The 67,263-nt window shown below is 63.2% G+C and overlaps 3 protein-coding genes and 1 long non-coding RNA gene across 4 annotated transcripts in view; all 4 read right to left on the reverse strand.

Annotated features, from left to right (window-relative positions):
• Window positions 1-6,782: 6,782 nt before the first annotated feature.
• On the reverse strand, window positions 6,783-11,649 carry Fgf19 (fibroblast growth factor 19). Its single transcript, XM_040283982.2, has 3 exons — window positions 11,154-11,649; window positions 10,813-10,916; window positions 6,783-8,180 (listed from the first exon to the last, which is right to left on the reverse strand). Exons 1-3 carry the CDS (start codon window positions 11,407-11,409, stop codon window positions 7,878-7,880), a joined length of 663 nt encoding a protein of 220 aa, XP_040139916.1. The 5' UTR covers window positions 11,410-11,649; the 3' UTR covers window positions 6,783-7,877.
• Window positions 11,650-21,230: 9,581 nt separating this feature from the next.
• Window positions 21,231-23,617, reverse strand: LOC144372824 (uncharacterized). Its single transcript, XR_013432696.1, has 3 exons — window positions 23,363-23,617; window positions 22,172-22,239; window positions 21,231-21,938 (listed from the first exon to the last, which is right to left on the reverse strand). It is a non-coding gene; the product is annotated as an uncharacterized LOC144372824 (long non-coding RNA).
• Window positions 23,618-44,315: 20,698 nt separating this feature from the next.
• Window positions 44,316-46,058, reverse strand: Fgf4 (fibroblast growth factor 4). Its single transcript, XM_005333313.3, has 3 exons — window positions 45,562-46,058; window positions 44,987-45,090; window positions 44,316-44,492 (listed from the first exon to the last, which is right to left on the reverse strand). Exons 1-3 carry the CDS (start codon window positions 45,899-45,901, stop codon window positions 44,316-44,318), a joined length of 621 nt encoding a protein of 206 aa, XP_005333370.1. The 5' UTR covers window positions 45,902-46,058.
• An 18,002-nt stretch (window positions 46,059-64,060) lies between these two features.
• Window positions 64,061-67,263, reverse strand: part of Fgf3 (fibroblast growth factor 3) — a 7,293-nt gene continuing 4,090 nt past the window's right edge. Inside the window, exon 3 of the mRNA XM_005333533.3 lies at window positions 64,061-64,607. Within this exon, the coding sequence (XP_005333590.1) occupies window positions 64,236-64,607 (372 nt within the window). The 3' untranslated portion in view covers window positions 64,061-64,235. The remainder of the gene's footprint in view (window positions 64,608-67,263) is intronic.

Here is a 67,263-nt window from a genome sequence, read left to right on the forward strand (position 1 = left end):
CCCTCTGTTTCATTCAGTTCCTGGTTCTGTCTCCCCCGACAACCCCCAAAATAAAAACCCCACCTGGGAGCTGGGGTGCGGGCCTTCGGGGAGGAGTGGTGTGGAGTGTTCTCAGCGCACCCAGGTCCTGGGTAGGGCCCCACGTGAGTGAAGTAAGTCCCCCATTCCTGCAGAGCAGAAACCCTGCCCCCTGCACCTCAGAACGGCCAGAAGAAGGACTTTAGGAGGTATGGAAGGCCACTGGAGGCCACGGAGGCCACGGGAGGCCACGGAGGCCACGCGCTGTAACCAGCAAGACTGATGGCTTTCTGAGTCACAGAGACCAGGCGTGTGAGGACACGGAGAAGAAGCCACCGGGCAGCAAGGAGAACCTGGGAGGAGCTGGCCTCCTCCTGGGCCTTCTGGCCTCTGTGAGGGGGTGACCCCTGAGGTCTGAGCGCCCAGCCTGTGGCACCTTGTCATGGCAGCGCTGGCAAACGTGCCTGTAAATCCAGCCAGGTGGGAAACGGGAGGCCCACGGGGGGACCCGCAGCCTGTCCCAGCTGGGCCAGTAGAGAGGAGGGGGTTGTAACTGAGGTTTGCAGAGCAGCGTGCAGTGGCCAGGTATGGGGCTGGCTTGGACACGTGCCCTTAGGAGGCCCCTGGAGTCTCAGTACCTTCCCCTGAGTGGTGCCAACAATGTCCATCTGCAAACCAGTGGTTTTGAGAATTGTCATCCAAGAATAGGGTCCCACACAACACAGGTCCCGAGTGTCATTCCTGGGGTCTGCTTGGGGCCAATGGAGGCTCAGAAGAAGGTTCCAGCACCAAAGCGCTGTGGGCGGGGGGGGGGGGGGCCGAGAGGACCTGTGCACACTGCAAAGGCACCACCGGGTGGAGGCGCACAGAACGGGCGCGCAAGCCCGCGGGTCCTGGGCTTCAGGAAGGCGGCTCTTACAGGGTGAGGTCCGGACTGGGAAGCCACGGAAATGTGTGGCACCAACCCAGCTGCTGCGCATCCACCAGCCTGGTCTGCTGGTGACCCTGACCCTCCCACTGCTACAGACCAGCCCCCAGGAAGCAAAGAGTACCCAGTGCACACAAAGCCCCCACTGTGCGCCTGGACCTGGGCACGTGGGCTCCTTCCCTTCCACGACCTGACGTGGACAGTGTATCCAGAACTTATTCCATTTAGAATGTTTATTAATTTGCAAAAATATTTCTTGGCTGCCAGGTTCTCCCGGTTGCCAACTCCCAGTGGTCCTTGGGTCAGGGGTACAGAGGAGCCGTGTTCTCCGCTGGAACCTCCAGACGCGCTCTCAAGGTAAACGGGAGGCGCTGAGCACCGGGTACTGATGTGAGTTTGCTGGGAGGAACCACGTTTCGTTAAGTTTAAAAATCAAAGCTTCATCTGCTCGCGAACCTGGTGGAATATTTACCGGTGAAATGACCCAGCCACCGCGGAGGGCCACTGAACGTCAGCAGGGCACGGTCGATGCGATGCCTGGAGGCGCCGCGGTGGTGGTCCACGGCAGCGCGTTGAATCGTCTCTAACGAATACGGAGAAGAAAACAGGATCCTGGAGTGGGACCTGCTCTCCACCCAGTGCCTGGAAATTTGGGGTGATTTTGTGCTGACTGGTGGACCGCCAGCCTGGGCCCTGCATGACCGCTGGGACCACTGGGACCTCCTCTATCGGGAAGGTCGTCCTCTTGGATGGAGCACGCAGCTTCGGGAGGGCCACACTTGGAGCCGCGAGGGAGCAAAGGGACCCCCACCTAGCCAGCCAGGTCAGCCGAATCAGCCCTGGCGATGGACCCTGTCACATTGTGAGCGGCATAGGAGACACAGGACACGGTCTCAGGTGACAGGCGCCACGCCAGATCCCCCTCACATCCTCCATTTATTTTGATGGTTAAAAAAAAAAAATCTTTTGGGCTGGGAGTAGCTCAGCGGTGAAGCTGGCGAAGCTGGTAAAGCTGGTCCTCCAAATGCCCGAAGTCGGGGTTCCTTCCCCAGCACCAGCGATAATTAAAAACACATTTCCACAGCCGAGTTGCTGAGCTAGACACCCAAGGCGGCGCCTGCGTGGCTTCGTTGCGGTGTCCCTTAGATGTCACGCTTTCCAACCCCTCTGTGGGGACGCGGAGGCCAAGCTTGGGCGGGCAGGACCCAGGCACCCAGACCAGGGGCTGCAGGACCAGGGGAGGGGGAACCACATTCTCCCTTCAGCCAGCGAGGACAGAAGGTAAAGCCAAGTGGCCCAGCAGAGGGGAAGGCAGGGAGGGAAGGGCGGAGCAGGAAGGGAAGAAGAATGTTACTCTTATTTTGTTTAATGTTAGTTTTTTAGTTGTAGTTGGACACAAAAATCTTTATTTATTTTTACACGGTGCTGAGGATGGAGCCCAGGGCCTCCTGCGTGCTAGCCAGCGCTGTACCTCTGAGCCACGACCCCAGCCCCCAGGAAGAACGTTATTTTTTTAAAAAAAGAGAGAAAAGAAATCCGTGTGTCCGCGGTGCTGCACGTCTGTGATCCCAGCGCCTCGGGAGGCTGGTGTGTGAGGACCGGACCGGGGGGTTGAAAGCCGGCCTCCTCAACTTAGTGAGGCCCTCAGCAACTTAACAAGACCCTGTCTCCCTGTCTCCAAATAAAAATAAAAAGGGCGGGGAATGTGGCTCAGTCAGCGCCCCTGGGTTCCATTCCAGGGAGGGGAGGGGAGGGGAAGGGGTAGGGGGAGAGAGAGAGAGAGAAAGTGAGGGAAGGAGGGGAAAGAGAAGAGAAGAGGAGGCAGGTCTAGGCCGTCCACGCAGGCCAACCCAAGTGAACCAGATGGGCCACCTATTCATCTGACAAGGACTTTAAGGCAGCGGTGGTGAAGGTGCCTCAGCAGACCACAGGGAGTCCACTTGAGACCACTGAGCGGGCACCGGGATCTGGATCTCCAGAGCGCCCCTCCCTCCGTGGAGCCGGGCCCCTCCCTCCGCACCCTCCTCAGCCTGGGCTTCCCTTCGGGTGGCCTCCAACGGGGCCGGGGAGTCCGAGTGTCTGTAAGGACCCTGTCTCAGCCCGTGTCTCCTGATGCAGCTCCCAACTTCTGTGGTCCTGAAATGTGGGGACGCCCCCCACCAGGAAGGCCAGCAGGTGGGCAGCAGCCGGCTCAGCCCACGTGGGGTGGCGGGGATGGGGGATGCTGGATGGCCTGCAGCCGGGGTCCCCCAGCGCCTTGGGTTTGATTCCTGCGCTCCAGAGGCCACAGGGTTTGGGGACACTCACATTGATGTTATGTCACAGACTGTGCCCCGGCTATGGATGGAGAGGGACATGGGGCGAGTGGGCGGCCCCCCACTCCGGAAGCCTATGTCTGGTCCTGTCCTTTCGGGTGGAAGGCTGGCTCCGCTACTTTAGGAGTCATTGGTCACCTCCTGGGCCTCCCCAGAGGGAGGTTGGGAGTGGGGTGGGCTCATCCTGCCCTGGTGACAGGTGACAGGCCCCATCCTGAAGCCACCAGGGGCTGGGCAGAGTGGACTTGTTTGCACCCAGAAGACAGGCTTACTCCGCGATTCCAGGAGTGTAGCCAGGAGCGTGCTGTCCTCTGCCGCCCTCCACCGAGGGCCAGTGGGTTCTGGGCCCCGGGCCTATCCTGACCGCTGCTCCTTCTTTCTGGTCTTTTAAAAATTTCCAACTTTCATCTCCTAATCAAAAGAGGGACGTCCCTCCAGGGGCTGGTGAGGAGGGAAAGCAGGATCCCAGAGGGACTCTCTGTCCCTGGGTGCCCCTTACCTCCTCCTTTCAAAGTCCCAGAGTCCCTTGGGGGCTGGCTCTTCTCTGGGCTGGAGGAGGGACAGAGCGTCCGGTCCCGGGCTGGGATGAGCGTGGGGCTGTGAAGCTGTGCTCTGGGACCTGGAAAGGAGAAGGTCTGTCATCTCTGCTGAGACCACTGGTGGACCGCAGATAAGCCCAAGCTGTGGGAGCCCCTGTCATGAGGTCCTCTGTGTCCCCAGAGGGACACAACACGTTCAAAGCTGGGCAGCCCCTGGCCAATGTGAGCCAGTTAGTCCCAGTTCTCTTCCTACTTGGAGCAGGTTTTCTGTCCCTGGCAATTGCTGGAGCCCTCCCCCAGGCTCTCGGGGTCTGGATCACGGGATAGGTCCCTGCTGGCTCGGGAGCACTTTGGTACCGGGGATCCAACTCCCGGGCACTGGACCACTGAGCTGCATCCCCGCCCTAATTTGTATTTTATTTAGAGACAGGGTCTCACTGAGTTGCTTAGTTGCTGTTGCTGAGGCTGGCTTTAACTCTGGATCCTCCTGCCTCAGCCTCCCGAGCCTCTGAGATGACAGGGTGCGTCACCGGCCCGAAATGGGGAGTCTCCTCCGCTCGCCACCCCCCACCGCCACCAGCGGAGCCTGGCGCTTGGGTGCTCTGCCGTGCTCCCGTCCTCACCCACTGGGCAGACTGGTCCAGTCCAACCACTGTCTGTCCCTGGTCCTGTGTCGTGACTCGACCCCACACCAATGGTGGGGATCTAGGGGATCCAAAGCTAGGGTCAGACAAAACACCCACGGCATCTGGATAAGTCTGAATTTTAGATCAACCACGAACAATTTTTTAGTATAAATATATGCCAATTCTGCTAACAAGTCCACTTACACGGAAAAAAAAAAGGCATCGTTTATCTGCCATCCAGACCGAGGGGCACGCGGGACACGCGGGGCACGCGGCGTTCTTGCTTACAGCCTCTGGCAGCATTGCACGTGGCAGGGTGAGCAGCTGAGGGTAAGGCACCAGAAAGATGCGGGAGCGGGGAGGGTGCAGAGATGCACCCTCAACGAATAATCCCCCCCCCCTTGCATCATCCTCAGAGTCCCTGCGACTTGGCTGCCAGGACAGGCAAAAACGTATCAGCCATCAACACTGTGGCGCGAGTTAGTGCACAAAGTCACTGTGTCTTCTTGTGACCATGTGGAAAGGAGGAGACTCTACACAGAGCCCAGTACCCAGCGCCTCCTCCCCCATTTCCCCCTGGAGCCGTGTCTCCAGCACAAAGGGAGAGCTTCCCACGGGTCCTCCATGGTTCTCGCCCTGGACTGCACATCGGAACCGTGAGGGGCTCTGAAGGGTCCTGAGTCAGGGCACACCCGGTCCACGTACACCAGAGTCTCCAGAGCAGGGTCCACCGTGGAGACTTCTCCCGGGCGTCTTCACCTGCAGTCAAAGTTGTGAACCAGCCAAGAGCTCACGGTAATCTGTGTCCCTGGCGAGGGCTGCTGGCGGTTGGTGGTGGTTTTGACTGGGCATCTTGCAGGCACAATTCCATCAGACTCTTGCGACTCTTGTGTGAAGTAGGGTGCGGACCCAGAGAGGTTATATGACTTACTCAAGGCAACACAGCAAGTTAACAGACTCTGGGATTCATCTCTGCTTTGGCCTGTGCACACCCCGCCCCGGGCATGCTGCCTCCAGGCTGTGCAGCTTTGGCTGAGCGCCTTCCCCTCTCTGGTCCTGCACTTTCTCCTCTGCAAAACCAGGGATGGAGAATGCTGTGTCAGCATTTTCCAGCCTGTGGATCTAAATCTCAAGTCCACGTGGTCCAGTGGCACAGGACTCAGGACTGTAGTCTGCCTCCTGATTACAGATGAAGACAGGAAGGAGGAGGTCACTGGTTTGCTCTGGGAGCAGCTGGGAGCGGAGATCTGCGGAGCCCCAGGCTGCCCCACCCACATTCATGGTCCGCCGCAGGCCATCCTTGAGCGGTGTCTTAAGGACCTACTGGAGGGCAGTTTGTACCACTGTGTCCTTGAATTAATGACAGATTCCAGGCAGTCGTAGCGAGGGACAGAGGTCCTGGGTGCCCTTCACTCCGACTCCCCCAGGGTGACCTCTCAGCCGCGGGTACAATTCTGTTATTTTTTCATGTTGGTCAGCTCACTGCAACTTCCAGGGTGCAGGTGCAGGGCAGGCCCAGGACACTAGGACCTCTCAGCCACCCCTCCCTCACTGCCCCACGATTCCAAACCCTGGCCGCCTCTGGCTACCACTGACAGAATGGGGGGGGGCTTCCCATGCCCAGCTCAGTCCAGCGCCCCCTTACTCTCCTCCAGGGGGTGGGCCTGTTCCGTGGCCCCCCACCTCCTCTGCGTTCTCCTTGCCAACAGAGCCCACAGGGCACCTGGCGGGGCAATGGACCCTTAGGACGTGCTTTCCCAGGCTGCCTTGCAGCTGGGGTGCGACCCGATCCTGGCACCAGGGGTGCAGGGGTGTTGCCAGGGTGCAGTGGCTTTGGCTCCCCTGAGCAGATCCACGATGGCCCCGCCCTGGCCTGAGCCACACTGGGCCACAGCATCAGAGCCGGCAGGAGCAGCACAGAGGGCAGGCCCCCTGGCACAGAGCACCAGCAGCACACATCCATTCCTCCGGACTTGTTCCTGGGCAGAGAGAAACCTGCAGGAGTCCTGTCTGCTTAGGCCATCGATTCTCCATGGGGTGACTCTGCCCCCAGGGGAGATCGTCACTCCTGGAGATATTACTTGTCATGACCAGGGGGCTGTTGCTGCCACCTCATCGGTAGGACAGGGATGCTGCGATCCCTCCTGTCCCATGCAAGAACGTCCTCCCTCCAGGGTCATTCGGCCCCAAGGCCAACTAGGCCAAGGGCCCGACTTAGGGCCCCTCTAGTGCCCCCACAGAGAAGGGTCTGGGGAGCTTCAGGGTGGGGGAGCCCAGCGGGGTCTCCTTCCCTGGGCAGCCCCTCCCCTTGCCCCTCCGGGGACCAGCATTCAATTCAGATAAAAGAGTGCACACATACAAACCAGCTCTGCTTTAATGTATAAAAACAAAACCTCGTGTACATAAATATAATTTGGGGGTATAAATAAAGTAAGAAAATAAAAAAATAAATTACTCATAAATATCACGCTGGAAACTAAGTGCTGGGGACAGAGCGCCAAGCCTCCCCACGCTCCCACGGCTTGTTGGCAAGACTCGGGGCTTCCAAACCTTCCTTCCTCGGGTTGACAGAGAGCTGTGGGTGCTGCCACGAGGCAGTGGCTTGTCCACACAATGACTGGGGACGAGCGGCTGTACAAGAGCCAGGGAAATGGAACGAGTGACCCGTGAGCGCCTTGGTCTTTCTGGGTGGACATCCACAGCCCAAGGGGAGGTGCTGGAGCGTCGTCAGAGGGCAGACTGTGGGGTGCCATCTCCCAGGACCCCTGGAGCCACTGGGACTAACCATCTCTGCTGCCTATCCCTCTGAGCTGGGGCAGAGGTGGCAGCTTGGCCACCCCCCCCCCCAGGGGAACCGGCCCTGCTCCTGGCTCAGAGGCTCCTCTGTGCAGGATGCTGGCTACTGGACAAGGCGGACAGGAGGAGAGCCGTCCGGGGCGGCGAGCCCTGGAGTCCTCTGTCCAGAATCTCAGGAGAGCTCCCAAATTTCCTGGGGCTGCAGGCTCCGCCTGCTCCTGAGTCTGTCTGACCGTTCTGGCCAGGGGCACGTGGGGAAAGGGAACTAGCTTCCAGAGTTAAGATCTGAATGGATTCTCGCGTGGGGTCGCATCATGGTCCCCAGACAGTGCACAGAGCTGACACCATCTGCCAAAAACGACAAGAAAGGAGGAGGGAAGTCCGTGTGGCAGGCAGAGTTGAGGGACAGTGGGCTCCCCGTCAGCAGAGGGCCTCCAGCAGAGCCACGTGGGGCTGAGGGACGGGCGGGGGCTTGGAGGGCAGGTGGGCAGGTGCGGGGCTTTCAATGCTACGAACAGGATCAGGCAAGTCTATCTGCTAGAAACGGGCGCCACCATGCAAGACGCACAGATTATGTACAACTTCTAACATCCTTCCTAAAGCTACACTCAGGGGGACACGGGGTCATCGTCACCGGGCACTGTCGGAGCCCTGGTTACTTCTGGAAGCTGGGGCTCTTCAGGCCCACTTCACTGGCCATCCCAAACGGGTCCATGCTGTCAGTTTCCAGAGGTAAAGAGAACACATCGGATTCCAAGCGGTCCCTGGTCTCCGCAGAGGCCAGGGGCAGCATGGGCAGGAAGTAGGACAGGGGAACCACGCCCTTGCTCTGGTACAGCTGCCGCTGCTTGGCACTGCTGAGCACCACGGGAAGGTGGTACTTCTGGGACCGGTACACGTTGTAGCCGTCATAGCTGATCTCCTCCTTGAACGTGCACTCTTCCTCCGAGTACCGAGGCTGGGGACAAACACAGCAAGTGAGCACCAGAGGGAGGGACCCCGAAAGAACACACGAGGACCTCGTGCTGTTTCCTGTCCCCCACAGCCACCAGCTGCCCCTGGAGGCTACCAGTAGTGGGTGTGCACATCACTGGTCTGCTTAATGTACACTTCCTTGCAACTATGTTTCATAGACGACACTTAGTACCTTTTATGTTATAGAGAACACAGACATTATACTACTATAGACATATTACACTGTAGACACCGCAGGCATATATTTCACATATATTGTATATATACTTTCCTTTTTTTTTTTTTTTGATACCAGGGATTGAACCCAAGGTGTTTAATCACTGAACCACTTAACCCAGCTCCACCCTTTATTTTGGTATTTTATTTAGAGTCAGGGTCTCACTAAGTTGCTGAAGACCTTGCTAATTGGCTTTGAACTTGTGATCCTCCTGCCTCAGTCTCCCGAGCTGCTGGGATTACAGGGTGCGCCAGGGCGCCCAGCTTCTATATGCACATATTATGTATTCGCTTAATAGCTACATACACCCTTCATAGAGCTACTCATTACATACTCTTTCTACAGCTCCTTAGCATTTCCTACAAAGTCATTTTGCTGTTTGAATTCAGCCTTGTCCCGAGTGATGACGCCCACAGAACCCTGCCCTCACTCTGAAACAGTTCACTGTATCCCTCGGGACTTTGAGAATCTGATCAAATCTCCGAGGATGGTCGGAAGCATTCCACGCAGCCCCATCTGGGGCCCAGACCAGGCATCTGCCCGCTCTCCCCTTCCATTTTGAGGCCGCCTGTTAGATGGTTTTCAGAAGCATCAGCCCCTCTGGCCCCTTCTCCTTCCAGGCAGCCTGCCAGGAACACGGAGATAATCCGCAGCCCCCTCCCCCATGCCCAGGACCGAGCCTGCACCCAGCGGGTGGCCGGAAATGTGTGCTGCAGGAAGCGGTCCCTGGTCCCAGGTCTTAGAACACTCCTAGTCCTCAGGGTTGTGAGGTGCCAAGTTCCAAACTGTTCAGTGTCATTACCTCTTGGGGACAGCGAGGACAGCCTAAAGCTGGGAGTAGGGAGGACTGCTCAGAAAACACAAGTCTGACTGTGCCTAGTCTGAAAAGGTCACTGAACTGCAGGTGGGTGAGTGACATCTGATAAGGCCCTGATAAGAGTCTAATAGCAAGAATCCATTGCTCCTGCCCGGGCTAATGACACACTGGGACAAAGCCACCAGACATCCAAGTTGATTGCGCTGAGTTTCTGAGAAATGTAAACTGCAAATAAACAAGGGAAATATTCTATTCCAATACGATGGGAGAACTTTCTCCATGCAGAAAATGAAACGATTTTGAGTTTCTAGAAGAATGTGGAATTTCTACTTAAAAGGGGGTAAAAAAAAGCGGATTGAGAGGTGCACAATCCTCAGTTTGGGCTAGGCTACGCTCACCAAATAAAGAGGCAGGGAGGGTTTTAGGGGGAAAGCTCCCACCAGCACCCCCAGTGTGCACTGGGCAGAATGAGGGTGGCCGGGCGGCCCTCCCACTTGCATCTGTGTCACAGTAAATGTCCACATAACAAAAGTTGCCAGGGCAGGTTGGAGCCCTTGGGAGTCTGCTTTCAGCAGGCGGACCTCGTGCCCCTTCCTTTGCCCTCACCCCCATCTTTTCAGTAGATAAATGGAATAAATAGACGTCAGATCCACAAAACGAATTTGAGACTCTAAAATGCTGAGCACTGCCACCATTAGCATTTTTCCTGGGGCAGACGCATCCCCCACAGGCAGCCTGGCGCTTCCTCTCGGCCCCTGCCCCTGTCCTTGCCCCTGCCCCTTCCAGTGAGCCGGGCTGCTTGGGAGGCGCTGGGCCCGCCGGGACCTCACACAGCTCCTCAGTGCAGCCGGGAGGGGCGAGAGCTCGGTCCTTTGAACTTCCAGCCTTTGTTCCCGGACCCGAGCCCCGGCCATCGCAAGCTTCCAGCCCCAAGCCTTCAGAGGTTACCTGGGCTCTCCCAGCCGCCCCCAACCCCCAGCCCCCAGCCCCCGAAATGCCCCAAAGTATTTGCATTGCAGGTGAGCGGGTAGGAGGGCCTGCAGGACCCAGAGCTGGTGAACCGCGTGGGCACCTTGCGCACTGTTTTCCTGGTGTACAGCGATTAATTAAAAGAAACCTGGCCAGCCCTCAATGCACTTTTTGCTTTCCAACTTGATGATTTTTTTAAAAAAGATGTTGTTTGGGGATAGTCTCTCTCCACTCTCTCTCTTTTTCTTTAGAGAGAGAGAGAGAGAGAGAGAGAGAGAAAGAGAGAGAGAGGTGAGGACCACACATGCAAAGCCTGAGGCTGAAAAGGTCGAGGTGGGTTTTCCTGTTTAATATCAAAGGAGCCGAAACGGGGTTTCCTCGTGCGGCTAGACTGGCCTTTGGTTCAAGGGGAACTGCATGGCGGGCCTCCCATTTCTGTGGCTACAGCCTGGGACCATAAATTTCCGTAGGAGGGGAAAAATCAGACAATAGCTTGATCGGCTCTTGCAATCTTTCCCTCCATTGACTTCCATTTGAGTCTGGACCGAGGCGAGAAAATCTAGCTTCTGATCCAGCGCACCCCGGCGCATCCCGCGGCGTGGGGACACTTACCAGTCCCTGTATCCTGCCGTCGGCGCCCATGCAGAGGTACCGGACGCTGTTTATGTCCTTGATGGCCACAGTCTCCAGAGCGACCGCCCTGATCTCCATCAAACCTGGGCAAAAGGGAAGCAAGAAGGTATATCCAGATCCTTCCAGGACCCGCAACACGTGGGTGCAGTCGGCCCCCTGTGGGGACCGAGAGAGGAAAGGTAACGCTACGGAGCTGAAAACTGGAGTTTCTGGGAGTTCCTGGGAACCCCCAAGAGCTGAGGAAGGCCAGGGGAGGAGGCGCACTGGGAGCAGGCGGTGGGTCGGGGGCGCGGGGTGGGGGGCACCTGGCGGCCTCTTACTACGCTCGCTCTGCTTCTCCTCGCAGTCCACGGCGCCGTCGGTGCGGATGCGCAGGAAACAGTTGGAGAAGCCGTAGGGGCCCGCGGCGTACAGGTGCCGGAGGCGGATGGGCTGATCCCAGCCATAGTACAAGTGTGGCCCCTGGTCGGAGAGAGCCAGAGAGCGCCGGGCCAGGGGTCGTCCGGCCACTGCCAACCAGAGGCTGGCCAGCACCAGGGCGCGGGCTAAGGCACGTCCGCTCGGCGCGCTCCGCATGGCACCTCCTGGGGGCTCGCGGCGACCGGGAAGAGCTGCCGGGCTGGCTGTGTCGGGGCTGGGTGTCTGTGGCCCGAGAGCGAGACGTGCGCTACTCGCTCTCAGGCGCGCAACGATCCTGCTCCGACGGCTCCGCGACTCAGGGCCTACGGCCTTATATAGCACTCCTGACGACCTGCCCTGTGGTTAAGGTCCCAGGGACACCCGAGAATTTCTTATCGGGATGGCCTCAAGCCTCCTCCCCCCTGCACACACCCACTCCCACCCCGCCTCGGGCCCCAGCCCCCTCCCCCGCCCCGCAGGTGGGCCGCGCCTCCTACTCCAGGCCCCGGTGACCCCGCCCAGGCCGTTAGGATCTCCCGGAGGTTGAGGCCACGCTTGGCGACAATGTCCCTGGAACGACTCTCCGCGGCGCGGCAGCTCGGGCGTCCTTGGCTGAGCGGGTTCAGTTTTATTAAGCGATGAAGGAGACAACTGCAGCCCCTCCCCCAGGCCCCGAGCTCCTGGGGGATGCGCTTTGTGCCGGGCCCCAGCAGGGGCGGGGGACAGGAACCCCGGGACCAGAGATTGGCCGGCCCAGAGCCTTCCTCCTCCACCCGCGGTCTGGAGAAGCCGCGCCTCGGCTTTCGGGCCCCCTCCCATGAAAAAACCACACTCCGTCCCTCCCAGACCGCCCCAGCCCTGAGTGTATCCTGCTGTCACAGTCGTCCATTCCCCCGGCCGTGTCGACCTTCTCGCATTCGGCCACTCTATCTTCTCGCGATCCCAGGCCCCAGCCCCTTCATCCTGGAACTTGCCCGGGGTCTGGGGGCCGGCGCTGTCTCCCGCGGCGGAGGCATAAAGGGAGCGCGCGGCACGGGGTGGACACTAGGTGGCGCCTCAGGCTCAGTTTCGGCCTGCGCCGCGCGCGCGCGCGGGCTGCAAGCCCCTCCGCGCCCTGCAGCTGCCCGCGGGGAGGGGGCCTGGGAGGGTGCTCGAAGCTGTGAAGGCAGCTCTCCGGCTGGGTGGCCGGCTAGCCGCGGGACTGGGGGGCAAGTTGCGCCTGCCCAGCTCGTCGTGGTCACGAGGCGCAGGGCGGCCGGACTGGGACCCGTTCGCCTCTGTTTTAAGATGCATGATGTTGGTGACCAGGCCTCTGGGTGCCTGAGCGCAGGGTTCAGGGAGAGCAGCATGGTCAGGGAGGGCGGGAGCTCCTAACCGGATGGGAAGGGGTGAGGCGCAGTGATGGGCGCGCCTGTCGTCTGGGCGGGCACCTCTCAGGAAGCCGTTCCCGCGAATAAAGGAATGGGCATCCCGGGCAAGGAAAAAGGGACCCTCCTAGGGGCTTTGGCTTAACACCGATTCTCCTCGTTATTCCTCCAAGCCCCCAACCCCATCGCAAAGGCGACGTCCCGGGCCAGCGTGGAGACGCACCGGGAGAAAGGCCGGCCTGGTGAACTCCAGTGAGCCCAGGCCCCATTCGTACCCCGCCAGTGCCTGGCCTTAAGGACGGAGCGCGCAGGAAGTGTCACCAGGAAAGCCTTTACAAAAAGAGCCCACCCCGAGGTTTTCTGGACAGGGACTCCCACGCTGTGCGCTTGGTTCGGAAAGCGCTGGCTTCTGTTAAATCTAATTACTTCCCCCTGTGGCTTTCAATCGTCCGCGGCTCCTTAATTACCTCCCTGCAGCTTTCGTTTTAAAGTCCCTGATAAATGCCGGGTGCTGGGGGGGGGCGGCTGCTGCATGGGTGGGGGGGGCGCGCCCCAAATAGGGCTGGGGGTGGGCACGGAGGGGCAGCATCTGGCTCCACCCTGTCTCTCTGCTCCCTTTTAGGGACCATCTTTCTCAGGCTGCCTGTGAACGCAGGTGGACATGCGGCGCTCAGAGAGGTGCCTCCAGAGCTTCCTATACCCCGTCCTTGTTCCCTGAGCAAATCCCTAGGACCCCCTGGTACTCCCCATCACTGAACAGGTAGAAAATGGGGTGTCAGAAAGTGGCAGAGTGACCCCAGGCCACACCACCGAGGATAATGATGGCCCATCCTCAGGGTCAGCTCTGAAAGTGTGTGTGCTGAATCCTGCTAGTGAGAGGAAACTGAGGCACAAGCAGATGGACAGACAGGTGGTGGGGGTTCCCAGTCCTGGGCATTTCCCAACTCCAACCCACCGGGCTCCCCCCGCGTGGCTGTGGGTGGAGGGAAGGCCTCACTGGCCAGAAGAGGGCGCTGTGGCACCCGTCTGGTTCTCTAGGTGAGAGCCGTGATCTGCCTCTGGGCGCAGGACCCTCTCCCAGACCCTCCAGCACACCTGGGGTTGGATTGAGATGACTCGGGTTTTTTTGTTGTTGTTTTTTTTTCAGGGTGCCTATGATTTGCTCCCTTCCACTGAGCCAGGCATGGTCCCGGTGAGATTCCATCCACCCAGTGGTGGGGGCAATGGTGAGCAGAGTCCCAGTCACACCCCCTGGCCCCTCTGCCTGGCTCAATTCTGGATATGATGTCAGCTCAGGGTTTTAGTTTGATTTGAGAGGTTTTGTTTGTTTTTTGTTATTGTCTGGTGCTGGGGGTGGAACCCAGGGCCTCATGTATAGGAGGCAAGTGCTCTACCCTGGAGCTATGCCCCAGCCCTAGCTGGGAAGGTGGGAGGGTTGTTTTGTTTTGTTTTGCTTTTTTATCTGCCCTATTGAACCCTAAATTCTTCTTCTTGGGTCTCTGTCCTTCCATCTGAGCATGTGAAGGTTGCTATTTTCTGATCATAGCAAAGGAGAGATTTTCATCCTTTCTAAACCTGCATCCCAGCAACTAAGGAAGTCATGCACAGCTTCGTGTCCGGTGTCTACGTTATGAAATCAATCTGGATTCCAGGGTCAGCTGTGCACGCCTAAGCACATAAACCTACCATGCCCCCTGCCTCTTCCTTGTGGTTGAAAATCATTCCATAATTGGAGAAGTTTCTCAGCATTTGTTAAAACCTTTTTCAGAAAGCAAGAGCTGCCCGAGTGACAGGAAGGGCCTTGGGCACCTGAGTGAGGCAGAGCTGAGCCAAGGCCAGAATCCAGAGCCTGCGAGGACACACGTCCTATCCCGAGACTTCACCAATCACCCAAACCCTTTGTTTTTTCCTACTTTATGGATTGTTACTCCAAAAAGAGGCCACCAGCAAGCCCAGAAATCCGCAGGGGTTGTGGCGGAGTGGCAAAGGGAACACCTAGTTCCCAGGGTTCATGTGAGAATCAGGTACCTCTGTCCCTCACGGTGTTTCCATGGAGACTGCCGGGGGGTCAGGTGGTCCCGGGAGGGCGACTCTCTTCGTGCTCTTCTCTGGCGTTCCTGGCAACATTTTAATAAATTCTTATCTTAGAATGTAAGGGCTGTTCTAGAAAAAGATAACTCTGCATTGACGAAAAGCTGACTCGTGGTCACCAGGGGTGGAGATGGCTTCCGGGCGAGGAGGGAGTTTCTAGGGTGAGGGAAGTGTCCTCCATGGGGGTCTTGGTGGCAAATACACACATGACGACCTTTGCCAAAATTCACTGAATTGTTCCCTTAAAATGAGGGTGCTTGTTTGTTTGTTTCTAAGTAATTTCCATTAAATTTTACAGCTGAATGGTGTTTGGATTTAAAATATGCATTAACATAAATCTTGTTAGCTTTTTTTTTTTTTTTTTGGTCTGGTTTTAAAAATCAGGTTAAAACACACACAACATGGATTGGCCATCCGAACTGCTTTCAGCCTGCAGCCCAAGGGGCCAGGGCACATGTCACGGTGCAAACCCTTGCCACTGTGCCTCTCCTCTCTTTCCATCTCCTGAAACCGAGCCTCTGCCTGGGGTGCATTGTATTTTAAGTTACCACCCCAAAAACATTGAGCATTTTCATCGCAGAAGGAGAGCTTGCCATGGTGGGAAATTTGGCAGATCCAGCAAAGTATAATGAAGACCACTTAAAAACGAGGATCGTCCCTGCATTACGAACCACTGTTTTCATCTGGGCGCGTCGGAGTGTATGGTTACTATTTTATTTCATTTTATTTTTTACGCATCGGAGGGAGCTGCTGCACCACAGAGCTACGTCCTCAGCCCTTTTTATTTTTGATTTTGAGACAGGATCTCGCTAAGCTGCCCAGGTTGGCCACACACTTCCACCCTCCCGCCTGGATTTTCAGGTGTGCCTGCGACCACAGGCACGTGCTCTGTTGCCCTGCATATGTACCTTAAAAAAAAAAAAAAGAAGCATTTGAACTCAAAGGTACAGCTTACCTCCACTCCTCCCTCCTAACTGCGGACCCTCCCTCGGCACTGAATACAGCACCTCGGACACCAGCAGCCCTGAGCATGGACCACGCCGGGAGAGGCCCCTGGAGACCTGCCCTCCGCATGTCCTCTCTGGAGGGAATGAGTGGATCCTGAGTCCTCTTCCCCAGGTCGGCCCTGTCCCTGTGCAGGGGCGGGGCTGGTGCTCCTGCGATTCCAGAGGGGCCTGCTCTGCCCACACCAAGGGCAGATCCCTGCAGGAGACCCGGCTGTGTTCCAGCAGCAGCTGCCCAGGGTCCTGCGCTGGCAGAGAAGCCGGAGTCAGCACCTCCACTGGGCTCCGTCGAGGCCCAGGCCTGGGCACCTGGGCAGGGCGGTTTCCCCAGGCACCAGGAGCTGATGGCTCTGGCCGGGGCTGACCAGGCCTGGAGGTCTGTTCCCACTGATCTGGGGAGGTGTGACAGCGTGCGTGCGGCGACCTCACCCAGGACGCAGCAGCACGTCAAGAGCCACCTACCTGAAGAAGACAGAAAGGGCGCAGTGGAAGCCCTGCCGTGCCCACAGTGCCACACAGAGCATCACACCGCCACGGGCCTGAAAGGCACCCTCGCACGCCATCGCAGCGCGGAGACCCCGGGCCCACGGGGAGCCCCTGTCCCTCCCTGCAGAGTGGCCCTGCGTCTCCTCTCAGGGCTTTGGGATCCTAAGGTATGTTTGTCACACAGTCTGCTGAGAGCCACACCCTGGCTGTGGTGGTGGTGGTGACAGGGACACCCAGGAAGACCGCAGGGGCGCCGGGCCGCAGCCGGGCCTTTTCCTGGCGTGTCCAGTGGTGTTTCCACGGCACCTCTTTGGAAGGTGGGGAGCGCATTGGCCGACGGTCAGTGGAGTTGGGATTGAACAAAGCTCTTTACCCAACGGGCCCCTTGGGAAAGCCAGGAGGCCTGCCCGAGTTCAGAGCTTGCTGACGTCCAGTTCCTCTGCCCCAGGAGCTGCCCAGGTGCCTCCCAGAGTCGTCACCGAGACCCCGGAGGATCCAGCAAGCAGCAGAGAGGGCCCCCAGGGCGCCCGGCCCAGCAGGTCTTCTCTGTGGGGCCTGCCTGGCCATGACGTGTCGGCACCTGCCACCTGCCCCCCGTCGAAGCCTCCCGGGGTGACCTGGAACACGGCCTGCACCTTGTCCCTGGGCCTGTGCCCAGGAGGAGCTGGGGGGCACTCTGCTGTCGGCTCTGTCCTCTTCTGGCTTTCTCACCGTCCCGTCGGCCATTTCTGACCTGCAGGCTCTTCCGTGGTCAGGCATCCTGGCTGGTCGAAGGGACTTCCCTCTTCCCGTCCCCTGGTGCCCCCGAGGCAGGGCTCTTCCAGGGCCAGAGGGGCATGTGTGGATGGCCAGCTCCACAGGCAGGACACCCCCGGGTTGGTGGGCACGCTCTGTCGCGAGTGGTCTGCGCCAAGGGGGCCGCGTGATGGAGCTTTCCAGAGTCCCCCCACAATTCCTCTTTGGGGGCACTGGCCCATGCCCAGACTCTGGACCCCTGTGTTCCCCAGCAAGAGACGCAGAGTCCCTGCCCGTCCTGGGTGGAAGACAGACCCCCATTCTGAGTTAGGTCCCGTCCGTCCACCTCTGCTGTGCTCAAGCCCTGCCCTGCAGCGGGCGGAAGTTACAGAGGACAGAGCCCGGAGACAGCTGTGGGGACGGGAACAGCGAGCAAGCTCTGACGCCCAGTGGATGGCGCCCAGTGGATGGCCGGCGGTCACCCGGAGAGCAGGTCTCCTGGACAGGACACCTCCTGCAGGCAGGCGTCAGGGAGGAGGTCCCAACAAGTAGTGGCCAGGCAGGTGCCCTCCGTGGCCCCCAGACCCGAGGAGAGGCCCTCCGGGAGCCACGCTGCCCAGGGCTATGCCGCGGCAGCTCACTCGTAGATGAACTCAGAATTCTGGGGTCGGCAGGACCTGCAGGGCCCCCTCCAAGCCCTCACCCTCCAACGAACAAGCTGAGAAACACTGCAAAGTAGCAAAGTAATTGTCCATGCAGTCAGCGGGCTCCCCTTCTCTCCACGCGCACACGTGTCCAGTTCCACTTTTGATCTATACTAAAGTCTTCTAGAGAAGAAAACCCCTCATGCTGAAAGTTCCTTATTAAAAACACCTGCCTATGGCCAGGGTGCTCAATGGACAAGGAGCTTGCTTCTTTATTTCCTTTTTTTTTTTTTTTGGTGCTGGGGCTTAAATCCAGGGGCACTTTACCACTGAGCCCTATCCCTAGCCCAATTCATATCAGGGTCTTGCTAAGTTGCAGAGGCTGGCCTCCTGCCTCAGCCTCCCAGGTGGCTGGGTTGCTGGGTGACAGGCAGGCACCACCATGCCGTGCCCAGCTGGTTGCACATTTTTCTCTGGAGGTTTGAAATCTAAAAAAAAAAAAAAAAAAAAAAAAAAAAAGTGGAGGGAACCAGTGCAGCCCATCTCCTGGGGACAGGACTGTGGCTTGTCAGAGCCAGGGCGGGGGGAGGGGGTTGCTTTCCCAGAGCATATTTCCCAAACAGGCCCCCGGGCAGCCCTCCTGCAGCCCCGGAAATGCACTGACCACAGTCAGCGTCCCCGTTTCCCGAGCAGGAGGCCGAGGCTGGAGGCCACAGGCTGACCCAGTGAGGCACAGTCCCCAGAAAGGTGTGGAGGAGAACCGGGCTATTTTGGGTCTCCGTGGGGCGTGTCTCCCAAACAGACGGGAGTCGAGTGGCATCCCCAGTGTCCAGGGCAGGGAGGCCGTTTCCCGAGGCGGCCCTTCCCAGGACATGACCCCAGACTTGTCACCCCCAGCACACTCTCCTGCCCCATCGCTCTCTGAACGTCCATGGAGACAAGACGGTTCCTCACTTGGTAGCCTCCTCTTGGGTGGAAAGTGAGGCTTTTGTTTAATGGGAACATTTTGCAGACCTGGCTGTCGGGGCAGGCTCAGGCCTGGGGAAGGCACGTTCTCTTTCAAGTGGCTGCTCTCGGGCCCAGACCACAGAGAAGGGCCCCCGTAGGTAAAGACCTTGAGGAGGCCCGTTCCCTGTGCACTGTTCCAGAACATTCTGTGCTTTTATTCCCCACAATCATCACTGTGTAGCTAAGGCCTGCTGTGGCTGCACTGTGTGTATGTTTGGATGTGAGTGCACTGATGCACACGTGTGTGTGCACGCCCGTGGGTGTGCCCACATGAGCATGAGCCTGAGTGTGCTTGTGTGCACCCTGTGTGGACTGAGGCTGGTGCCTAGCAGCTCGGAGGGCGCCGTCTCCACCTTGCAGACAGTGAGCCGTCCTGGGGGCTGGGGGCTGCTGACTTGCAGCCCGACTGTGGCTCCCAGGGACGTGGACTTGGGTGAGGGCTGGCCCCCAGGGCCTCTGCCTGGTGCCCGGCCACGCCAGGGTGAACACGTGGGCACTAGATGCCCAGGCCAGGGGAGCCCGGAGTGGAATGGGTGCCGTCCGTCTCTGCTCGGTGAAGGGGAGCCTCTTCCTGGCAGGTCAGCGGGACCAGCGGCCAGCGGTGTTTCTGTGTGGAGGCATCGGAACAGATGCTGGGTCTCGGCCTCGCACACCACGGATCAGGGCGCACTCCTGCCCAAGGCCCCCTGGGTGGCTGGGGACAAGTCCTTGACCGGCTTCCCCTTCCAGGGAGAAGGGCAGGGACGAGGCTGCGGAGGGTGTGGAGAGTGAGGGCCTCCGGGCGTGGCTGGAGCAGCCAGGACCCCAGGGCTGGGACCTGGGCGCTGGTCACCTCCGGGGCCAGGGGCACCAGTCCCAGCCCAGACCTCCAGCCGAGCTTGGTCTGTGAAAGGCAAATTCCCAAATTCATGTGCCGCTGCCCGTCAGGCCTGGCCTCACCGCGAGGGGCACCTCCCCTCGGGGTCCTCGCAGGCCTCTCTCCCTCCCTCTCGCTCCCGCCCTCCGTAGGACAGGGCGTCTGCTCATGTGGCTGAAGCAGGGGACAGATGACATGTGGGCCTGGCTGGCGGAGCTGGCGGCCCTGACCTTCCCTGTCTCTCCTCCCGTCTCCCCGGCCGACCCGGTGCCACCTCTAGGTCCCAGAATAGGGGTTTGAAGATGCTCCTGGCTGACACTGGAGCTCTGGTGGCCTCGGTGGGGATGAGCCCCAGGTGGCCCTGGTTTAAAACTCCACAGTCCCCGATGTCTGCCACCCCCCGTTAGGGGGCAGGGGCGTCCCCCTAGCCAGCAGAGCCCAGCAGGGCAGGGGACATCATGGCCTGGTGGACACAGCCTCCTCCTTCCTCCTCAGAACCATAGTTCCCATGGTTTCTGTTTGTCTGAAGAATTCCTTCTAGAAACTTCCTCACAAGATGGTTGGAGCCGCAGCCTCTGCTCCCCTTGAACTCGGGCCCAGTGACCTGGAGCGTGTTACGAGATGTCCCTGAGGAAACTGGCTGAGCCCTGTGCCCCTGCTGGCCCCTCCCCCGGGATGCTGGGTCTGCCGGGGGTGGTGGCAGCCCAGGCGCCCTGTGCAGCCTGACCCCACGGTCCGCCAGGCCTCACCCCAGGGCACTCTCCCGAGGGGCAGCACCTGCCACCTGCGTGGGGTCTGGGGGTCTGGGTCGCTCATTCCAGTGATGGCCAGCGTCTGCCAAGGAAGTCCTCAGCTGACCGTGAAGAGGTGGGTTTTCCTGCCCAGGCCACACAGGCCGCCAGCAGCAGGGCTGGGGTTTGAAGATGAAGCTGCTGGACGCCGCGGATCCCTGGGGGACACAGGAGCAAGTGACCTCAGACCAGCAACTGGGACACCAGGAGCTGAGGCCGTCACGGCTCTGGGGGCCGAGACCGCGAGGGCTCTGAGTCCTCTGCCTTCTCTTCCCACCTGCTGGTCACTGGATTCAGACCGTCCCAGTGAAGAGGACCCGTCCCAAGGCCCTCTGCTCCACCACCGGTACAGAGGCCCAGGTTCCAAACAAGGCCACATTCCCAGGTTCCGGGCAGCCGTGGTTTTGGGGACCACCATTCAGCCTGCCGAGGACACCATCCGCCAACGCCTGCTCCCCCCACGCTGACCCCCACGTACTTCCTCCTTCGCCCCAAAGAAGCGGTAGTGGGCCACTGGAGGGTCTCCAGAGTGTCCATGGCCAGAGGCCGAGGGGCATGTCCCTGCCTGGGAAGGAGGCCAACCCGGGGCCCGGCTTTCTTGGAACCAGGAGGGCAGGAGAGCAGGCCTGGCCTGCGGTGCCCCGCGCTGCACCCTGCTCCGGGCACGGGCTCGGCACGGGCGGCCCGCCATCGGCCCCTGAGACGGACTGAGCCCCAGCTCTCCCCCTCCCCCAGGCCGCTCCACTTCCGGGAGTTGCCGTCAATCACGACCTTTTAGGAACTCGCCAAGATGCTCAGTGAAGCCCGGTGGGACGCACGACCAGCTTCTGAAGACTCCCGCCTCGGGGACGCGAGGCCCCTCCACCCCCCTGCCGCGGGACCCCCACCGGGGACAGCTGATGCGGGCACAGATGCGCTTGTGGACGCCGACATCCGCCGCCCGAGGGTCATCCGGTGACTTTTCAAAACCGTTTAAAGTCTAAAGAGCGTCTTGAGCTTAGGGCTGGTAAGCAGTGCCCGGCCGGACCGCCAGGGGCCACCGCGGGCCACCCTGGGCTTAGGAGGAGACGGATTGGAGAGCTGTCAACCACAGGTGGCATGAGGGGTCCTCACTGGGGTGCCCCGAGAAAGTCAGCCCCACAGGTGACAGTGAAGAAGGCAGGCCACCACGTCCACAGGGTGCAAGAGGAGGGAGGCGCTCGGGACCACGCAAATGGAGTCACTTTGTCACCCTCAGGTGGGGGGAGCCCAGAAGGCCTGAGGCCAGCGAGCAGGTATTTCAGACAGACAAAGGCGTCCTGTGCCCTGCTTGAGTGACTCCGTCCACAGTGGCCACAGGCCGGCCCCTCGTGCAGCTCCAGTGGTCAAAGGTGAGCGGAGGCGCAGTTGCGAATGTCACCTTCGTCACAAACAAGTCCCCGGGCTCCGCACAATGGCCTTCTGCCCGGCTCCTCCAGCCGGAACCCGCCGTGTTTTCCTTAGAGGGTCACAGGAGCTGCGCCGGGATGGGATCCGCGCCCGCCTGCCGCCCGCCGGCTGGGACCCCGGAGCCAGGCTCAGAGCTGAGCCTCCAGAGGCGGCTCTCCCCTGCTCCAGATTCCTTCGCTGCTCACGATGGTGCCTCCTCCAAGGGGACCTGGAAATTCTCGGAGCCCCGTCAAACCTGGCGAGTCGCAGCTCTTTGATTTACAGGACAGATGTTTGCCAGCTGACACTTGGAGGGGCTGGGGAGGAGGGAGGAATTGAATAAGAATAGGGTGTCAGCTCCCAAAAGGCGGCATACACCTCTGCCCTAATTCCTTCACGCCCAATATGGTTCAGAGGTCTGGCTGTTAATGGGCAGGGAACAAATTGGGGGCTGCCACCTGTGGTTGAGCCCAAGGGGGAGGGGACCCCTGTACTGTCAGGGCTTCCCAGGAGGCCCGCGAGCTGCTCTGCGCCTGGGTCTGACATTGACCTGCTGTGCAATGCTGCTGGTCCTCTCTGAGCCTCAGTTTCCTCATCTGAACAGGGCCACTCTGAGGACTAAATGAATACGGTTCTGGCTCGTCATGGTGCACAGAAACACCCATGGGTGCTGTTAGCCCTCCTTGTGTCTGCCAGCCATCCAGAGAGGCCACAGGAGCCTGAGCCCTGCCTTCCCTGGGGCTTCATTTATGACGGAACTGGTAGCAAGGTGGGCCGGAAGAAGCCAGGACTCGGGAGTCCTGCTCATCAGCTTCCTGGCCAGGCTGGATGGAAGCCCAGGTGCCAGGCCATGTGCACAGGCGCACATGCTGTGCACTGTGCAGTGGGTAGGTGTGGAGCATGGTGGCCCTGCCTGGGGAACTAGGGCTCACCAAAAGGCGGACGGGAGAGAGAACAGACAGAGTGCCCGACCTCCAGCCCCAGCCCAAGGCACCGTGACCTCGTGTGTGCGTGTGTGCGTGTGTGCGTGTGTGCATGTGTGTGGCGCAGGGCGTGGGAGCCGGGCTGGTGGGCGCTGGGCGAGTGCCCCACCTCTGAGCCGCACCCAGCCCACACATGACCTTTGTATCTGCACATTGACTTCATGACTCTCATTTCCGCGGTCACCTCACAAGGAGGCAGAGATCTTGTCCAGCCAGAATCCTACTGCTCCTGCAGCGGCTGACCCAGTGCCCAGCCCGTGAGAGGTGTCCAGGACACACGTGGGGCAAGAATGAGTCGGGGTGGGGATGGCAGGAGGCGGAAGGAGCAGGGTGACTCAGGGCCTGGAGGGCAGCTGGGGCCCAGGTGCACCTCACGGACACCCCGCGCCAAGGGACACGGGCCAGGCTGCGGTGGGCCTGCCCTCCTACTCCTCCTCCTCCCCCCCTCCTCCCCCTCCCCCTCCCCCTCCCCCTCTCCCCCCCTCCTCCCCCTCCTCCCCCCTCCTCCCCCTCCTCCTCCTCCCCCCTCCTCCTCCCCCTCCTCCCCCCTCCTCCCCCTCCTCCCCCCTCCTCCTCCCCCCTCCTCCTCCTCCCCCTCCCCCTCCTCCCCCCTCCTCCTCTTGTTTTCTAATTTCTAAATTCTCCCTGAAGCCACTACTTCTGGAGCAGGCGGGGATGGGGGGCCATCAGCAGGTGTGAGGAAGTCACTTCTGGGGACGTGGTCACATTCTTGCTCATCTAGGACAATTCGAACCCACCTCAATATCCAGCCCTGGGGGAGAGTTGGGGATCCAAACCGCGGGCGGCCACGCAGTTGGTAGCGCAGTGCTTGCTCACGCAGACCCACGTCCACCGTTTCCTGCAGCAGGTTCAGGTGACCCTTGCAGGGAGCCTGCCTGGGTCCCGGGAGGTAGTAAGCCATAAAGAAGGGAGTCCACCAGGGGTCTCCTTCTCTGTAGCCTGCTGCTAACAGGTTGTGGGCACAAGTTGCTCTCTCTGAACACACGCTACACCCCCAGGGTCACGCAGGAGCCTCTCTGGCTCGCCTGTGTACACATGGACCCTATGTTTACTTTTCAGGGATCTTTATGTAACCAGAGCAAACAGCAAAACACCAGACAGCCTCAGGGGAAGGCAGAAGCCAGCTGCACTGGGACGGTGGTATCCCACACAGTGATGTCCCCATGGCCCCAGAACCAAGCAGCCCAATGTATCTCCACAGGGGATATGGAAATCAGCAGGGTCACGCTGCGGAATATTACACAACAAAGAAAATTGAGCAGACTCTGAGTTTCTGCACCCACTTGCCTAAATCTCATGAATCGATGGAGGAGGAGAAGGCAAGACTCACACACAGAGAAGATGTCTTGCAGGACATTCTTTAAAGAGTGGGTCCAGGTTGTAAAACAGCAATGAAATGTCAGAAGGGCAGTTCCCTTGGACGGGGAGCTGTGCCGGGATCAGGGAGGGCAAGTGTGGGGTGGGGGTCTGGGGGCCTGGGTGTGTCCCCGGCAGTGTGTTTGCTGTAAGATTATGGAATTGTCCTGTGCCCTGTGTGCACTTCTGAGTGTGCGGGACGAGGCCCGGGAGAGCAGGAACAGTCCGCCGGGGGGACAGCCGGGAGTCTGTGGAGGGTCCCTGCCTGTGGAAGGTGCCACCTGGGCCGTCTCCACTTTGATGTGGATGCAGTCGGCACCACTCCAAGGCCCACAGCTGTCGCCTAATCCCATCTCGAAACAATCTCGGAGGCAGCTTTTATTGTCCCCTCTTCACACCCGAAGGCCCAGAGCACAGAGAAGGTGGGATTCACGCGGCCACCTCCCCGAGCCTGCGCTGGTGGCCCCCTCCAGGAGTGACCGAGGACGGGGGCAGGGGAACGGCCCAGGAGGAGGCTGTGGCCGGCCAGCTCAGGATGGCTTCTTGGACTGCACTGAGCTGGGTGCCAAATGGCGGGGCCACCAGGGCTCAGGGCTGTCCCGGGGGCCTGCTCCCTCCTCGGGGCTGCAACGGGTCGTAAAGCTCTTCGGAGGCCAATTGGCACCAGGGCAGAGAATTGCACCCTCAAAGTGGTTTGTGACCCCATAAATTGCAAGAGGTGGGCGGCAGCTGGGAGGCCGAGGCCGGTCCCGGGCTGTTACTCCTCAGAGGTGAGGCATTCCACAGTCAGGCCCTCGGGCCCCGCGGGGGACCTGGAGCACAGGTGGTCTTGGGACGAGGCCGCCCAGCCAGCGGGCCTTGTGGCTGGGTGGCACTGGCCAGCCGGCCCTGGGGCCTCTCCCTGGTGGCTGGCTGGGCCCTCAGGCCTGAGGCCCAGGGGCTGGGACTTCAGAGCACACATCAGGCCCAGGCCCTGGCAAGGTAGCGGCGGCCGGGCAGGGACAGGAGGGTTTCAGATGCTGGGTGACCAAGGTGCTGGGGCACAGCTGCCCCTGCACCTGGAGCACCCCTCGGCCTCCCCCCGACCCACACCCGTCTCCTGTGGCCGTGGTCCTACTGCCAACATCCCGGGCTGCATAGCTCACCCCCTCAGAGCGGTCGGACCCCGTGTTCCCGTGCCAGCCACCCACCTGAGACCATCTCCCCGTGGTGGCAGGGGGCCTGGGACCCAGGGCCTTGCCACAGCCCGGCCACCACTTCCCGTGTGTCTGCCTTCTGGCTCTGCCCCGGGGGCACCAGGCAGGAGCTCCGTGGCCTGGCTGTGTGGCACACCCTATCCCATGGAGGGTGTGGGCATCAAGTGTGCATCCCTTGCCAGTTCAGAGGCCACACGTCACCTCCTCCACTGGCTGCCCTCGTGGTGGCCGCTCTGTCAGGGTGAGCCGTGGCCTGGACCTGGCAGCTCCTGGGCAGAGCTGACCCAGCCAGAGAAGGGGCCCAGGGCATGTGGGGAGCGGGCCTGGGCTCCCTCTGCCTCCTGACCACAGCTGCCTGTGTCCAGGGCAGGGCCAGTGGAGGGGCGTCGGCCAGGGTCAGAACAACGAGGGCACCTGGTCCTCGAGGGGCCGGGGAAAGGGCTCCGTGGCTGGGGTGGCAGGGGTGAGGCCGGAGAGGAGGCCGGAGGGAGCCCCAGGAGGACTGACCCCTGCTGTCCCCACGGCTGCTAGCAGTGTCGGTGCAACAAAGAAGGAGGTTGCCCTGGCCCTGGGCACACGGTGGGGCTGGACGTGAGCCAGAGGCGTCCTGGTCCTGGCCCCCACCTGCACCGCTGTACGAGGCCTCCCGCCGGGGCCTGTGTGCGTGTGGGTGCAGCTGCCCAGAGACACGCCCCCAGGCGCACACACGTCCAGGGCAGAGATGGGAGATGGTAGGGGCGCTGGGGCGTCCCTGGCAGTTAAGCCCAGCAGGGCTCCCCGGCCTGGGTGTGGGCTGGTCAGGGGCTGGCCTGGGGCTGCGCCAGCTGTGCCCGCGGTGCCCAGCGGACCTGGTAACCCCACTTACAGGTGAGGGGCAGAGGCCTGGAGCTTAGCTGACAGGGGAGCTGGCGCCTTGCCCTGTGCTGAGCCTGGCATCCGTGCCGAGGGTGGCGGGGCCGTGGCCGGGGGGGCTGCATCTCTGCGGGCCTCTGCCCGGGAGCTGCAGGCCGAGGGCCCCGCCCGGCACAGGCCGTAGGGCTCTGGGAGTCCCTGTGCGTGAGTGATCTCCACGCGGCGACCCCGGCCATCTGTGGGGACCCTCAGGTCCAATCACTGGGGGCAGGAGCCCACACAGGCCAGAGGGGTGACCTCTAGGTGACAGAGGACCCCTGGGACCCCGATGAGGGGCTTCCAACCCCTGGCCACCATCAAAGAGGCTGCTTGGGGACTGAGCCCGATCACCCCTAAGTTAGGGGCCAAATGGCCACTTACAGGACCGTGGACAGTCAGAGAAGCAGAAGGAGCCCAGAGACCAGGCACAGCGTGCGTCCCCCCGGGGAGCCCTGGCCCTGCTAGCCTCCTCGTCCCCCCGGGGAGCCCTGGCCCTGCTGGCCTCCTCTCTGGGCATCAGGGAGCCGAGGCCTGTCATCCCCCAGCCTGGAGCCCCAGGAGCCAGAGCGTACCCCGCGTCAGGTCACGTCTGCTCTGCATGGCCAGCTGGGCTCCCACACGTGACCTCGTCCCCTGGGGGCCAGGCTGGCCCGAGTCCCTGGTGGCCATCCTCCTCCAGGTGCTTCTCCCCAGTTCCCGGTCACATGGTGCCACTTTGTCACGTTTGCTGGATGAGCACGTCACTGCCACCCCAGGTTTCAGGGAGGGCTTGGCGAGGATTGCCACTGACCCCTGGCCACCAGAGACCCTCCCAACACAGACCTGCTGCCGACCTCGGGCTGGTGGACCCCTGCCCGGCCCCCCAGCTCCTCGGCCCTGGGAGCCCCTGATTTGCCTGTGGAGCCCCTAGTTGTAACTGTGTCCCACGCCCATTGATGTCCCTGATGAGCTGGTCACCCCACGTGTGACCTGCCCAGGGGCGGGGTGCTCTCCTCTCACAGATCCAGGGGTCAGACCACCCGCCCCTCAGGGCCATGCTCTGACTGTCCCTGGAGATAGCCACCTCCACCCCTGACAGCCGCAGGCACAGAGGGCTCCTGCCCAGCCCCGGGCCTCTGCCTGGCCAGGAACCTCCCCACAAAGCCCGAGTGTGGACCGGGAACGGCCCCGGCTGCAGGTGGGGGGAGGCCTGTGACACCCGGGGCCCACGGGGACCTGGGACTTGGGGACCCGCCTGGCCCCCACCCTTGCCTGCCCCTGGGCTGCCAGGGGCTGTGGCCTTGGACTCTGATCTGTCTCTGGATGGAAAGTGGTTCGTTTGGTGACAGTGATTTGTTCTGTGCTAATTAGATTACCTCCTGGGGCTTGCTACCTGGGGCTCAGGATCCAGGCTGCTCACCCCCATGGATTACCATAAAGACCCTCTTCAAAAGGCAGGGCCTCCCTGCCCTCTTTGTGATGTTGAGTGACCAGCTGAAGTGCCAGACACTCACCCTGAGCCGGCCCAAAGGGGCGACCAGGTGGTCACTGCTGTGTCAGGCCTCCAGCGCATCAGGCTTGTGGGGGGGCTGGTGAGGGACGAGGGGCCCTGCCCAGGTCACCCGGAGGGAAGGTGGAAGGCCACAGGACGCAGAGTGTGGCCATCGTGAGGCCACAGGGACGGGTTGTGGCAGGCACGCGCCCGGTGGCCTGGGCCCTGGAGAGCGCGTTTCTGGATCCGGGTTGTGGCGCGGCTGCTGAGGGGAGCCAGCTCCTGGCTCGCTGGCCAGAGGACCGCCAGCCCAGACACCTGCTGCCCAGGGCAGCAGACACTCGCACGTGAGGAGAGTCCATGAAGCCCTTGGGCCACCTTCACTGGACACCTCGAGGACCCAGGGCAGGGAGGGGCCACAGCCGCATCCGGATTCAGGGAGGAGCGGGGACTGTCCTGGCCAATGGCCCGGGCCAGCCCTTCCCAGGGTCCCCTTGTACGGGGTCATCTCCCGCTCCTCCCCAGAGGGCCCCGTGGACCTTGCAGGAGCGCGGAGCCCGTCCTGGGGGCCGCGTAAGCATCACGCATCCTTCGGGAAGACGGAGAAGAAGGGGGCGGGGAGGCCGCCGGCCTCGGGCGCTGCCAAGAGAGAAGAATGGGGACTTCAGGCCTCTCTGTGGCAGGGACGGGGAAAGAATGCTGGAGACGGTGACCTTTTGCAGGAAGAATTCTCCCTCCTCAGCCCTCCCAGGCCGCTGGCCTTTCCCGAGGCTTTTCCAGGGCTTCCACTCTGCCCGGCTCGGGCGGGAAGGGAAGGCCGCACCTGGGCCCAGGGCCGGTCAGCACCAGCAGAGCGAGCCCGCTCCTGTCCCCAGCCCCCTCCACCAGGCGGACTTCCCTGGGAGCGGGGAGGCCGAGGCGGTGGCCGGGGAGGCGCCAGGGGTGCTTGGCGGTGGGTCTGGGCTGGGGTGCGGCTCGCGGCCATGGACTGCACAACCAAACGGGGCCCCTTGGGGGATGGCCGATGCTTGTGAGGTCTCACACCCCAAAACAGAGGCTCCCGGCCATCCCCCTCCACCACCTGGGCGAGTCCCAGCAAGACCCGCTCATGTCGGCTCCACGACAAGTGACAAATGTCCTTGCCCTGGGCTCCTCCATTCCCCGGGACCCGTGGCACCTGGCTCCTCAGGGGTCCCCCAGGTAGTCTCCTAACAAAGGACCAGAAGAGGGCACCTACACTATCAGTGGCCACGTCCCTCTCTCAGTTCTGAGGCCAGAAGTCCAGAGTCAGGGTGTGGACAGGGCCTGCTCTCCTCCAGGGCTCTGGGGACGAGCTTCCTCCGTCCCTCTTTAGCCCCGGCGGGTGGTCGTCCTTGGTGTCCTGGGCTGGTAGACGCATCCGGCCAGCCTGTCCTCATGTGGCCTGCTGTGTGTTTGTGCGTCTCTGTTCTGTCCTGTCAGGACACAAGTCGTGGAACTGGGCCCACCCTGACCCGGTGTGACCTCATCATAGCTCATGAGCCACAGCTGCGAAGACCTCAGCTCCAAATACATCCCATTTGCAGGCCCTGCTGGGACCTGGGTTCATTTTGGGACGGGGACACAGTTCCTCCACAGCACACGCCGTGGACGGTCTCAGAGGGTCAAGAACACTTCATCTCATAGGGGAACGGAGCCACAGGAGGTGGAGGACTGGCCCTGTCCACACTGTCCACCCCCTCCACGCCATCCATGCCGCGGCTGCCAGCCTCCGGCACAGTGGGACGCACGCACAGAGGCCAGGGCCTCCGTGGGCTCCGTGGGTTCCTCCGACCCGCGGGCCTGGACCCCACCTTTCCTCCGAGGCCCGTGACTTATGGGCAGGAGGCTCCTGTCCTGTTGCTGAGGCGGGAGGGGGCGTCCAGACCAGGCGGGGCAGTGGCAGAGACCCCGGGCTTGGGGTCCAGAGCTGTGTTCCCTGCCCCCTGCTTGGACACTGTCCCTGGCCTCCCTCACTCTGCCTGAAGCTACCTCCCAAACCCAGGTCTGAAACCTCTGCCGCTCTCTGGCCGCCCTGAAGCCTGGTCCCCCGCAGTGCGTCCTCTGATGCCCCATGTCCTCCTACTTGGTGCCACGATGTCGGCTCCAGCCGGGGGACTGCTGTCTGTCTCACTGAAGGCTGGTCCCCACGTGGGGGAGCTCCACGAACAGCTGCTGAGTGGATGAGAAGGTGTGGAGAGGGGCCCCCTAGGATCCCAAGTCCTATCCTGGGTGCTGCATGTGAAGTGTCTCCAGCCTTCAGCAGCCCTCCCATATTCAGAGGAGGCTCAGAGACAGACACCTCCTGCCTGAGGACACACAGCATGGAGGCCCAGAGCTGCCTCAAGCCTGAGGCACTGACACCGTCCAGGGAGATCAGCTTCCATGTTTCCTGAGTCCCCAGGGCTGTGAACTCCGGGGCTTAAAAGAATACAAATTTGTTCTCTCAGAGTTTGGGGGCCAGAGATCCAAAATCAAGGTGTCTGTGGGGACACCCTCCCTCTGAAGGCTCTTGGTGACGATGCTGTCTTCAGCTTCCGGTGGCTCCTGGAGCTTCTGGCTTGTGGCCGCGTCCCAGCGACCCTGCCTGTGTCTTCAGGTGGCCGTTGTCCCCCCAGGCCCAGCGTTTGAATCTGTCCCCTTTCTGCCTCTCAAAAGGACGTGGTCATTGGGTTGAGCGCTGACCCAGATCCGGGATGACCACCTGGGGACTCTGAGCTTGATGGCACCGCCGAGACCCTCGACAGAGAAGGCCACGATCTGAGGCTCCGGGTGGACGTGCAGCACCTGAGCACGCGCCTCCGAGCCCCGAGGCCCGGGGTTCGCGGGGTTCTGGGGGTCGTGGTCCACCCGGGGCGCGTGTCTGTGTGTCTGTCTGCAGGACTGGACGTGGGGTCGGCTCCACGCTCTTCTCCAGAGACAGTTCTGAACCAGAGGCTGAAGGCGAAGGGGGCTGCCCGTGGTCCCCCAGCAGGGAGCCTGGCTCCTCCACCAGGCTGGCAAGCGGGCAACCGGGGCCCCCAAAACCTGGGCCCCTGACGCCCCGTCCAGCACAGCGGCCAGGCGGGGGCGTGGCCCTCCCTGGAGCCGTGGGGAAGAGCTGGCTGAGCAGGTGGCTGCGAGGCCATCGGAAGGCGGTAATGACCGGGGGCTCTCCTTACAGCCCTCCCGAGTGGCCGTGATTACAGAGCGCTCACCTGGCTCCTCTTTGAAACCCACAGACGCGGCAGGTAACGGGGCGCGCGCCAGCGTTTGAAGTGGCAGCCCGTCCAGGCACCATCTGCGGGCTGTGTGCCCGCCCCGCGAAGGCCCGGTACAGCTGGCCCTCAAAGCCAGCCCGGCCCCGCGCGCGGCGGGGCTCTGTTCTTCCTTTGATTCTGCCTCTCCCCCAACTCCAGGACCTCCTCTGGGCCGTGGGGGGCCGGCGGGGGAGGCCGGGAGGGAGCCCTTCCTTTCTATTTCTCTCTGAGCCGAACTTCAGAGAATTTTGACTCCAAAGAACTCGGCCGGGCTCAGTGCCGAGAAAAGCCAGAGCGGGAGCGTCTCAGCCACCGCAGTGGGCCAGGGCCGCCCCGGCCAGTCCTCGGCAGGACTCCACTGGTATTTGGGGCCAGCCACCATTTTTCTCATGCCCCATGCGTTTGACACGGACGGGGCAGAAGGCCTGGCAGAACCCTGTGCCACAAGGCGTGTGGCCCTGTTCCTGGGGAGGCCTTGGGCAGGGTGGCAGGTTCTGACCCTCTCACCTGTGAGGCCCAGCGTCTTCTCCAAGCAGCCCCTTCCTTCTGGGTGAACCTGGGGACGCGGCAGGGCCGGCGCCTTTCCCCGGCAGCAGGCCTGCGTCCGGCCCTCGGAGGTTTGCCAGTGTGGCCTGATCAAGGGTCCCCCGCCCCAGCCTCCTGAGTCCCGGTTGCCCAGCCGGAGTGGGGAGCCCGCTCCCCCGGGCAGGGCACCCTGGCCCCCTGCTTGCTGGGTCCTGGCCCACTGGGCCTGAGTGCTCGGCTGACATCCTGGGAGTCCACATCCACGAGCGAGCGGAAGCAGGCGGCCCAGCAAGGGACAGTGGCCGAAGGCCAGGGTGGATGGTGGGGCCTGGAATCTGCTCCCACGGGGTCTGAGGGCCCCACAGGGTGGCCACGGCTCCGGCCTCTGGGTGCTGCGCCGGCAGGGCAGAGGGGCCGGGCGTGAGGGGGTGAGAGGGGCCGGTCCTGCTGGGAAATTCTTCACGTTCTTTCCTGGGTCTGCGAGCTCATGGGCAGAGGTGGTGGGTGCGTGCTGTCCACTGTTAGACACTGAAGTCACTCGACGAGGAGGGGACAAACAAATGGGATTCCCATCTGAAGCGGCCACAGCCGTCCAAGCCCAGCACAGGGGCCCGCTGCCAGCCGCTGGCTTCCCGCCACCTCTCAGGCGCCTGCCCAGGCCCCTGCCCTGCTCCTGGCCATGCACAGACCCTCTGGGCTGTGTCAAAGCTGCCTCTTCCCAGCCTGACAGACGGGAGACCCTCTCACGGCACAGGCCACATCAGGCCCCTGCCCGCTGTGCACTGCCCGGGGCTCCTGGCCAAGCAGCCGCCAGGTCTCGCGGGCCCCATCTCGCCCTTGGCCCCCACCTCCTGCAGTGCCCTGGGTGTGCTGGGGTGGGGGCGGCGGCCGGCCAGGGCTCCAGGGCCACTTCCTTCCCACTTGGCCTGAGGCTGCAGCTCCTCCCGCCATCCGGGCCCCACCCCCAGCATCCCCAGCCCCCCTTCCTTCCTCCTGTCTGTTTTCCTATCACCTGTCCCCTGTCCCCCACTGGGAGTGTAAGTCCCCAAAGCCCCATAGGATGCGGCTCTCTGGCTGCGGGGAGGAGGCAGCTGCAAGTGTCTGCTCAGCGAGAACTGGGTGGGCGTGGAGAAGTCACCTCCCTGTGTCCTGTAGTCCAGAGTCCACTCTGGGACCCAGAGAGGCAGGGGCAGAAGAGCAGGGGACGGAGTTGGAAACTGCCCACTCAGGGCAGGCAGGGCCCAGCAGCACCTGATTCTAGGACAGTGTGGAGGGCAGGGGCCCGCCAGAGGCGACCTCGGGAGGCAGCGAGAGGGCAGAGGGCACTCCTGGCAGAGCTTTGAGCAAGGGTCTCCCCCAGCTCCCCAGTAGACAGAGGCAGGCCCTGGACAGAAAGCTGCTGTGCCCCCAGCACGGACAAGGAGGTCCCGGGGACCTGCAGGGCACAGAGCTCTCACCCTGACGCAGTCCCCCAGTGAGGACCACGCAGGAACTGCCCCCAGAACCCCAGCTGGCCACGCCTCTTCGGGCCCCCATCGGCAGGCCCACAGTCCCTCTGCCAGACCTGCCCTGGGGAAAGGCCCTGGAGATCCCCGCTCAGCCCCCGAGATCCTGGAGGCTCCGGAAAGGACAGCTGGGCACTCGGGCTGCCAGGTTCAGCCAGTCCAAGCAGGGCCCGCAGAGAGACTTGGCGACCAGGTGGACACGGAGCAATCTCTGTGTGTGTCCAGGAAATTCCTGGGACATACCTACGCTAGGCGCTTGTTGTTCATCTTAAACGTCTCGAGTGTGATCCGACAGTCCTAGAGGGGACGGTGCCCAGACTCGGGGATGCCTCCGTGTGTGCCCAGAGATGACGTCTCCCGGGAGCAGAGGGCACCAGTCTTGCTTTGTCTCTGAATCAGCCCAACCTGCCCCTGCTGTGCCCACGGCTCCCCTGGGTGTTGGCACCTGGGCTGGGGCTGAAACCAGGTGTCCTGACCCTGCTCTCCGCACGTGACCCTCTACTTGAAGCAACTGTGGCCCAAAGACTAGTGTGAGGGCAGCGGAGGCCCAGCAGCCCCTCATCCAGCAGGAGGAGGGCCACATGAGAGGGAGGCCACCAGGGCCAGCCCCCAGACTGTCTTCCTCTGGCTCCTGGCCGCTGAGCCACCTCAGGTCCAGTCCCAATCCTTGTTTGTCAAAGCCCCAGCCCTGGGGACCCCAGCGGCTGGTGTTTGCACATGAATAGTTGGAGCCTTCCAGGGGCTGTGCTGTCACAGAAATGCACATTTCTCACCAAAAGGGACTTAGCTGGGCACCCAGAGACCCAGCAAACGGCGGCTGCTCCTGCCCCAGGTGTGAAGGCTGGAAAGAGCAAGGCAGGATCTGCCAGGAACTGGCGCCCCGAGCCCCAGACACACCAAAGGCCTGGGAAGGAAGGCAGGGAGGAGCGTGGGATTCTCACCCACTCCCGGGAGCTGCCTGCAGACCCTCAGGGCCCAGGGGACCCCTGCGGCTCTGGGCTCACACCTGCTCTCAGCAGAGGTCCCCAGCCCCTGCTGCAGGCCCCGGGGGACAAAGGAGCAACCTGCCCTGGGGGCTGAGTCCAGGGGAGCCCACTGAAGAGGGGGGGATAGGAGGCCGGCAAGTCTGGGGGGGCTTGTCTCGGATTTCAAGTGGACCCTAAATCTAATGGCAGGTGTCCCAAGAGAGGGAAGGAGGTGGAAGGGGACAGAGGGGGGCAGAGTGGAGAGGCTGCTGGGAAGGCAGAGGCAGAGCCAGAGGGTGCCCCCGTCCCAGGCTCACCCCAAACACTCAGAGCCCAGAGCCGCGAGGGGCAGGAGGGGCCTCCTGAGGCCTGGAGGGGCGCAGCCCTGTGGCACCTTCACTTCAGACCCTGGCTTCCGGAGCACTGAGGAATCCGTGTGTGTGTCAGGCCGCCCTGGGGACTCCGAGGCCATGCTGCAGCACTGTCCTGGTCAGAGGGGATGAGGCCCAGACAGGAGACGCCAGGTTAAGAGATCTGGGGGTCAAGCGGGTGTCCCCACAGGGAGACTGTGCCGGTGATGGGAGCCCAGACAGCACCACCCGCCCCACCCACGCCGGGAGTGTCACGGCACCTCCCGGGGCTCTGGGGCCTCCAGGAAGACACCCAAATCAGGGTTTCGGCAAAGCTGTGGCCCCAGGTCCAGCCAGAGCCCCCAGAGACCTCTGGAGTCCAGGGACGGCTGCTCTGGCACCACCCGCAGCCCTCCGCAAGGTGTTGGAGTCCGTCAACATATTCTGGCGACCAAGGCGTCACATTAACCCTGCACATGGATCAGGCCTCCAAACATCTCCTCTAAGGCTCCTTCCTACGTGGTGGCCTGGTGGCCTGGTGGCCTTGGGCTCAGACCTCTCAGGTTCAGTTTTATCCTCTCTTTAGAAATCTCCTCGGCTGGTGGCAGCACCTGAGAGGACCCAGGGCCTCCCTGGGAGTGTGTGTGCACGACTCAGGGTGCCCGTGCCCCGTTCCTCTTGGGTTCAGGAGTCACGGAAGAGAGCGTGTGACCCAGCTCTTGCTGTGGGACAAACCAGGGTGAAACTTAATGGCTTAAAAGCCCAAGAGACAGGGTGGGGTGCCACTGGGACGTGGCCCTGGTTTCAAAAACCACCCCCAGACCCTTCATGTGGTCCCCTGAGCCCTCACAGTGACCGTCCAACCGCGTGGACCCGGGGAATCTCCGGATAGTACGCCACATCACCTGGTGACATGGTGACTGTCTCTGTGTTAGTCACTCCCCTCTGTGGGCTGGCTGGTGCCCCCTCCCCCAGGGTGGCTCTGCAGGCCACCAGGTGGTACAAGGTGTCCTCATGCTCCTGCCCAGCCGTTGGCAGGCGAAGGGACGGCTGGCCAGGCCTCCTCACCCTGAGAGCCACCGAGGCCCCCAGAAGTGTGAGCAAGGGCAGTGCCCATGGCCAAGCCCAGGTGGCCAAGTCCAGGTGTCCAAGCCCTGGTGGAAGGGACAAGGAAAGAGACCCCACCCCTTCGTGGGGAACGTGAAGTTGGGTTCCAAAGGGACCAGTTCCAACACCAGGAAGAATCGGGGTCATTTCAACATCTACCAGAGTTGGGATCCCCCATGTCCAAGTGCTGAAGGAACTGTCCCGTCCTCCTAAGTGGTCACGTGATCACCCATGACGTGACGGTTTTCCTGGGGGGCCAGATGCAGGTCCGTCTGGGAATGTCCCAGGAGGTGAGGAGCCCGGGCCCCCCTTCCTGGAGGCTGTGTGTCTCCTGGGGGTGCCCCGACTCGCGGCATGTCTTGGCTGGTCCTCTGGGTCCCCTTCTGCGTTTCCGCCTCTGCGGGTGGGGACTGGGCCTTGGGCAGGCGGCGGCCCCTTCCTCCGCCTCCACCTGTGCAGAGTTGTGCTTGGGCCCTCCCGTGTCCCCAGCCCTCACCTCTGTCACAGCTGGAGAGTGACCATCTCCTGGCGCTCGAGAAGCGCCCGGGCTGGAGCGGACATCTGCAGGATGAAAAGCAGCCCAGGGAGGTGGGGGCCGGGCGGCGGCTGGGGTGGGGGGCTCCGCTGGTGTCCCACGGAAGCTGGCCGCACGGTGACGACTCTCCCGTGTTCCGGTCCTCTCTCTTCTTAAACTGCCCCGGCTGGGACCCCGCCCCCAGAATCCCTGTCCCACCCTGGACGGGTCTTCCTGCACCGGCACGGGCCTCCCGGCAGGTTGGCCTCCCGCGTCTCCCTCCGCCCCTGTCTGAACGTGGGGACTGGGACAGGGAGGCCCGTCGGAGTCCGCCCAGGGTCAGGAGCACACAGGGAGGAGGAGGGGAAGGGCCGGCTGTCCCCCCTGGGCTGACTCTGGGGGGACACTTTCAGTGGCTGGGTCACCAATGCAGGTGGCCTCTGTCAGCTAGTCCTGGAGTCTGGGGAGCCAGCACCCTGCTGCCAGGCCTCCTCCCGGTCCTCAGGGTCCAGAGGGACTGTTGGCCTCAGGGACACCTGTGCTGACCCTGGCCCCTCAGCTACGGGGACGAGCAGCCCGTGGAGCAGCCAGCTCTGTCCTCTGCTGTGGGACGGGGAGCACCGTGCAGAGCAGGCCTCTTGCCGTGAGGGTCCCATGGTCCCAGAGAGGGGTGGCTTTGTGCCTGGCCCCCTCCCCTGCCTCTGTCCTGGTCACCCTGCTGAATCATCAAGTTGCAAAAGTCAGCAACACCAGGCGCTACCTGTCGTTGGTGACCGGCTACTGGAAGGAGCCTGGTGGATGCAGCGCTGGCTCAGCCAGTTCCTGGACAGCTGAGCCCCGTGGAAGACTCGGTGGCAGGGGATGGAGCCACCGGGCTTCTTTACGGAAGAGTTCAGAACAGTCTGAAGTCCAGACCCAGCCAGGACACCTGCCCATGGCCTCTCCATACACGCGGACGTCCCCCAGGAGGGCAGCCTCAGGCACCTGGACGACTTCCTGGTGCCCAGGGCGCCAAGCATCACCCGTGGTGACCCAGCGGTCCCCGGTGGGGCTTCTGCCTGTGCCGTGGAGGAGGGGCCAGACCCCTCAGCTCCAGGGGACCCTGAGGTCTGCCTCTCAGACCTGGGGCTGACCTGGCCATGCAGCACCGACTCCCTGGTCCAGTCACCCCAGTCACAGCTCAGCCTCTGTGAGCACGGGCCCCGAGACCTTCTGTGTCGCTTGGCTGCTGCCTCAAGTGCACAGGACCCCTACCACCCACAGGAAAGGCCACTCTAGGAGGGATGTGGGTGGCCTTTCGTCAATGGCCTGTCCCTGCGGCTGTTCCTGGCACCAGGAGAAAGCCTGCTTGGTGACAGGGTCTGAAGGGACCCCCGAGGACAGCCCTGCACATCTGATCAGGCGCAGCCCGACCCGTGAGGACCTGAGGCGTGGGCCCCGTAGGCCCGGGTCTAGACGGGGAGAAACCAGTGCCTGGTCCACCAGCCCCGGAGCACGGAGACCCCTGCAGCCGAGTGTCCCCACAGCTCACATGGAAAACACCCCAGGCTCGTGCTAATGGTGTAAAGGACCCCGTGGGACAGCAGCCCCTGGGTCTTGGACTCCCAGCCTGAGTTGACTCCTGCTGCGGGAAGCCCCGCCCAGCCTGGGCTGCCATGGCAGAGCAGCAGAGACCCGGCAGAGCAGACCAGCACAGCGACCTGCTCCCTTTTGTTTTCCTTTTGGTACTGAGGATTGAGCCAGGGGCACGTCACCACGGAGCTCCCTCCCCAGCTGTTTGTGTTTTGAGATGAGACCTCACTAAGTTGCTGAGGCTAGCCTTGATCTCCCAATCCTCCTGCCTCAGCCTCCAGAATCCCTGGGATTATAGGCGCGGGCCCTGAGCCCGGCTTCTCTGCGCACCTTTAAATGCAAGGAACAAAGGACAAAGGACTTGAAAACGAGTGAGTTATCTAATGTGCTGGAGCTGGAACCCAGGCCTTGTGCATGTTGGGGAGGCCCCAGCGGGCTGCACCCTAGACGCTGCCCGATGCTCCAACTCCAAGAGCCACCAGGCACGGCACTGGGTGGGGAGCCCCGGCTCAGGCGCACCCTGACCAGCGACCTGTGTCTGCCTGGCGTCCCTTTTGGGGAGGCTGCGTGGTGGTCCCCTGAGTCACCTGGAGCAGCGCCCTGGGGGGATGGGAGTGAAGCCCAGCCAGCCCCGTTACCTCCAGAGCGTCTGTCCAGGGTGGGGGGCCGGAGGAAGGCCTTAGACTCTGGTAGCATAATTCACTAGCTGCAAGAGCTGAGTTGGGGTTTAGAGGATGCCCAGCGGCCCTCCAAGATGGCGCCTTCACCCTGGCAGCCAGTGGATCGTGGCCCACCCGGTGACCGGCTGGAGGAGGGGACAAAAGCTCAGCCCCCTGTGCCCCAGAGTGGGGCAGCACTGCCCTCTGTGCCCACTGTCCCCTAGAGGAGGCCGGGCTTTCCCTTCAGCCTCGCCCCTCCCTCCACCAGCCCTGGCTCGGGGGGTCCCCTTCCCAGGCCAGAGAGCCCGGGTGGGCCACAGAGAAGGCCCTGGGAGATGAGGCTCCCGCTGGCCTGAGCGAGCACGTCCTGCAGGCCACCCACACCTTCTGTCCCTTGGTCCCTAAAGCCAACCATCTTCCACTTGTGATTTTACAAGGAACCGGTGGACTGGGTCACCCAAGAGTCCCCCAAGAGTCGTGTCCACTCGGAACCTGTGAACAGGACCCTGTTTGGAAACAGGGTCTTTCAGGTGCGGTCCTCCTAGATCCAATGACCAGGGTACCCAGGAAAGGAGGCTTGGACACGGAGGCCCGGCCTCAGAGGGGGAGCCCAGGTGATGACAGAGTCGGACGTCCAGGCCGCTGCTGGAGCCAGGCGCTGTGGGCCAAGGGGTGCAGGCCGGGAGGGGGCCGGCAAGAGGACTGTGACCCAACCTCGGGAGCCCCGGGACCAGCCTGGCCCTGCCAACAGCCGACTCCTGGCCACCAGGAAGCCGGTTGCTGCCATCTCAAGCCCCCTGGATCCTGGAGGTGGGTCATGGCTGCCTGGGACGCGCCCTCGGCTGGGTCAAGGTCATCTGAGGCAGGGAGGGGCTGGGTCAAGGTCATCCGAGGCAGGGAGGGGCTGGGTCAAGGTCATCCGAGGCAGGGAGGGGCTGGGTCAAGGTCATCCGAGGCAGGGAGGGCCGTCAGCTCTGGGGGGAGCAGATGGAGTCCTGGGCTCTGAGGCTGGGGCAGGGCCGAGCTGGGTCACCTGCCTGGGAGGGGTCCTGGTCCCCGCACACCCAGGATAATTCCTTGGCTCTTCGGGCCACAGGACCCTCCCAGGGCGAGGGCTGTGCGGGTGCCCTCCCCCGTGGGGACCTGGCCTGGAGGACTTGAATGACAGATCAAGAAGACTCACAAACTGCTCCCGGTGAGGCCACAGTCGGCCCTGATTCTCCCCAGGGCCATGGGCCCCTGGACCAAGGCTGAGATCAGTTCACAGACCACGGGCGGACACTCAGGCTGTCCAAACTGACCAGTCAGCGGCCCGCGGCCAGCGGCCGAGTGTCAGGTGCCAAGAAAAAGAGATTGATCAGTCCATCGATGAACTGAGGTGGCAGACTTCCTCCAGATGCTGGGAATCCCATCTGTGTGATCTGTGAAGGCCAAGTCCCCGGCTGTCACACTGTCCCTGAGGACTAAGGGCAAGAAAACCCTCTGTGCACCTTCCGAACAGTGTGTGCTCCAATTTTGGGGGTTGGGGTACTTGGACTCGGGGGCACACGCTCTACACTGAGCTTCACCCACAGCCCCTTTCACCTTTACTGAGAGACCAGGTCTTACTGAGCTGCCCAGACTGGCCTCCAACTTGGAATCCTCCTGCCTCAGCCTCCCGAGTCCCTGGGATTCCGCGCACGCCGTGCCTGGGTGTTTCCAGAATCATGTCCAGGTTGAGCCCCGGACACGGAGGCCACCACAGGGAGCCCCTACACTCTGAGCCCAGAGCCCAGGCCACCACATTGAAACGGGACCAGAGTAACCAGCGCGGCGGGGTTTGGCGGGGTTTGGCGGTGTCTGAAAAGCCCTGCTATCCCTAAAGGGCAGGTGACCCTGCTGGCTGGAGGGGACCCAGTTCTTCCCCAGACCCTGCCACACCCTAAGGCAGGGCCTGCTCTCTGCATGACAGTGAGGAGCACTGGGACAGAAGGGTCCCATTAGCCGCCGCAGGGAGAAAAGGAGGCTCTATGGCCTCGTTAAGCCTCCCAGGGGAATGACAATGACATGGGGACGTTACCTGGGCTGTGCCCGCACCTTACTGCCTCACCTTCCCCCCTCAGAGCCTGGGAGGCTGCAGAGGCCCGAGGAGCCACAGGTCTGCCCAAGGTCACCCAGTGGGAGGCAGCTGGGCTGGGCCCAGGAGGAGGCTGTGCCTGGGTGCAGGAGCTGCCCCAGCTCCTCTTCTGTCAAGGTGGCTTTTCTCTCCCCACCAAGCTGTGCCTGCAGGTCCCCTCCAGCGCCGCCCCTCTTCTGCCGGCCCCTGCCTCCCCTCACCCCCTGCCACAGTGGCCTCTGGGCTCCCCTGAGCTGCTCCGTGGCCTCAACCCCTGCCTCCTCCAGAGACCACAGAGCCTGCACAGGCAGAGCTCAGGGTGGCCGCCTGCTCCCAGCTCAGCCCCTCCCTCCCTCCCTCCCGGTGGCCTCCTCCCCCATGATCATCACCTTGCAGGGAAGGCCCACCCGGCCTCCTCTTCTTCCTCTTTTGCAGCCCACTTGCCTGGTACTTTAGGTCCCTTATTTACTGTCACCTCCCCCTCTATAATGAGGGCTCCAGGGCGCAGGGATCTCTGTGTCCTTCACTTAGAAGTGTGCCTGGCAGGTCGGGCGTGGTGGCACACACACCTGTAATCCCCGGCTCAGGAGGCTGAGGCAGGAGGATGGTGCATTCAGAGCCAGCCTCAGCAACCTAGTGAGGTCCTAAGCCACTCAGCGAGACCCTGTCTCTAAGTAAAGTATAAAAAAAGGGCTGGGGATGGGGCTCAGTGCTTAGGTGCCCCTGGGTTCAATCCCCAGTACCAAAAAAAAAAAGATGTATATCCAACACAAAGTGAGTCCCCAAAAAGCACATGACATGGCCAAAGGGCTCTTTGCTGTTTGTGGTGCCGAGGGTGGAACCCAGGGTGCCCACCCGAGACACACCTCCAGCCCTTTTCTTTTAGTTTTTAAAAAGTTGCCCAGGCTGGCCTCACCCCTGTCATCCTCCTGCCTCAGCCTCCTGGGTGGCTGATCACAGGAGCGTGCCACCACAGCTGGCAAATGAATGCCTTTTCAATCTGCCCAAGGACCCAGGCCTGACGCCCATCTTCCCTCTGTGCGGGGGCTGGAGGCCGAGGGCAAGCTCCCAGGCAGTGGACTTCTGCCCATGAGAAGAGGGCTTCACCACAGAAGCCAGGACAGACCTGGACAGAGCCCTGCTGAGGACCCCTGGTCCCCGTGAAGAGCCATCCCACGAGGCTCCTGGAACTGCAGTGTCCACGCCCATAAGGGGGCTCCACATAGTGGGAGCCATGGAACCTCGGTCCTGGAGGCCGAGATCAAGGATGGACCTGAGGCACGTTGGGAGGTGCTGCAGGTGACCCTCAGCAGCCTGGCCTTGCAGAAACCCCACCCACACCCCTGCCCTCGGCTCTGCTTGGCCACCGGTGGCTGTGTCTTTACGGGGGCCAGCCCGCCCCAGTAGCCGCATTCCATGACCCCTCTGCAGCGGCCCCCTTCCACAGCCACGTTCTGAGGGACTGGGGATGGGGACTAGGGTTCGAGGTGCCGAGGGGCTAGGGTGAGGGCAGGGGCCACCTAGCACTTCCTTGTCACAGAAAAAGAAACAGAGGTAGCTGAGCATGGTGGCCCGGGAGCTGACGGCTCAGCTAAGGCCCCTGCAACCTGAGGGCCTTTGGGGGTCTTTTGGGCGGGCTTTGTGGGGAGAGGGGAAATCAGATTCCAGACCCATCAGGTGGGCCTTGGTCTCACGTGACCCGCCACACCCACAGGCACCTCCTAGAGGCTCAGTTAAGACCGATTTTTCCAGGACAATCTGTGCCCTGCTGATGGACGGACGCGCTCCGGCCGGCTGGACCCTCTGGTGGGTTTTCCTTCCCTTCTTAGTAAAGACCGATGCAGGTCACTGTGGTGGTCTCCCCACTGCTCCAGTGCGTCAGAGGGCCAGCTCTGCCCCTCCCTCCCCCGAGCCAAGTCAGCCCCAGGTGGAGGGCAGAGGGACAGAGGGGGCTGGTGACAGTGCAGGGGCGGCGTGAATTAACCCGTTGCAAGAATGAGAATCAACTGCAAGGTTCAGAGTCATGATGATGCCTCGCCCCAAGTCTCCTGCTTTAAAGAGGAGCTGGCTGTGTAGACACAGCTGGCTAAAAGTTGCCTCCCTCCCCCTCCCCCAGCCATGCGAGGAAGCCGGCGGGAGCAAGACCCTGGCATTTCAAGGCGGGTTTCCATCATGTTTAATATCTCTCCTGATTATCTGCACCGTGTCTGGTGGGGTTCTTTCTCCCCACGGTGAAAAGCTCATCAAGCATCCCGATGTGCACAGCACACATACATCATGCTATTGATCGGCACCTGTATAAAACTACAGACAGACTCTGAAAACGGTGGTAAATAGAGAAACCGTGAATCCCCAAAGTCACCGCAACCCGAGAACGTACAATATTTCAAAGGCACAATGACATCGCCAGACGCACCATCAACAATTCTGTGCGTGCGGGTGGAAGAGCTACCTCTGCACTGAGGGTCCGTCCATTCCTGGCCCTTGGACTGCGCTCAGAGGTGACATTGCTGAAGAATCCAAGCGTCTCGAGCGATCCCGGTTCTTGACTCTGAGATGCGGTAAGAACAGGAAGACTGCACCTTCTCCCCCAAGGCAAGGCGATCTTTGCTCCTCACCTGCCCTCCACCCTCCTGGAGTCTAGGGCCAGGTAAGAATTGTGTGGCATTGTTGAGTCAGAACACTGTAAACAGCCTCTTAAGGGTTCAGATGGGTGGTCCTGACTTGGGGGCTTGGCACTCAGTGGGCTGGGTTAAGAATAGTATTATTTGAAGTCCTTGATTTGCATTTGAACAAAGATTTGGCAAAAGGAATTCAAAAGACAAAAACTCAGATCCCAGGCTTGCAGTCTGTATGGATTCCCATAAAGTTAATTTGGGAGATGGTTCAGAGACACCGGAGGAGGGTCTTGAGGAAGCATTCAGAGCATGTGTGGCAGCAAGTTAAGGTCACTTTGCATAAACTAAAAAGCCATTCATTAAAATTAAGTGTTTGCCCTCACCTCAGAACTTTTTTTAAACCCCACCGACCCTGGCCCTTCCATCTCGGCTTCAACGACAGGGGTTGCATTTGTAAAATATATAAAGAAAAATATAAGGTTACTTGGTGACCATATAGTGCACTCTAACAGCTGTCTGCAAATATTTCCACCATGAACGCCCTTACTAAAAGTAAATCACGGGGTAAAGATAGCTCAAACGTGACAAGGTTCGCAAGGGACCCACCGCCGCTCTCTGCGATCCTTTTGGTTGCATATGGAAAAAGAGCCACTTGGGGTGGCCCAGTGAGCTGCGCCCCCTAAGCCTTGGGCGATTGGGCCCGGCTGAGGTAGAGGCTGAGCGAGCGTCTGAGCAGCAGGTCCCTGCAGGCTGGGCTGCGACCGCGACGTTCGCCTAAATAGTGGTTCTAGTCCAAAGCCTCCCGTGTGCAGGGAAGCCTGTTCTTTTGTTTTTGATTTTGTTAAGAATATCCTCTATTTCAGAACTGTCTTCCATCACGAGCTTCGTCCATCACAGGCGAGGGTTGGGGGGCAACGTCCCAGCAGGGACCGGCTTCGCTCCCTGGCACTTTACGGAACAGCTTTGTCTTTGCCCAGTGGCTGCGGCGACGGCGACGGGGGGCTGATCCCGACCAGGCGAAGAGCAGTTTATAAAGTCGGTCTCTCCCATCTGGTAGATGGGGGAAGATGGACTACAGCAAAGCTCAAAGGTCAGCCTTGGCCCATCTAAAAACGGAGCAGCAGCGAGGACCCGACAGTGTGCTTTCAGTACCCGGAGTAAACCGATATGTCCCGACTCCGGCCACAGGGCACAGCCGTGGGCGGCGAGAGGAAGCCCGGCCCAGCGCCCCTTCGCTGGAGACCACGGCCCCAGCAAGCCCTTCCAGACAGGGTGCTGGGCGCCGTCAGAATCCAATGTCACTGTCTTTACAACACAAAATAGCAGCACGCTCATGTCAAGTTCTTGAGAGTAAAGCAAATCCAACGGTAAGGCTGTCCCCTGTCACGCCAGAAAAGTCAGGCTTGCTTTTGGGTTGTCTTAGGTTTTTTTTTTTTTTTTTTTCCCTCTTTTCTTTTCCAGAAAAAAAATTACAAAACACACTCACAGAACCATAAATAATCTGATGGCAATATATACATATTTAAATAATTAACTTAAATATCGTACACCTACTCCTGGATTCCACTCTCCGTGCAGAGTCCGTGGGGGCTGGGGCGGCTCTGGAGGGTCACAGCCTGGGGAGGAAGTGGGTGACCTTCATGGTGGGTGACACTCGGTTCCCCTTCTTGGCCCTGCCGTTCTTGCTCAGTGCGATGAACATGCCGGGGTGCTCCTGGGACTCGTAGGCGTTGTAGTTGTTGGGGAGCAGAATCTCCTTGAACTTGCACTCATCCGCAAAGAAGGGCTGGGAGGGAGGAGCACAGTGAGGGGGACCCTGGCCGGCGGCCAGGGGTCTGCCCAGCCACCCGCTCTGGGCTGAGAGGTCTCTCCTGGGCAGTCAGGGTGTCAAGACCCTGGCACGCACGGCCAGCCCACAGCAGCTGGAGTGCTGGCCACTTGCCAGGCACTTCCCAGCCCGGGAGGTCATCTCCACTTCCTCGCTGGGACCCACCCACTGGGCACAGCCTGGAGCTCCCAATGGTCCCTTTCACAGGGTCAGCGGATGCCTGTTCAGCAAGGGCAGTAACTGGGTGGCTCCCTTTGTCTGGGCTGGCCCCTGGCCACCCAGCCTGCCTCTGGGCACTTCTGAGGTCCCCAGGACAGGTGCTGCCTGCCAGCCTTGGGACCTGGTGACCCCACCGACTGCCCCTTGGTGACCCAGGCACAGATGGACCTGGAAGAGGGTCACAATCCTGCTGGCCCTGCACACGGGTGCCTGCCCAACTCCAAGGTACTCACCGAGCCATAGAGCTTGCCCTTGCTGCTCATGGCCACAAAGAACCTGCTGGCCACTCCGAAGATGCTCACGACGCCCCGCTCCACGGGGGAGAGCTCCAGCAGACCTGGGAGTGAGTGCGGGTTATACCAAGGCAGGTGACCTTGGCTCTGGCTAGGGCGGGTGTGGCGGCCAAGGGCCCTCACCCAGTTCAGGACTGCAAGGCCAAGGCTGCCCCGGAGGCTGCAGAGGCTTCCAAGACCCGCCTCAGCCCGGGCGCGTTTCTCAGCCCCGTGGGTGCCCACTGGCAGGCTAAAGTGCTGGAATTCGGCGGTCGCCGCAGCCCAGGCTTCCGAAGGCGGGGAGGCGGGGCTCGGCGGCCGGTGTGCGCAAAGCCGGTCCCTTTGCCGGCTGCGGAGCCAGAAGTGCTCGCCTCCCCGAGTCCCTGCGTCACACGGGACAGGAACCCGAGACAGCCCAGTTCCCAGGGCCCGCGAGCAGGTGCCCGCCCTGGGCCTCCGTGCGTCTTTGGGTGAGTTGGAAGAGGCAGCTGCTGCTCCCCATCCCCGACCCATCCCATCCGGCCGGCCCTACTCACTGTCGCTCGTGTCCGCGTGCACGCCGCCGATGCGGCCGTCGGGGAGCACTTGCAGGTGGAAGCCGATGCCCACGTTGCAGTAGAGCCTCCGCAGCCGCTTGATGCCCAACAGGTAATCCCCGGCGCCGCTCTGGACGGCAGCCTCCTTGGGCTGTGAGGCCACGGGCAAGCGCGCCAGCGAGCGCGCCAGCAGGCTCTCCCAGCGGTGCTCCGGCTCGGCCTCCAGCGTGCCGTTGGGTGCTGTGGGTGCGGCGGCGCCCCCTCGGCCCGCCCAGGGCGCCAGCAGGGCCAGCAGGACTGCCGGGAGCAGAGACGCCGTGGCCGTCCCGGGCCCTGCCATCCCGGCCCGAGGGCGGTGCGTCCGTCAAGCGGTCCGTGCGCCCGGGAAGCCGGCGCCCGAGCTGCGCCAGAGGGGGCCCGCGGGAGCGCACGGTCTGGGCCCAGGCTGGGGGTGCGCGGCAGAGCGAGGAGCGGGCGGTGAGCCACGGGGTACCCCGGCGTGGACGCTAAGCTATCGGGGCTGCATGGAGCGGCGGGCAGCGGCGGAGGGGCGCGCGGCCGCGTCTGGGACTCCACCAGGCGATGCGCGCCTCCCTGTGCGCTGGGCCGGCCAGAGGCCGAGCCGCTATATATATAGCCCGGCGCCCCCTCCTACTCGCCCGCGCCCGCGGGGGGCTGATCGCGTTCGCCTGGGCGCCCGGTCGCAGGCCGCCTGCCAATCAGGGGCAGGGGAGGGGAGGAGGCCAGGGATGAGCTCAGCTACTGTCACCTGGGGGACCCGGGCGCCCACCCTTGGCTCCGCCCAGCCCACGAACCTGTTCGTCCCGCCCCTCGCGTCGGTTCCTCTTAAGCTTTTCCAAGCTCTGTTTGCCCCTGCTGTCCCTGTGGTGGTCTCTCCCTCTATCGGAGAGGGCGCAGGAGCTGGCGTCTCTTCTTTCGGGGACTCCCGAGAGCCTGGTTTCTTTGCTAGGGTGTTAAGGACTGGCCTGGGATCGAGGGTGAGCATGGGCACAACCACCCTGTGGCTGGCTGGACCAGGGTCAACCCGAGGGCCACAGGCCAGGTCAGGTCCCCAAGGCCTGGCGGTTCAGAGGTGGGTCCGTCTATCAGGTGGAGGCCTGTCTGAGCAGAGGCTGGTGAAATGGGGGCTCCGAAGGGAACCAAGGGGCAGGTGGTGGGGTGTACTCAGGGGGGCCAGGGCCCTGCGACCCCACGCAGTCATGCAGGGCTTAGGATTCCTGGGCAGGATCCCCAGCTAAGACCCGAGGTCTCAGGTCAGGCCTCGGGAAGGCTCCCCGCCCCCACCCCGACCCCTACCGTGCCCATCGAGGTCTGATAGGGGCGGGCCAGCCAGGGGACACTGGATGCCTGCTCACCTAGGTGTGAAAATCCCTGTTTTCTGTGGTACCTGTGGGGCTGGGCTGCCACCTCCGAGCAGGCCCCAGCCCCAGCAGCGGAGGGTGTGGAGCCCACCCCTCCCTGCACCGCCACCACAGCTGTGAGCAGAGACCACTCCCCAGGCCTTTCTTCCTCCTCCTCCTGCCCTTGGACCTGCCCTCTAACCCCTGAGATGGCTGGTTCCTACTTCCCCAGGGCCCTGGGGACCCAGGAGGGCCTTGGCAGGTCTGGAACCTCATCTCCAGACCCTCGGGAGGCTCTTGGGGCCACTCACAGCTACAGGGTGCACTCGGCAGCCTCTGGGCCCCCAGCCCCAGATGGGCCTAGAATCTGTGCTGAGGAGACCATCCCGGTCAGAACCTGCCCCTCACTTGCTTGGGTCGCCCCTTTCTGTCTGGCTCCTGGCTCCTCACTTGCCAAATGGCCTGGAATGTGGCCTGCCCCACCCCCTGGGCACCTCCCCTGGGGAGGAGGGACCCAGCTGGGAGCCCCACAGGTGCAGGCGGAAGCCTGTGATGTCTCCCGGGGTTCCCGGGAGGATGCAGCCCTGGCTGCCCGGGCTCCCCTGCAGGCTCATTGCGGGGATGTGCGCGGGCCCCTTGGTACCCCTGTGGGTGGACAGGGCACTTCCAGGCAGCAGAGGACCCCCCAGCACTGTGGCCGCTCCCTCTACAGGGACTCTTGGGGTCAGAGGACTGGGAACTCTGCTTCCGCATTGGCACTGTGGCCCCTGGGTCCACCTGTCCTTGCTGCAGGCTTGGCCTGCCTCACTGTCACAGCACCTGGGGACAAGCCCCTCTCCACGCCCGCATCTCCCCTCCGGCCTTGCTCCTACACACTGCCCTCTCCCTGCCCCCCGCCTTCCTGCAGGGAGACTGTCCCCTAGGTTTCCCCATGATTTCTCTCCATTCAGGTCTGCTCTTAGGTAGCAGCCCTTCGGGGACACCTGGTGTCCGGGCTCTCTGCTCACAGCTTCTGCAAGCCCCTAGGAATCCTCCTCATGTATCCGTGGACTGACCCCATTTAGACTGTCACCCCTGTGCAGCAAGTGCAGGTCTGTGTGGTCCCCAGCTGTATTTCCAGTGTCTGGCACACAGTAGGTGCTCAATAGTAAACAGCTGCAGGCTCAGCGAGGCTTGGTGCTCCTCCGCCAGCCAGCAGGTCCTCCATGCAGGGCACAGTGCGGGGAGAGCAAGCTGACCTGGATGGAGACGGGACCTTCTCTGAGCTCAGGCTGAAGCCCTTCTGCCGGCTGCACCCCAGGGAGCATGGCCACCAGGGACCCAAGGAAGGACCCGGCAGAGGTTCTGGGCTCCGCAGACATCGGCCCCTAGCCTGAGGGTTGTGCGACGGGCCACTTGCCTTCTAACCGTGCTCGGTTTCTCCGTCTGTGAAATGAGCCAAGAGTTGGCGTCCGCCTTCCAAGACGGAGCCCTGCCCGGAGGAGGAGGCCTTTGGGAAGGAAACAAGGCCAGGTTTTCATTCCGTGGGAGGCGCCACCAAACACTCCCAGGCTGGGGGTGGGTGGGGGGCTGGCGGGGAGTGAGGAGGGACAGGCCCCGAGCAGCAACCGGCGACCAAGGCCGAAGCCCCCTCGATAGTGACCTCTTATGACCTATGACCTGTGCTCCCCTGCAGAGCTGCTCCCCCAAGGAGTCCAGGGGCTTCTGCCACCAACCAGCAGGGCCTGGAGGACCTCCCGTGACCTCGGAGTAAGAATAATTTAAAAAGCGCTGCTCTGGGTTCGGATCCAGCCCAGGGACCCAGGCAGCCTGGGGCGATGGGCGGCGTGAACTTTGCAAATGGCTCCCTCTTCCCTCTGCAGCTTCCCCTGACTGTAGAGTCTCCAGGGAACAGGGAGGTGCAGCCTGGGGCACGGCTCCAAGACGCCAGCGCACCCCAAGAAGACAGACAGGTCCTTCTCTAGGACCTGAAGGAAGGGGGTTCTGTTTGTTGTTGTTGTTAGAGTTAATGGTGCTGAAATATACACGATATAAAATGGGCCTTTTCACCTCCCCCCACTCCCAGTGCTGCTGATGGAACCCGAGCCTCACACCTGCTCGCGCTCCGCCTCTGTGCGGGGAATTGAACTCAGAGGCGCTTGACCACTGAGCCACATCCCCAGCGCGAGTGTGTACTATACTTAGGGTCTCACTGAGCTGCTTAGTGCCTCACTTTGGCTGAGGCTGGCTTTGAACTCATGATCCTCCTGCCTCAGCCTCCCGAGTCCCTGGGATGACATGCAGGGCCACGGCGCCCAGCTCCCTTAACTAGTTTTTAAAAGACATTTTCCTTTGGGTGTTGGGGATTAACTGAGACGTGCTCCACCACTGAGTTACATCACGGACTGTTTTACTTTTTATTTTGAGAAAGGGTCTTGCTAAGTTGCTGAGGCTGGCCTTGAACTTGCAGTCCTCCTGCCTCGGCCTCCTGAGTCACTGGGATCACAGGCGTGCGTGCGCCACCCCTCCAGGGTCCAAAAGACTTCTGACAGCAGTTCCTCACTGGCAGCAAAATGGAGAAGGTTCCGCAGGCTTCCTCGGCCCCTCCCCCACCCGTCCTGGCCACCTGACCGCCATTGTCTCAAGAAACTTCTCAGGTTCCCTAAGTGGAGCTGGGTCCCTTGAAACCCTGACTCTGGGCTCCTCCCAGTCCCTGCTCCCCCTGCTAAGAGTTCATGGCTCCAGGGACCCCCGCGCTGTCTGTTTCTGGTTATTGTCACTGCTGTCCCCCAGAGGTACAGATGTTGGGGGCCTTTGGCTCTAATGACTCAGCCCTGGGACAGTAGGGAAGGAAGCTGCCCATCTGCAGAGCCAGGACAGCAGCGTCCTCGCCTGCAGGCCCTGGGACAAGTGAAGGAGGGGGCCTGCTCAGCCCTCAGGGCAGCGTGTGTCCCCTGAGCGCCTCACGGCCAGGTCGTCTTGGGGCCTGGCTGCCCGCCTGGCCTCACCCACCCCATGACCAGGGCCTGTCCACCTCTTATCTACCTTCCAGTGGTGCTGAGAGGATTAGAAGAATTAGGCCTGTCAAGTGCCAGGTTCCTGGTCCAGGGGCCTGCCACCACTGAGACCCACAGCTCTTCTTCAGATAAGGCTGTCCCAGGGCTCGGTGGGCGCAGCCCAGGGCTTCACAGAGCTGAGCACCCTCTCTCCCCCGCGGTGCTGGGCGCGGCCTCCTTATCAGCACCACTTCTCAGGATCAGGGCTCAGAGCACCCTCACAAGGGCCTCACAAGGTCACGGCGTGGCCTGAGCAGGGCTCCACCCAGGTGCCGAGGCGGCTCCAGACGGCTCTGCCTGCCTCAGTTTCCCTCCTGGCAACCCCGACCGGGCCTCATCGCAGACCTCAGGGGCGCGGGGCTGACCACCAGGTCCGTTTGCCCACGTGGGAGGCCAGGGAGCCCCTGCAGCCCAGCCCCGGGCTCTTCAGCATTTCAGATCGAAGCCGGCCGAGCCCAGAGGGCTCAGAAGGCAGCAGGAGGCGGGGGACAGGGCTTCACCTGGGTCACCCAGGGCTGACCCTCCCGCCCAGGGGTCCGCCTGCCCATGGGGACCCAGGGGCCTGGTGGGCTGACCATGGGGAAGGCCGGGAAGGGGCCCTGGAGGGGCCGTGGGCCTGGCTTCTTCCTCCTCCTCCCTCCTGGTCTCCCGGCAGGCCTGGCCCTGGGCCCCTCTTCCCTGGTGGCCCCCAGGGGTCTGCTCCGGGCAGTGGGCAACCGTCCAGCGGGGCTTCGTGGGGAGGGAGGCGGCAGTGGGGGAGGCAGTGAGGCCCCCATCCCCCTCAGTCCTGCAGGGACCTCCGTGGAGTCCCCATGGGGGTGGGAGGAAGGCCAGTGTCAGGCCAGCCTTGGCCACGTGCCCCTCCCTGCCCCAGAGGGACTCAGTGAGGCAAGGGGCGCAGCCGTGCACTGTGCGGGTGTCTGTGCCCAGGGTGGGCCTTCCCGTCTCTGGCTCGTGACAGCACGGCCAGGAAAACCCCAAAGCACCCCCTGCCTGACTCACCTGCCTTGCAGAGGAGTGTTCTCAGTCCCCATATGGGGACGATGGCATCCCAAATGTGTCAGGGGACCTGGGACAGGCAGGCTGGGTCCCAGGGCCTTCCTGATGGGCTGTGTGGCTTTGGAACACTCACTCACCCTCTCTGAGACACGCCCCCCGCTGGTTTCCCTTAGAGTCGGGCCTATAACCATGTCCCCTGGTCGGGTTTCTGGAAGGATCTCTAGAAAGGGGGTCCTCCTGATGAGACGGGGATCCCCAAAATGCAGGGCCTGGAGAGGGTTCGGGGGGAGCCCTGGCTGTCGTCCCCAGGCCCCGTGGTCCCCAGGACTGCCTGGCCTGCCCTCGGAGCCCCTTCCTGCTGGTCCTGGGCTCCTGGTTCCCGGGGGAGGGGGAGGGCCGGGGCTTCTCTTCCTTCTGGAAACGTCTGTCCCCAGTGGAGCTGCCAGAGGGGTGCCCCGACGTGGGGAGCCTAGGGACCGTGCTGCCCTTGGCAGAGGGGGGCGTTCTGCTGACCAGGGGGGAGGTGGACACCAGGCTCCAGCTGGCCCCGGCCCCTTGCTCGCGGGAAAGGTGAGACCAAGGCGTGGCCTGGCAAAGTGAGTAGGTCACAGACCCCCAAGTCTGAAGGCCAGAGAGGTCCAGCCCCGACTCAGATTGGATTCAGACTGACCTTGGGCTGAAAAGGCGATTTCTTCCCTGGATGACATCTGGGTTCCTTGTCCAAGGAAGCAGGAGTCATGTACCAGGACAGCGGAGGGGGACCCACCCCGGAGTCTCGGTGCCCCTGGGGCAGGACTGCTGGGCTGGGAGCCCCGGCCCAGGCTCTCTTCCTTCCTTGGCAACAGTTGTCCACCAGGGGCACAGGCTCCTCTTCCCTTCCGACCCACCGTCCTCTCGGGCTTGGGTGAGTTGGCTCTCGGACCTCCTTAACTTGAAATCTACAATGGGTTCTAAATAATTGCAAAAAAATGAAAATCTGGCACTTTTTCCCCCTGGTTCTGAGGGTTAAATCCGGGGCCTGGTACACTAAACTCCATCCCCAGCCCTTTGCAGTTTTTTCACTTTGAGACTGTGTCTTGCGGAGTTCCCCGGGCATTTACAGCCCTCCTGCCTCGGCCTCCCACGTAGCTGGACCTCAGGCGTGTAGCACAGGCCTGGACCCAGAACATGGTGAATGCTGATGTTTTACAATGAAGTTCATCTATCGCTCTTTAGTCTTCTGAAGGTGCCAGATAGACTCTAAAGCCCTAAGAATTTGATGTGTGCCATTTTTATTTTTTAAAAAATCCACATCGGGGCTGGGGATGTGGCTCAGTGGGCAGAGTGCTCGCCTTGCCCCGCAAAACAAGAGAGAAAGGGAGATACGTGAGGCTGGGACGTGGCCAGGGGCAGCACGCCGGCCCAGCGGGCGACACCTGCGTTCCGTCCCTAGCACCATGAGAAGAAAACGATATTTTAAGGATATGCATAAGCTTTATTCCAACACCAAAGACCCCCAAGCTCGCCTGTCCTGTGTATTTCCCTTCTCCTTCCCACCAAGGTCACCTGACATCAACACGATTTTAAAGCCAGAACCTTCTATTAACTACGCCTTTGCCACTCCCTGCAACCAAGATGGTGACCAGATGGAAGTGTTCTGGAGGGTTCCCTGGGCCTGCTGCCCTGCCCTCGCCTGCCCACCACGGCAAGGACTCCAACAGGGCACGTTCCCCCGGTGCTCAGGGCCGGGCTTCCCTGGTCCTTCCTGGGTGGGTGGGGACCGTGGCCCTGGGTGGGCTGTTCCTGGGGGTGCTGGGCCCAGGGCAGCTCTGTTCTGTGGATGTGAAGCAGGAGCCAGGCCACGGCCAGGAAGCCCAGCGCAGGCCAGTGAGTCCCCGCGGGAGCCCCTCGGAGGCCCGTGTGGCCAGCCTCTGGGATGAGTGTGTCCTTTCTCTTATTTGCAGTGTTGGGGACGACCCCAGGACGACGTTTCTGGAGCTGCCCGAGTCCCCTGGGGCTTGTCACTGGGCATGGTGGAGTGATCCTCGGCTCTGGACAGGCCTGGGACCTGGCAGTCACTGTGGCTTCAGCGCTGACCTGGCCAGGCCCTGAGGGTGGTCTCGGCCCTCCGCCTCCGCTCCCAGAAACCCCCGTGGTGTTTGGGGGCTCCAGGCCCAGCTGCCACTCTCCGCCCAGGGGCTTTGCAGGCTGGGAGGAGGGTCACCTGCCTGTCAATGTCCCTGTGTCTGGTGCCCTGAGGCTTTTACTCCTTTCCTGTATAAAGGGAGGAGGCTCTGGGGACTGGCAGCCCATCCCTCCTGTGGACTGGCCGTGGGCAGGGCTCCTGGGGACAAGCTCTGGAGAACTGTCCCTCTCCTCCGCCTTTCATACCTCAAGTCAACCTGGACCTCTCAGGTCCCATCCCCCATCAGGAGGTGACCACACCAGAGTCCCAACAGGGCCTTACGGGGAGAGAGAAGGGACACTCCTCACCACCCCCTGTCAGAGCACTCCGGGCGGCCTCCCTGCCCGGCTGCTGGGCCCTGTGCTGGGCACCTCCCTGCCCGGCTGCTGGGCCCTGTGCTGGACACCTCGCTGCCCGGCTGCTGGGCCCTGTGCTGGGCACCTCCCTGCCCGAGGAGCAGCTCCCAGGTTCCCAGGGGGCTCTGTGGCTCCCTGTGCCTGGGCACCGGCACCAGCAGGGGTGACCAGAGCCACTGCCGCTGCCTTGGGTCCCCGCTCAGGGGCCTGTGGTTTAAAGGGCGCCTTTGCCGTCAGGACGGCTGTGCGGCAGGACGCTGTGAAGCTGCTGGGCCTGGCGCTGGCCCTCAGGTGGCCACGCTGCTCCTGGCCAGCTGGAGGTGGGAACCCGCTTTCTCCCCCACCACTCCATAACCCCGACAGCAGGCGAGCTCACTGTCCCCACCGTGGAGGCCGAGGCCGGGGGTGGCCGAGGCCCGGGGGTGGCCGAGGCCCGGGGGTGGCCGAGGCCCGGGGTGGCCGAGGCCGGGGGTGGCTCCCCCTCGTGCGCGGGGGCCGGTGCCGGGTGTGCCTTGGGGGCCTCTAAGATCGCAGGGGTGAAGCCAGGCCTGGCGTCACTCTGCCCTGGGACAGGCCTCCAGAGGCCCTCTGCAGCTCCCCAGCTGGCTCTTCCTCCCCCGGTGGCCTTCCCTGGCCACACACGGGTCCCTTCTCTGGGGAAGCTGAGGAGCCCCGACGCGGGGCCGGGATCCCTCTAGGCCTCTCGGGCTCCTGCAGGGCTCAGGAAGAGCAGGGGTCCCTGGGGGAGGGCCCTGTCCTTACTTGGCATCTTTGTGACGGCGGCCACTGAGTGCAGGAACCCCCGACCCGGGCTTGATGCAGCCTCTGGGCCCCGAAAACTGTCTGGCCTCAGCCTTGCCCTGGCCTCAGCCTCCCCATCTGGAAACAGGCGCCGGGCACTGGCCTCTGGGGTCACTGCTCTCAGGGCCTCCTTCCTGTGAGCCAGGGACGCTGGGCCTGCAAGCAGCCCCAGGGCCGCTCTTGGGCCCCTCTTTCCTCGTCTCTGCTGCCCGCTCCCTGACGCCCCCCACGCCTGCCCCTAAGCCCCTGATGGGCTTCTAAGCCGGGGCCGACCCGCCTGCTATTCCAGGGTCTTCTTCCAACTATTTTGGCCAAGACCATATGGCAGCGCCTCTAAAATAGACGCTGCGAGCCCAGGGGTCACCCCCGAGCACAGGTCAGCCTGGCCGGGCTCTCCCTGCAGCCCACTGGAGTTAAATACAGCCCTGGCATCTGCAGCTTCGGGGGGCTCGACGGAAATACCCGCGAGAGCGCCGTGCGCAAACCAAAATAAGACCGCGGCCCTGCTCGCCGCCCAGGCTGCTCGGTGGCCACGTGCTCCTGGTTTCTTTGTGATGTCACAGGCCAGCTGGAAGAGGGGTCAGAGAGCCCGCGAAGAAGGGGAGGCCCCTCCGCCCCTGAAGGTGGGTCCCTCGTGAACCTCCACCTGGCCGACTCGGGAAAGGCACCTGCCCCGGAGACCAGGGACAGGGACACGGCAGACAGCAGCAGCGCTCTCACCAGGGACAGGGCTTGGCTTTCCAGTGACCGTCGGGTTGCAGATGGCTCAGGCCTGTGCTGCCCTGGTGCCCGAGGGCCACCATCCTGGGGATCAGCAAGCCGAGCGCAGCTCCCTGTCGGGCAGGGCTCCCGGGGCCACCCCCTCACATTCCAGCCTGGGGAAGCCGTCGTCCACCAGTGTGGCCCCCAAGGTCGGTGCTCAGCAGCAGCCGTGAGTCCTGGGGCTTCTCAGCTGGGAGCAGGGGGAGCCGAGTCCTGCAGCCTGAGAGGCCCCAGCTCCCCGCGAGCCACTGCAGGCCTGGGGGGCCGTCCCTGTCCTGCCTCCCTGTGGCCCTGTGTGGAGTCTGTCCCATGTGGGAGCGGCTGCCGGGCGGGCGGCTGTCCCAGAGGCTGGGGTGCTGCCTCCGCCCAAAGCTGGTGGCCACTGCTGGGCGCAGGGCAGGCCGGGGGACTCTGGGAAGAGCCACATGGGAAGTGTCTTCAGCCCAGGGGTCACAGTCTCTGCCCCACCACAGAGCCTTGCCACATGTCACCAGCCACAGACAGCAGTCAGGGGACAGGTGGGCCTGCAGACCCTGCCGGAGGGCTGCGGGGGGCGTGCACACACTCCATCCCTATAGCCACCAGCGTCTGTTCTGCAGACCCTCAGTGTCCACTAGGAAGACCCCGTCCAGCCCCCAGGAGTGGACAGGCCCCCAGCAGTGGCGTGATGTCGGGACACGTTGCTTGCCGTGCACTGAGTACTGCTGGCGTTTTGCTGGCCCCTGCGACCCCACGCCAGCTCTCGGCCAGGTCTCGGCACGGCGGGGACACGGAGGCCCTGAGGTGAGGTGCCTGTGAGCTGTGACCACGGGCCAGTCCGGGAGGCAGTGCTGTTGGTGCGAATTCTCCTGGACACTGGGTGTCGCGGCCAAGAGCCGTCAGAAGAGCCACAGCGAGCGAGTAGCCCAGGACCGCGGGCTGCGGGCCGGGAGTCGGCATCAGGAGCCGCTCCCCGTCTTCTGCTCGTCCACCCTGCACTGCTGCCCGCCCGGGGCCATGCCGCCCAGGAGCCCCTCGGCAGGTCCTCCTGGAGCAACCGGTTTCCATGGACGCGGGCCCCTGTGGAGCACATCTCCCGCCGATGTGGACGTCACCCAGTTCCCTGGTTGTCTCAGGACAACACGCCAGGCCAGCTCGGGGACAACCTGGCCGCCCTGCGGGGAGTCTAGTGGCAGAGGGCATGGGCCACCTGTCTGGGGTGTCTGGGAGATGTGGTCAGTGAAGCCTTCGTCACGGGGCAGCAGCTGGTCTGGACGCTCAAGGTCCCCGGCTCCTGTGAGCTGTGGACAGTAGGGGCCTGGAGGGGGACCTCGGGGAGCCCCGCTCGCCGTTACCTGCTGACCACCGGGAGCTGCCCGCCCGAGCCTCAGCCCTCGCGTCTGCTGAAGAGGAGCCGAGGCCCTGCAGGGCTGCCGCACGTCCGCTCCTCCCTGGGGCAGGTTGGGAGCTGGCCGGGCGGGGGTCCTGTCCTGGGTCAGGGACGTCTTTGTCATTCCTGTCACTCCCTGTCACTCCCGGGCCTGGCTGAGTGCCTCCCAGAGCCGGGACTGGGCGGGAGGGGCTGCGGGTGCTGTCCTGGGGGGATGTTTGGTTTCTCATGAGCCATTGTGGTCCCAGGGGACGAGCGGTCGGCGGAGGGGATGTGGACACGCCAGAAGCAGTGACCGTGGCACTCCACGGGGCCGGCCCCGGTCCCCCTTGATCACCCAGGCCAGGAATGTGGCTGCAGGAAGGTCTCGGGAGATGGAGCCCTGATAGGCCCGAGGGGAGGGGCCGCGTCCTCTCTGCCTAGCCGCGGTCACACAGTAGGCGAGGTCACCGCGAGGGGTCCTGCCGCCTGCCGCCGTGGAGGCCAGGGGCAGCCTGAGCCTGGCCCCTGAGAGAGGCTTCGGGAGCAGCCGGGACCCAAGGCTGCTCCCCCAGGCTCCCAGTACTGGTCACGAGCCCTGGCCGCCTGTCTGAGCCTCCAGACCTGGCCTCCAGCTGCCCGGCAGGCTCCCCACAGGCCAGGCCCCTGGACCCGCTGGGCCCAGAAAGACCGCTCCACTCTGGGAGCCCCAGGAGAGCTGCCAGGTCCGCTCCAGGGTGCCCTCGCCCCACCCCAGGGAGGACTGGCTCTGCAGCTCCTCGAATGACTGCCCAACGGAGGCAGGGAGGCCCCTGGTCCCCTCGCGGCTGCAGCCCACCCTTCCCAAGCAAGAGGCCGGGAGCCGTGGGGGGCCTGCCCCACCACTTGCCCAGGCCCCCCAGCTGGGGTGGGGACCACCAGCTCCGGAGCCCAGGGCTGGGGTCCACGGGCAAATGTGCGGCCTGGTTCCTGGGCCTGTGAGCTGCCGGGGCCTCCAGCCTCACCCCCTGGAGCCGGGGGTCTGCAGAGGCTGCTGGCCACGCCCCTCCAAGCCCGGGGGCCGGCGTGGACGCCAGGGCAGGCGCATGGTCCTCCCTTGTCCAGAGCGGGGCCTCTGGGACAGACGCTCAGCGCTGGGAACAGCCGTGGGGGCCCCGTGGGCTCTGGGGGACCCTGCGGCCAGGCGTGGCTGGGCCTGGTGGGACGCTGTCCTCCTGCAGGGGTCTCTGGGAGGCAGCCTCCAGCCCCCGGCAGCCTCCCCAGGACCATGCCAGCCTCCCCTCCTCCAGCTCTGAGAAGCCACCAGGTAGGAAGACCTGGATGGCTCAGGAGGCGCCCGTGAGGAGCCACGGTGCCCTCTCCGGGGGGCTGAACGGGGACCCGCCGCCTGCCCTCCTTCCTTCTTGGTGATAGAAGTCCCCAGTGCTGGCTGGCACTGAGCTGCCTGGAGGGAAGACTGCAGATCTCTGCCTCTCTTACAGCTGGGAGTGACCAGGTGACTGGAGTCTAGCCAGTGGAAAGTGAGCAGCGGTAGTGGGTGTGACTTCTGGAAGCTGCCCTTTGGAGTTGGAGACCTGCCCAACTTATTATTACTGCTGGATGGAATGTAGGTATGGTGGCTAGAATCTAGGCAGCAATTTTGTACAATGAGGTCAAGGGTCTATGACAAATATGGAGGAAAAAAATGGGAGGAACCTGGGTCCTTGATCAGCGTGGAGCAGTGTCTCTCCTGGGGTCTAAGGCCCAGCTTCCAGTCTAGGCTCACCCCTCAGAGCTGGGAACCTGGGACTTTGTCCCTGAGCCTCAGTCTCTGCACCTGTAAATGGGCACCACAGTGGGGGGAATTCAGCCCCCAGCCCAGAGCCACCAGGGAGAGCGGCAGCGGGGGGTCCTGGTACCCGAGGCTGAACAGGACTGCTGGGCCAGGTCCCAGGCAGGGGACAGCCAGGCCAGGCTGCCACACTTTGGCTTAAGTCAAGGGCCCCAGGTGGACTCAGGGTCCCCTGCACCCCTGGCCCAGGGCCAGCAGGGCTCTAGAGCCCGGGACAGGTTCCAACGTGGCCCCAGTTCTTGGACGCTGTGTGACGCGGGGCCACATCCTGTCCTCTCTGAGCCCTGCCCTTGCTGGGTGCGGGAGGAGCCCCGTGGGGGGTGCTGAGAAGCAGGGCCGCCCAGCAGAGGGTCCCGCACCTCCTCACGGCTGTCACCCCCCCAGGACGCGCGTCCTCCACCCGCTCACTGACGGAGGGGCTCCGGGGCCCATCTCCCACCCGGTGCCAAGAGTGGGCGCCGGCTGTGTGCCTACCTCCCCGGCCCCAGGCCACGGCTGCCTCCTTGGGGCCCTCATGCGGGGCGGCCAGGCACAGTTCATTCTTACTCCTCCTGCCTGACCTAGGTGACCCAGCAGAGTCCCCACTGCCCACAGGCAGGGACAGACTGGCCACAGGTCCTCAGCACTGGGTCACCCCAGGGTGTCCTGGGACTACTGCCATCTGCTGGTGGGCTGCAGTACTGCACCCGGGGGGCCCCAGCCCAGCCCCCTCTGTCCCCAGAGGGTGACCAGGCTAGCCCTCATGGCAAGGCTTCTGCTGTGGCCGGGCCACCTCATTCCCTGGGGTAAGTGCCAGAGCCGCACGGGTGACCTGTGGAGGTGCCGTCCTGGGCGCAGAAGGAGCCCTGGGCCCCCTGGATTCTGTCCCCCTCCCCCTGCCCTGGAGGCCACGGCCTACGTCAGCCTCCACGCAGTGTCCACCTGGGGACAGGCCACGAAAAGGGCATCCCCGGCCCGTGGCCTTGCCCGCCCCTCGGGCTCTCCCTGGCCAGTGGTCAGCTCTCTGCTCCCCCGCTGTGGGCAGTGCTCTGACGCTCGGCCCCGGAGGGTTGAGGAGCCGTGGCCAGCGGAGGCCAGGGTCAGGCTCGCCCGGCTCCCGCGAAGCTGCTGTAGTTTCTCCTGGGGACAGGAGGCCTGGGTGCGAGTCACGCGGAGCTCTCTTCTCTCGCAGGACTGGGGGGGAGGGGACCTGGCGCCTGCTGGCCAGCGCCCTGCCACTGGGCTCCACCCAGCACCTGTTTTGGGGACAGGGGATTGAACCCGGGGCGCTTAGCCACCGAGCCACACCCCCAGCCATTTGTTACTTTTTATTTGGAGGCAGGGTCTCCCTCACTTGCTGAGGGTCTTGCTAAGCTGCTGAGGCTGGCCTCGAACTTGCCATCTTCCGGCCTCAGTCTCCCAGGTTGCTGGGATCACAGGCTCCTGCTGCTGCCCCTGGCTTCTGTTTAGCGTTGGAAGAGCCACTAGATGGACCTCCACAGTACGGTGTCACTGGCTTTGCCCCCCTGTTCTCAGTCCCCTCCTGGGTACCTTGTGTCACACCCAGGACTGGAGACCTTGCAGCCAGCCTTGACACACCCCTCTCTGACTGTGTGACTTAAAGAAAATTGCTGAACCTCTCTGAATCTCAGTCCTCAGAGGAGGGGAGTAACGGCAGAGAGCAGCAGCCACTGTGACGTCCCGCCCTGGCCCTCGGGCCTCCTCGCTGTTCCCTGCCTGTCCCAAGCCCTGGTTCTGTCTGAGGGGATGGGCCATGGGGTGACTCTCCTCGGAGCAGCCTCCACCACCCTCGGGTGGGACGTGGGCGGGCAGCAGTGGGCTGTGGCCAGAGGCCCTGGTGGATCCTGCACAGGAAAAACAACAAGGTACTGTGAAAGCAGTGGGAGGGGTCGCTGTGGGGTCGGGGTTCCGGAAGGTTCCGCGGATGGCTCAGAAGATGGAGGGGGCCAGGCTGGTGAAGGGGGAGAGAGGGGCATCTGAGCAGGCAGCTCGGGCAAAGGTCCTGAGGTGGGAAGAGCTTGGGGGTCAGCATCGGGCGGCAGCGTGGGCCTGAGGAAGGGCCAGGGCCGGCACAGGGGCTCTGGGTGGCTCTGGGTGCGGGTGACCAGAGGGGGTGCCCTGAAGACCAGAAAGCTGCCCCCGGGTGCCTCCTGAGACCACTGTCCCATGGACGTGTCCCCACACCTTGGGAGGGAGCAAGGCAGGAGCAGCGCAGGACGCAGGCCTGGGGCCAGGAGGGGCCGGCTGGGCTGCAGGGCCAGGGCCGGGAGGGTGGGCCCCCGTGTACTCTGGGCAGCAGCCCCCGATGGGCAGGTGGGAGGCAGGTCTGGCCCCAGGGTGTGGAGGACCCGAGTGACCGTGCGCGTGGTCAGTGAGCCGGCTGAAGGGCTGGCCCCGAAGGGAGCCGTCGATCCTTCCCACCTCAGAGGTCCCCAGAGGGCCAGTCCCTGGCGGTGAGGTCGCCACGGGCACAGGGCCCTGCTGACTGGACCGGCCCCGCCTCGGTCCCCACGGGCATGAGCACAGCCCGTCCTCACACCAGCTCCGCATTCTGCAGAGGAAGAAACGGAGGCTCACAGTGGCACCCCACCTGGCCTCCCCCCGGGTGGAGCACTCATCCCAGAGCAGGACTGTGGCTGGCCAGACCCTGCGGCTCGTACCCGCGGGGGCCCTCCCGGCGTTTCCAGAATTTCTTGGGGTCCTGCGCCCCGCCTGCTGCTGTCCCGGCCTGTGGAGCTGCAAGCAGGCAGCTTGGCCTCCGTACCTGAGCTGCCCAAGGAGGCCGGCCTGGCTTGGTGCTGACGGGGACGGCGGGTGGACGGCGGTTGGTAGAGGAGGAAGGACGAGGGAGCATCGCCGTGGAGTCTCCTGACCACGTGGACGACCCCGGGGCAGACACGTCTGAAGGGCAGGCACTTTACCAGGCTTGGGCCAGCCAGGCTGGGTCCCCGGGACTCCCAGGCCACGTGGGCCACGAGACTGCCCTTGTCCCCAGCCCCTCGCCCAGGGCCTGCAGGAGGACCCGGCCCGCCTCTCCTGGCCTGGCGTCCCCACGCTCCGGGGCTGTGTGGCTGGTATTTTAGAGCAGTCACTGGGAGCCCCGGGGACAGGCGTGGGCAGAGGCCGAGCTGACCCTGGACAGCCAGGCTCCGTGGCAGGCACCTGCCAGCTCCTTCCTCCCCGGAAGCCCCGCCCCCTGGGTGTGGCCATCGCAAGCGCAGGGTGGCGCGGGTGGCCCTGGCGTCCCAGTGCTGCAGGCTGCAGGAGACAGGGCCAGCTCCGGGCTGAACCCTCGTGTCCTGGGCGCTGTGGAGGCAGGGTGGCCCTCCACGGCGGTGCTGGCCTCCGACCCCCGGGAGGCGGGAGGGATCGAGACCGGCAGGGTCACACGGCCTGCTCTGCACAGCTAGAGTGCCCTGGTCACAGGGCAGCCTGACCCCTGGGGAGGGTCCTGCTGTGCCGTCCAGGGCTGGGACTCAGGGGCCCGGGACAGCTCAGCTCCGTGCTTCACCAGGCACCGGGGACAGTGGGGGGGGGGCTGACCTCGCCCAGCACTGCCCCCGCCTGGGCCCGCTGCACAGGGCCACTCTGCCCAGGCTGCCCTTTCCTGGCCACCCTGGGGCCACTCCACGTCCAGCTACATTTACTGACCGCTCTGGTGCCCTCCCCCAGCCACTTCTGGTGACATGGCACGGGGTGACGATGGCATTCACAGGCGGGTGCCACAGGGGTCAAGCTGAGCTAGGCCACAGTCTGGGCATTAAGCACAGTGACAGTGTCATGCCACCAGCCCCACGGCCCCCTCCACAGCTGCTCGTCTCCAAAAAACCACCACCTGGGCCCTGTCGGCGCCCTGGCCCGGCTCCTAGCGCTCTCCGCCCCACAGCAGGCCCCAGGACGAGGACGGGGACGGGGACGAGGCCACTCTGCTCACACGGGTCTCGAGGTTCCTCCCCGTGGCCGGAGGCAGAGTCCCTCCTCCCCGGGCCGAGTGGCGTTGGGCTGTGGGTGGACCCGGCTCGCTCCTCCTTCCTGGGGGTGGACACGCGCCTTCGGGCTCCTGTGACCGACACTGTCACCTGTGGGTGGCCCTTTGGCTCCTGCTTTCAGTCCTTTTGGTGACTGCCTGGCGCAGGGACTGCTGGTCCCCACGGTGAACCGCCGCTGTCCCCCACGGTGGCCCGGCCATGGCACACCCTGCTCCTGACACATTCTCCACCCACAGTCCCCGAGACCCCCCCGGCGGTCCCCGGCTCCTCCCCGCTTCCCCCTTCTCTCCTGGTGGGCGAATGCCAGAGGCCACCTGGGGCCTCGGGTCCCCTCACCAGCTCAGAGGGCTCCTCCCACGGAGGGCAGTGCCCAGCCCGCAGCCCCCCAGCCGGGCAGTGGCTGCCTTCCCGCCCCCCAGCCCCTCCCTTGGCGAGGGTCCGACCCCTGGGGCCTGGGCAGGTGTGAGCAGAGGCCTCGGCTCTGGCCCACGGTGGCCCCGCCCGGCTGTCTCCTGTGAGTTAGGTGCCCACCCTCATCCCTCGAGGGACAGCTGTTGACACGCAGCGTGGACAGTGGAGGTGTCCGGGACACAGCTGTCCCCATGCGCGTGCCAAGCCTCCGGGTCCTCACCTGACAACGGGCAGTGACCGTGACATGTGCCCGTCTCTGGATGAACACGGCCACGGGCCGCCTCTGCTCGACCCTTGACTGCACGTCCCCCCTCGGGGACGGCACTGGGGACCTCAGTGTGCACGCTCAGCAGGCCGCGCCCGGGGCAGCTCGTCCCAACCCGCAGGCCCTGTGCTGCCCACTGGGGTGCACAGCCCCATCGCCCCCCGAGAGAGTGGCCAGTCGGGCTGGCCTGGGCTCTATGGCCCTGGCTGGGCGAGGGACCAAGAGCACCATCCTCTGGGGGTGCAAGTGCCAGGAGAGGTGACCGCAGCACCTGGCCTCTGGCCATCCCCTGGGTGGCCCTGGGGCACTGCTGGGGCCAGGTGTTGGGGCCATGACGGAGCCCAGCCGTGGCTCCTCACAGCAAGTCACGGTGCCCCTCTGAGAGTCACTGTTACGCAAGACGGTGGCGGGGTGGGGGTGGCAGCGGCAGGTTTCAAGGACAAAGAAGGACAGAGTCCCTGCCTGAGGGGACATGCAGCTTCCAGTGGGAGGGGCCTCGTGGGATTTGAGAACAAAGTGAGTTCCTTTCCTCCTCCATCCACACACACACACGCACGACGCACGCACACAGACGTGTGCACACACACACACACACACACACACTCTGTCCTGCCTCTCCGCCATACAGACTCACACACGGACACAGACACATGCACACACACACATACAGACGCACACACAGGACACGCGCACACACACGCACACACACACACACACACACACACACACACACACTCACTCTGTCCTGCCTCTCCGCCATACAGACTCACACACGGACACAGACACATGCACACACACACATACAGACGCACACACAGGACACACGCACACACAGACACAGACACGCGCACACACATGCACACAGGACCCCCCCACACACACACAGACACATGCACACGCAGCCTCCAGGGACACACGGAGCCCGGGTGACGTGTGTGGCACGAGAGCCCCGAGCTCCAGCGTGGACGGCAGAGGCCTCCTCTCCGCCCACACAGCTCAGCCCGCTGCTCGGAACACAGTGTGACGTCTCGCACACGGTGTGACATCCCATGTCTCTGCTGACACGGACTGGACGGGGGCGCATGTGCCCAGAAAGGCCGCGAGGTCTCCCCCCCCCCCCCCCGCAGGACGTCGGGCAAGTGACAGCAGAATAAAATACTTTAATGTCTGCTCTGGGGACCCTGCGCCGTCCACCCTGGTGGCACTGGGCTGTCCTCGGTCCCTTCAGCGGCCCCTGGACACCGTCACCGCGAGTGTCTTAGAGCAGCCCCCTGGAGCCGGGCAGGCCCCGGGCTCTCTGGCCTTGGGGACGTGTCCCCAGCCGCCACACGGCGGGCGAGGCTGGTCGACGCTCAGCTCGGAGCCCAGATGTGCGAGGGCTCGGCTCCCCCGCGGCCTCCCGGGCTCTTCTGCCGCCGTCGCCGGGGCTGGCTGCCCTTGCTCAGGGGCCTGGAGTGGCCGCTCTGCAGCCGCCGCACCATCTCGTGGTCCTTGGGGTCCAGCACGCGGGGCAGGAACAGGGAGGACTTCTGCGTGCGGCGGGTCTTGAAGCCCCGGCGGGGCCGGCCCTTGCCGTTCACGGACACGTACCACAGTCTCTCGGCGCTGGGCGGCCGCCGTGTCCCCGGGCCCCCGGGCACCGAGCGGTACAGCCGGGAGGAGTAGGTGCTGTAGCCCAGCTCCTGGATCCGCTCCACGAACTCGCACTCGGCGCTGTAATGCTCCTGCGGGCGAGAGGCCACGTCACGGACGCGGGAGGCCACGTCAGGGACGCGGGAGGCCACGGAGGCCTGCTGCGGCTGGGGCTGGGGGACCACCCCTCACGACACCCGTGTGGGTCAGCCCGCGCCTTCGTCCAGCCTGTGCCCTCTGCTCCCATGTCCCCCCGCCCCTGGCCTGGTGATCGTGGCCTTGAGGGCCGGGCTCCGAGTCTCTTTCTCCACCAGGTCCTCTGAGCACCTTGCCCGCCCGCCTCTCCTCTCTGGGCCCTCCAGCAGCCACGCCCCACTGACGCACCCACAGTGGGGTGTCCTGGCTTAGGGACAGGCTGCGGGGCAGAGACGGGACCTTCCCACCCAGGGGCCCTTGGCGGCCTTGAGGTCAGCAGGGACTGGACAGCTGGACACAGAAGAGGGGGCACCCAGAGCTCTTTTGAAGAAATGGCATAAAGGACAAGAAGAGCTGGAGCGGCAGCAGGCCCTGTGGTGTCACCACTGGGGGTGACAGGGGACCTGGCTCCGCTACAAGACAGATGGGAGAACCCAGCACAGGGTGTGGCTGGTCTTCAGGAGCCGGTCTCCACTAGGGGCGGGTTTGGGTCCCCCGGCCCTGGCCTCTGAGAGGCACAGTCCTGGGCACCGGGTGCCCCCCACGAGTGCAACCCGCCTGGAACCTGGTCAGAGGGGTGTGCTCGGTAAGGACCTGGACGCTGCTGGTCCAGGGAGGAGCCAGCAAGCAGAGAGGAAGACACTGTCCTCAGAGGCCCCTGGGACCTGGGCCAGGCCCGGGAGGGACCGAGTCCTGCCTCCACGGCACAGGGAGCCCTGCGGAAGAGCTGTCGCCAGGGCCGCGTGCCCTTCAGCAGCACCGCGCTGGCCAAGGGCACAGAGGCCTGGCCACCGTCCCCGGCCTGCAAAGCCAAAAGGCACTTGAAGAGATGTCACCAGGGCTCCCGAGGCCCAGCCACAGGGACTGCTGCCGGTGGGGCCTCCCTCTGTGGGGTGGACGCCGCGGGGGGCGGGCAGGCCTCAGGAGACCCACTGAGGCTTCAGGCTCAACCCCGGGGGACAAGGAGCACCTGCCTGGGGTCCACCACGCTGGGGACAGGGCAGGGCAGGCTGCAGGACCTCCTTTTCCTAGGGAATGGCCAGAGAGCAGGGACAGGGCCCCAGTGGCCATCGCCCTCTGGGGTGTGGTGACCCCACACGAGTGGGAGGGGGCAGCTCTGGAGACAAGGAGACCCAGAGGACCCTGAGCCTGTTTCAGGGTCACAAGCTGTGGGCCAGGTCCAGGAGTGGGCAGCATCTGACCAGGCAGTGACCGGGGCCAGAGAAGCCAGGATCGGGGTCAGGGGAACCAGACAGGGGCCACCACACCCATCATCCAATCCCTCCCTGCCCTCCTGCCCCCTGGAGATGCCCAGGACTTCCTGCGTCACCACATGGAGTGCCCTGCCCAGGGCCACCCCCACCCCCACCCCCGTTTGTGGTGAGGAAGCAGAGGCCAGGGTGGCACCAGGCCCCAGGGGACAGGGCATCGTCTGGCCTCTGCCCGACCCTGCACAGGTGCTCTCTGGGGACCCAGGGACTGGGGTTAGGGCAATCCTGTCCCCCCCCCATGCTATGCCAGCACCTGGTCCCACACAGAGACCTGTGGGCCTCAGGGCCAGAGGCGCAGGCCCTCCCACGCACAGAGCACCTGCTGGCACCTGTGACACTGGGTAGCCAAAATGACCAGGGGGGGCCTGAGCCACAGACTTCAGACAGCCCAGCTGGGACTCGCTGGCAGCAGTGGCCAGGCCTGCTCTGGCCGCTGTCCCACTCAGGCCCTTCTCCAGAGCCATTGTACCACACGAAGTGGACTCGAGACACCTGGCGGACAAGGCGTGGCTTGGAAGTGCCGGAGGGAGGGGGTGGTTTGAGGAGGGCGTGCTGGGAGGGTCAGCATGGGCAGGGGCACACCCGTGTGGAGAGCTGAGCCGGGGGCGCGGGAGCTGCAGGCCAGGGAGGGAGAGAAGGCACGGGCACTGTCCCTCCCAGGGTGGAGCCGGGTGCCTGGGGCTGATCTGTGGGTGAAGTGGGGTCCTGGAGGATCCTAGGGTGACCCCTCAGCATGCACCTGGCAGAGTATGCCATCCGGTGAGTGTCAAGGACACGGATGAACGAGGCTGGATGGGCGGCTGGGTGGGGGAGGGAGGGTGAATGGGCGGAGAGAGGTGGACATGGGCATGTGGGTATGGATGGCTGGGTGGGTGGCCGACTGGGTGACTGGGTGGTGGCTCCAGGGGAGAGCAATGGATGGACGGCGGGTGGACATGTTCATGGAGGAGCAGGCAGAGGGTGGGTGAGTGAGTGGGTGGATATGTATGCCCGACAGGGTGGATGGGTGGGCAGGTGCACGCAGGCAGGTCTGGGTGGGTGGACAGGTGAGGAGATGGAAGGGTGGATGACAGCTGGGGGGACAGACGGGTGAGTGGGAGGGTGGCTGGCTGGGCTGCAGGACAGGCAGGCTATAGGCCAGACATCTGGTCCCACGGCTGCTGCCGCAGCCCAGGTAGGAAGGAACAGGCTGGTGTGCAGACGCTGTCCCCTGGGAGGAGCTAGAGGGGGTGGGTTAGGCACTGGGGCTGAGAGGGGTTCCAGCTGACTCCAGGCTGGAATA

Source organism: Ictidomys tridecemlineatus, unplaced genomic scaffold (genome assembly GCF_052094955.1).
Source record: "Ictidomys tridecemlineatus isolate mIctTri1 unplaced genomic scaffold, mIctTri1.hap1 Scaffold_1692, whole genome shotgun sequence".
NCBI classification, from domain to species: Eukaryota; Metazoa; Chordata; class Mammalia; order Rodentia; family Sciuridae; genus Ictidomys; species Ictidomys tridecemlineatus.

Coding starts and splice junctions, on each gene's coding strand:
- Fgf19 (XM_040283982.2), bottom strand. CDS start 11,409: ATGCGGAGCGCGCCGAGCGGACGTGCCTTAGCCCGCGCCCTGGTGCTG. Junction 10,917..11,153: donor GGAGAAGCAGAGCGAGCGTA/GTAAGAGGCCGC, acceptor CCTTTTGCCCAG/GTTTGATGGAGATCAGGGCG. Junction 8,181..10,812: donor ACGGCAGGATACAGGGACTG/GTAAGTGTCCCC, acceptor GTTTGTCCCCAG/CCTCGGTACTCGGAGGAAGA.
- Fgf4 (XM_005333313.3), bottom strand. CDS start 45,901: ATGGCAGGGCCCGGGACGGCCACGGCGTCTCTGCTCCCGGCAGTCCTG. Junction 45,091..45,561: donor GCACGCGGACACGAGCGACA/GTGAGTAGGGCC, acceptor ACTCACTCCCAG/GTCTGCTGGAGCTCTCCCCC. Junction 44,493..44,986: donor AGGGCAAGCTCTATGGCTCG/GTGAGTACCTTG, acceptor CCTCCCTCCCAG/CCCTTCTTTGCGGATGAGTG.